Source organism: Amphiura filiformis, chromosome 3, assembly GCF_039555335.1.
Source record: "Amphiura filiformis chromosome 3, Afil_fr2py, whole genome shotgun sequence".
In the NCBI taxonomy this organism is placed as follows: domain Eukaryota; kingdom Metazoa; phylum Echinodermata; class Ophiuroidea; order Amphilepidida; family Amphiuridae; genus Amphiura; species Amphiura filiformis.
Genome location: NC_092630.1, coordinates 47417534 through 47489622, shown reverse-complemented (window position 1 = coordinate 47489622; position 72089 = coordinate 47417534). Strand labels below are relative to the sequence as shown.

At 36.3% G+C, this 72089-nt stretch overlaps 3 protein-coding genes across 8 annotated transcripts; 1 reads left to right on the top strand and 2 right to left on the bottom strand.

The window, feature by feature from the left end:
- Positions 1-33496: 33496 nt before the first annotated feature.
- On the bottom strand, positions 33497-38185 carry LOC140148627 (uncharacterized). The gene is made up of 2 exons (XM_072170648.1): positions 38144-38185; positions 33497-37267 (listed from the first exon to the last, which is right to left on the bottom strand). The coding sequence occupies exon 2, from the start codon at positions 37109-37111 to the stop codon at positions 33989-33991; it is 3123 nt and encodes a 1040-aa protein (XP_072026749.1). The 5' UTR covers positions 37112-37267; positions 38144-38185; the 3' UTR covers positions 33497-33988.
- A 9506-nt stretch (positions 38186-47691) lies between these two features.
- Positions 47692-55912, bottom strand: LOC140148625 (uncharacterized). 2 transcript variants are annotated; one of them, XM_072170646.1, is made up of 4 exons: positions 55811-55912; positions 53101-53436; positions 50993-51607; positions 47692-50295 (listed from the first exon to the last, which is right to left on the bottom strand). In XM_072170646.1, the coding sequence occupies exons 2-4, from the start codon at positions 53428-53430 to the stop codon at positions 50260-50262; spliced, it is 981 nt and encodes a 326-aa protein (XP_072026747.1). In that variant the 5' UTR covers positions 53431-53436; positions 55811-55912; the 3' UTR covers positions 47692-50259. The 2 variants fall into 2 exon arrangements, with proteins under 2 accessions (XP_072026747.1, XP_072026748.1); XM_072170647.1 differs by having other exon boundaries at positions 55803-55907.
- A 2525-nt stretch (positions 55913-58437) lies between these two features.
- Positions 58438-70109, top strand: LOC140148624 (golgin subfamily A member 7-like). 5 transcript variants are annotated; one of them, XM_072170642.1, is made up of 5 exons: positions 58438-58530; positions 63226-63348; positions 63907-64059; positions 64916-65017; positions 69245-70109. In XM_072170642.1, the coding sequence occupies exons 1-5, from the start codon at positions 58510-58512 to the stop codon at positions 69287-69289; spliced, it is 444 nt and encodes a 147-aa protein (XP_072026743.1). In that variant the 5' UTR covers positions 58438-58509; the 3' UTR covers positions 69290-70109. The 5 variants fall into 5 exon arrangements, with proteins under 5 accessions (XP_072026743.1, XP_072026742.1, XP_072026746.1 ...); XM_072170641.1 differs by having other exon boundaries at positions 58451-58530; positions 63223-63348; XM_072170645.1 differs by having other exon boundaries at positions 58501-58534; positions 63223-63348.
- The last annotated feature ends 1980 nt before the right edge of the window (positions 70110-72089 follow it).

Genomic DNA, 72089 nt, shown 5'->3' with positions numbered 1-72089 from the left:
GCAAAGCTTTTTTTGTGGCACGTACCCTTTATCTCGTTCAGCAGACAAAAACGACAACCAACGGGCATCTAAATTTGAGCTATCTGCAGTTGATAGCAAAATCACACGAATCCGACAAACACCAAAATGACATAAAACAGATAGAGAAATGTAAAATCTTTATTCGAAGTTTGCTTGAGCATCATACGGTATTCGGTTCTTGAGATATTTCAATTTTAATATTACCCATGTAAATCAATGCAGGAGCTCTATAGACACCGGCACCAGAATCGAGCAAATTACGGCATGTCTCGTCACATTTTCTTTTAGTATAAAAATCGGCACTAGGCCGAATGCAAAGATAAAAAAGAAATGTTGAAATGAAGAAGCTGACCAAAGTTGCTAGATAGCAAGCAAAAAATAAAATAAAATAAAAACAATCATATTAAAAAAACCCATTGCCTAGCACGCGTTGTAGATGATGATTCAGTACGGCGCGAAACGGTAAAACTGCATTGAACGGGATTGCGCGCTCAGAGAAAAATCGGCAAGGCATTAGGCCGACTGCAGAGCTATAAAGAAATGTAAAAATGACGAAGCTGACCTAAATTTAAAACGGCACTTATCAAGCAGAGATTATCATCTGCCTGTTTCTCTATTTTTCCCCACTTTTTTTTTTAAATAGCGCGGCATATAGGCCTCAGGCCGAATGCCGATTTTTAAATTCGGGCAGAGTAGGGCCTAACCGTTCGCTATATCTGCTGAAGATCGCATTTAGAATCTCATCCCGATTCATTGCATCTTTCTACTCTAGAAGTAATGTTTTACATTATTGTCTCTAAATTTTTACTTCGTCATGTAGCGGCGAGTTTTTTCTTTCTAATACATCAGTCCCGATCAGAAAGTTTAAAGCGATATTACAGACTTATCACTTTCCGCATCTGCCTGTTTCTCTATTTTTACCTCTTCCCCTTTTTTAAATAGCGCGGCTTAGGCCTATAGGCCGAATGCCGATTTTTTTTATTCCCGCAGAGTAACCGTGCGCGTTTTAGGATTTTTTTCACTATATCTACTGAAGATAGGCCTAGCATTTAGAATCTCATATAGTCCCAAATTAACGCCTATAGTCCCAAATTAAACCAAAACAAAATGTCGCAACATTTGAATTTTAATTTGATTCTCAGTAGAGCACCAGTAGGCCTAATTCGATTCGAAAATATATATCTCGCGCAGGGGACAATGAAAACATAGGCCTGCATTTTATTTTAGCTATATACCGTACTAGTATTCAGTAGGTAGAACAAAAAACCACATGCAATTAAAATTATAAACCAAAACAAAATGTAGCAACATTTGAAATTTTAATTTGATCTTCAGAAGATAGCACACCAGTAACATGATTCTATAAAATCTCGCTTTAGGGTTCATATACCACTAAATCCGCCTGTGAAGCGGTTTCCGGTAAAAGTTTATCACGCCTGTAGTCCCAAACTTTGCATAAAAATTCTAGAAAATCGGTACAATATTAACAATTTTAGTGTTGAAAATCGTGTTTTACTAAACTTGTGAATGTGATCTCTACCAATTTGAAAAGAAAATGCAAAAATTTGAGTGATATTTACGATTATGTGCGCATGAACAAACGAGGTTAGAACGCGGTTAGCAGTCGGATGCAAACACGGGAAAATGTGGCCTTTTTATATAGCACTAATTTTATCAGTCAAAAATTAGTCGGACCTAAAATGTGTAGTCATTTCCAGAAATGTTATGCAGAATTTTGTTTTAGTTAAGATGATATCAAATATATATTTCAAAGTTGGACGTAACTCGACTTATGGCCAAAACGCGACCCTAAAGTCTATGCAAAGCTTTTTTTGTGGCACGTACCCTTTATCTCGTTCAGCAGACAAAAACGACAACCAACGGGCATCTAAATTTGAGCTATCTGCAGTTGATAGCAAAATCACACGAATCCGACAAACACCAAAATGACATAAAACAGATAGAGAAATGTAAAAGCTTCATTCAAAGTTTGCTTGAGCATCATACGGTATTCGGTTCTTGAGATATTTCAATTTTAATATTACCCATGTAAATCAATGCAGGAGCTCTATAGACACCGGCACCAGAATCGAGCAAATTACGGCATGTCTCGTCACATTTTCTTTTAGTATAAAAAATCGGCACTAGGCCGAATGCAAAGATAAATAAAAATTCCTTTAAAAAAGGAATGGGGCGCCCAAATTATGTGAGCTTGGACGTGATATGGTGAATTCCATGGCATGGTGTTTAGATTTGGTCCCGGGGATTTGGTATCATAATGATTTTTTCTAGGGAAGAGTAGAAGATGATCAAATGCAAGACAAATGTGTTTGATTGGGGAAGGTGTATCACAGGACCGTTTTGGATGAAATAAATTGAATTGGAATGAAGCTGTCGTGTCAATTTGCGATTATGTGGGGTGGGGAGTTCAATTTTGGGGCATATTGTAGTGATGATATTGCTTTGGATATTGAATATTGTTGAATTTCGTTATGCAGGGGGTATATGATGGATAGTATAGAAGAGGATCTACCCTATGTTGACCAAAAGAAAAGTTTTTATGAATGTATAACGTCTGTGATACATATACATCATAACGTCTGTGATACATATACATCATCTACTTGCTAATACACTGAAAATCTAATAGAGATGAAGGATAAAAGACAATTACAGAACATTCATTCTTCAAAAGTAGCTATATGGGTATACAATGTTTACAAGATAAGAACGTTAATGTTTTGTACATGAACGTAACATCTTTGATACATAGTTGTTAACACACTGAAAATCTGACTAGAGATTTACAATTTGATGATATCCAAAAGAATACTTACTAACTTAATAGCATTGAAGAATTAAAATAATTACAGAACTTTCATTTGTTAACATACACGTAGCAATGATTAACAATGTTGAAAATACAAACGTAACGTTTTGTTCATAAACATAACATCCTCGACACATCTAGGATCCGCATAATTTGTTGATTAATGTCATAAACAGTCACAAAAGATTTATGGTCTGATCATTTTATCATTTTAAGGGGGACCCGATATTGCATTTGGAAGAACCAGGCTTTTCAATTACTATCAAAACTGCTGGGTACCAAACTTTTTGATACAGCTTGTATAGTAATTTGTTCTAATTTCCATGCAAAAGGAGCCAGTTGTTTCATCCTTAAAACAAATAGGCTACACCATAATTTCCAATTACCCCATGCAGATAGATAAGACCTTGGTAAGATAAGCGTGTTAATTGTTATGTCACTATCACTATCTTGATCTTGATAAGATGCCTGACTTTGAAACTTTGGGTACAAAAACTCATACTCTGCAAGTTAGGTCAAATTTTGCACTATGATTGTTTATTTGAGCTTATTGGACTATGCCATTCAGATTAGGCTATTGTAATCCAAAGTGTTGGTCACCGTCTATCGGGTTCTAAGAGGCGGTAAACTGGTTACAAAGGTCAAAGTGGTTACAAAGGTCAAAGGTCTCGATTTATCTGGTGAGTTTACAAATCCATTAATTTTGTCTTTTAAACAAAGAATATACGCACACCATTTTATCCTGTGCATAACAGAAAACAATAATAAAATAAAATCCAAGCATATTGTGGATTTATTTCTGAGCAAGGGCATAATTTTAGCAAAATAGCACAACAATTGCGGAGTAAATCTAGTAAGACTGAAATTAGAAGCTACTCACAAGTACATGCCAATATTGTGGGACGCCTCCGTAGAGGGCGCCCCAAAAAGAAATGTTGAAATAAAGAAGCTGACCAAAGTTGTTATCTTCAGAAGATAGCAAGCAAAAAATAAAATAAAATAAAAAACAATCATATTAAAAAAAAACCCATTGCTTAGCACGCGTTGTAGATGATGATTCAGTACGGCGCGACGAAACGGTAAAACTGCATTGAACGGGATTGCGCGCTCAGAGAAAAATCGGCAAGGCATTAGGCCGACTGCAGAGCTATAAAGAAATGTAAAAATGACGAAGCTGACCTAAATTTAAAACGGCACTTATCAAGCAGAGATTATCATCTGCCTGTTTCTCTATTTTTCCCCACTTTTTTTTTTTAAATAGCGCGGCATATAGGCCTAGGCCGAATGCCGATTTTTTAAATTCGGGCAGAGTAACCGTTCGCTATATCTACTGAAGATCGCATTTAGAATCTCATCCCGATTCATTGCATCTTTCTACTCTAGAAGTAATGTTTTACATTATTGTCTCTAAATTTTTACTTCGTCATGTAGCGGCGAGTTTTTTTCTTTCTAATACATCAGTCCCGATCAGAAAGTTTAAAGCGATATTACAGACTTATCACTTTCCGCATCTGCCTGTTTCTCTATTTTTACCTCTTCCCCTTTTTAAATAGCGCGGCTTAGGCCTATAGGCCGAATGCCGATTTTTTTTATTCGCGCAGATGACCGTGCGCGTTTGAGGATTTTTTCACTATATCTACTGAAGATAGGCCTAGCATTTAGAATCTCATATAGTCCCAAATTAACGCCTATAGTCCCAAATTAAACCAAAACAAAATGTCGCAACATTTGAAATTTTAATTTGATTCTCAGTAGAGCACCAGTAGGCCTAATTCGATTCGAAAATATATATCTCGCGCAGGGGACAATGAAAACATAGGCCTGCATTTTATTTTAGCTATATACCGTACTAGTATTCAGTAAATAAAAAAAAAAACCACATGCAATTAAAATTATAAACCAAAACAAAATGTAGCAACATTTGAAATTTTAATTTGATCTTCAGAAGATAGCACACCAGTAACATGATTCTATAAAATCTCGCTTTAGGGTTCATATACCACTAAATCCGCCTGTGAAGCGGTTTCCGGTAAAAGTTTATCACGCCTGTAGTCCCAAACTTTGCATAAAAATTCTAGAAAATCGGTACAATATTAACAATTTTAGTGTTGAAAATCGTGTTTTACTAAACTTGTGAATGTGATCTCTACCAATTTGAAAAGAAAATGCAAAAATTTGAGTGATATTTACGATTATGTGCGAATGAACAAACGAGGTTAGAACGCGGTTAGCAGTCGGATGCAAACACGGGAAAATGTGGCCTTTTTATATAGCACTAATTTTATCAGTCAAAAATTAGTCGGACCTAAAATGTGTAGTCATTTCCAGAAATGTTTTGCAGAATTTTGTTTTAGTTAAGATGATATCAAATATATATTTCAAAGTTGGACGTAACTCGACTTATGGCCAAAACGCGACCCTAAAGTCTATGCAAAGCTTTTTTTGTGGCACGTACCCTTTATCTCGTTCAGCAGACAAAACGACAACCAACGGGCATCTAAATTTGAGCTATCTGCAGTTGATAGCAAAATCACACGAATCCGACAAACACCAAAATGACATAAAACAGATAGAGAAATGTAAAAGCTTTATTCAAAGTTTGCTTGAGCATCATACGGTATTCGGTTCTTGAGATATTTCAATTTTAATATTACCCATGTAAATCAATGCAGGAGCTCTATAGACACCGGCACCAGAATCGAGCAAATTACGGCATGTCTCGTCACATTTTCTTTTAGTATAAAAATCGGCACTAGGCCGAATGCAAAGATAAAAAAGAAATGTTGAAATGAAGAAGCTGACCAAAGTTGCTAGATAGCAAGCAAAAAATAAAATAAAATAAAAAACAATCATATTAAAAAAAACCCATTGCCTAGCACGCGTTGTAGATGATGATTCAGTACGGCGCGAAACGGTAAAACTGCATTGAACGGGATTGCGCGCTCAGAGAAAAATCGGCAAGGAATTAGGCCGACTGCAGAGCTATAAAGAAATGTAAAAATGACGAAGCTGACCTAAATTTAAAACGGCACTTATCAAGCAGAGATTATCATCTGCCTGTTTCTCTATTTGTTCCCACTTTTTTTTTTAATAGCGCGACATATAGGCCTAGGCCGAATGCCGATTTTTTAAATTCGGGCAGAGTAGGGCCTAACCGTTCGCTATATCTGCTGAAGATCGCATTTAGAATCTCATCCCGATTCATTGCATCTTTCTACTCTAGAAGTAATGTTTTACATTATTGTCTCTAAATTTTTACTTCGTCATGTAGCGGCGAGTTTTTTCTTTCTAATACATTAGTCCCGATCAGAAAGTTTAAAGCGATATTACAGACTTATCACTTTCCGCATCTGCCTGTTTCTCTATTTTTACCTCTTCCCCCTTTTTTAAATAGCGCGGCTTAGGCCTATAGGCCGAATGCCGATTTTTTTTATTCGCGCAGATGACCGTGCGCGTTTGAGGATTTTTTCACTATATCTACTGAAGATAGGCCTAGCATTTAGAATCTCATATAGTCCCAAATTAACGCCTATAGTCCCAAATTAAACCAAAACAAAATGTCGCAACATTTGAATTTTAATTTGATTCTCAGTAGAGCACCAGTAGGCCTAATTCGATTCGAAAATATATATCTCGCGCAGGGGACAATGAAAACATAGGCCTGCATTTTATTTTAGCTATATACCGTACTAGTATTCAGTAGGTAGAACAACAAACCACATGCAATTAAAATTATAAACCAAAACAAAATGTAGCAACATTTGAAATTTTAATTTGATCTTCAGAAGATAGCACACCAGTAACATGATTCTATAAAATCTCGCTTTAGGGTTCATATACCACTAAATCCGCCTGTGAAGCGGTTTCCGGTAAAAGTTTATCACGCCTGTAGTCCCAAACTTTGCATAAAAATTCTAAAAAATCGGTACAATATTAACAATTTTAGTGTTGAAAATCGTGTTTTACTAAACTTGTGAATGTGATCTCTACCAATTTGAAAAGAAAATGCAAAAATTTGAGTGATATTTACGATTATGTGCGAATGAACAAACGAGGTTAGAACGCGGTTAGCAGTCGGATGCAAACACGGGAAAATGTGGCCTTTTTATATAGCACTAATTTTATCAGTCAAAAATTAGTCGGACCTAAAATGTGTAGTCATTTCCAGAAATGTTTTGCAGAATTTTGTTTTAGTTAAGATGATATCAAATATATATTTCAAAGTTGGACGTAACTCGACTTATGGCCAAAACGCGACCCTAAAGTCTTGCAAAGCTTTTTTTTGTGGCACGTACCCTTTATCTCGTTCAGCAGACAAAAACGACAACCAACGGGCATCTAAATTTGAGCTATCTGCAGTTGATAGCAAAATCACACGAATCCGACAAACACCAAAATGACATAAAACAGATAGAGAAATGTAAAAGCTTTATTCAAAGTTTGCTTGAGCATCATACGGTATTCGGTTCTTGAGATATTTCAATTTTAATATTACCCATGTAAATCAATGCAGGAGCTCTATAGACACCGGCACCAGAATCGAGCAAAATTACGGCATGTCTCGTCACATTTTCTTTTAGTATAAAAATCGGCACTAGGCCGAATGCAAAGATAAAAAAGAAATGTTAAAATAAAAAAACTGACCAAAATTGCTATCTTCAGAAGATAGCAAGCAAAAATAAAAAAAAATAAAAAACAATCATATTAAAAAAAAACCCAGTGCTTAGCACGCGTGATGATTCAGTACGGCGCGAAACGGTAAAACTGCATTGAACGGGATTGCGCGCTCAGAGAAAAATCGGCAAGGCATTAGGCCGACTGCAGAGCTATAAAGAAATGTAAAAATGACGAAGCTGACCTAAATTTAAAACGGCACTTATCAAGCAGAGATTATCATCTGCCTGTTTCTCTATTTTTCCCCACTTTTTTTTTTAAAATAGCGCGGCATATAGGCCTAGGCCGAATGCCGATTTTTTAAATTCGGGCAGAGTAACCGTTCGCTATATCTACTGAAGATCGCATTTAGAATCTCATCCCGATTCATTGCATCTTTCTACTCTAGAAGTAATGTTTTACATTATTGTCTCTAAATTTTTACTTCGTCATGTAGCGGCGAGTTTTTTCTTTCTAATACATCAGTCCCGATCAGAAAGTTTAAAGCGATATTACAGACTTATCACTTTTCGCATCTGCCTGTTTCTCTATTAATACCTCTTTCCCTTTTCTTAAATAGCGCGGCTTAGGCCTATAGGCCGAATGCCGATTTTTTTTATTCGCGCAGATGACCGTGCGCGTTTGAGGATTTTTTCACTATATCTACTGAAGATAGGCCTAGCATTTAGAATCTCATATAGTCCCAAATTAACGCCTATAGTCCCAAATTAAACCAAAACAAAATGTCGCAACATTTGAAATTTTAATTTGATTCTCAGTAGAGCACCAGTAGGCCTAATTCGATTCGAAAATATATATCTCGCGCAGGGGACAATGAAAACATAGGCCTGCATTTTATTTTAGCTATATACCGTACTAGTATTCAGTAAAAAAAAAAAAAAACCACATGCAATTAAAATTATAAACCAAAACAAAATGTAGCAACATTTGAAATTTTAATTTGATCTTCAGAAGATAGCACACCAGTTACATGATTCTATAAAATATCGCTTTAGGGTTCATATACCACTAAATTCGCCTGTGAAGCGGTTTCCGGTAAACGTATCACGCCTGTAGTCCCAAACTTTGCATACAAATTCTAGAAAATCGGTACAATATTAACAATTTTAGTGTTGAAAATCGTGTTTTACTAGAACTTGTGAATGTGATCTCTACCAATTTGAAAAGAACATGGACAAATTTGAGTGATATTTACGATTATGTGCGCATGAACAAACGAGGTCAGAACGCGGTTAGCAGTCGGATGTGTGGCCTTTTTATATAGCACTAATTTTATCAGTCAAAATTAGTCGGACCTAAAATGTGTAGTCATTTTCAGAAATGTTATGCAGAATTTTGTTTTAGTTAAGATGATATCAAATATATATTTCAAAGTTGGACGTAACTCTACTTATGGCCAAAACGCGACCCTAAAGTCTATGCAAAGCTTTTTTGTGGCACGTACCCTTTATCTCGTTCAGCAGACAAAAACGACAACCAACGGGCATCTAAATTTGAGCTATCTGCAGTTGATAGCAAAATCACACGAATCCGACAAACCCCAAAATGACATAAAACAGATAGAGAAATGCAAAAGCTTGATTTCAAAGTTTGCTTGAGCATCATACGGTATTCGGTTCTTGAGATATTTCAATTTTAATATTACCCATGTAAATCAATGCAGGAGCTCTATAGACACCGGCACCAGAATCGAGCAAATTACGGCATGTCTCGTCACATTTTCTTTTAGTATAAAAATCGGCACTAGGCCGAATGCAAAGATAAAAAAGAAATGTTGAAATGAAGAAGCTGACCAAAGTTGCTATCTTCAGAAGATAGCAAGCAAAAAATAAAATAAAATAAAAAACAATCATATTAAAAAAAAAACCCATTGCCTAGCACGCGTTGTAGATGATGATTCAGTACGGCGCGAAACGGTAAAACTGCATTGAACGGGATTGCGCGCTCAGAGAAAAATCGGCAAGGCATTAGGCCGACTGCAGAGCTATAAAGAAATGTAAAAATGACGAAGCTGACCTAAATTTAAAACGGCACTTATCAAGCAGAGATTATCATCTGCCTGTTTCTCATTTTTTCCCACTTTTTTTTTTAATAGCGCGGCATATAGGCCTAGGCCGAATGCCGATTTTTTAAATTCGGGCAGAGTAACCGTTCGCTATATCTACTGAAGATAGCATTTAGAATCTCATCCCGATTCATTGCATCTTTCTACTCTAGAAGTAATGTTTTACATTATTTTCTCTAAATTTTACTTCGTCATGTAGCGGCGAGTTTTTTCTTTCTAATACATCAGTCCCGATCAGAAAGTTTAAAGCGATATTACAGACTTATCACTTTCCGCATCTGCCTGTTTCTCTATTTTTACCTCTTCCCCTTTTTTAAATAGCGCGGCATAGGCCTATAGGCCGAATGCCTATTTTTTTTATTCGCGCAGATGACCGTGCGCGTTTGAGGATTTTTTTTCACTATATCTACTGAAGATAGGCCTAGCATTTAGAATCTCATATAGTCCCAAATTAACGCCTATAGTCCCAAATTAAACCAAAACAAAATGTCGCAACATTTGAAATTTTAATTTGATTCTCAGTAGAGCACCAGTAGGCCTAATTCGATTCGAAAATATATATCTCGCGCAGGGGACAATGAAAACATATAGGCCTGCATTTTATTTTAGCTATATACCGTACTAGTATTCAGTAGGTAGAACAAAAAACCACTTGCAATTAAAATTATAAACCAAAACAAAATGTAGCAACATTTGAAATTTTAATTTGATCTTCAGAAGATAGCACACCAGTAACATGATTCTATAAAATCTCGCTTTAGGGTTCATATACCACTAAATCCGCCTGTGAAGCGGTTTCCGGTAAAAGTTTATCACGCCTGCAGTCCCAAACTTTGCATAAAAATTCTAGAAAATCGGTACAATATTAACAATTTTAGTGTTGAAAATCGTGTTTTACTAAACTTGTGAATGTGATCTCTACCAATTTGAAAAGAAAATGCAAAAATTTGAGTGATATTTACGATTATGTGCGCATGAACAAACGAGGTTCGAACGCGGTTAGCGTATAGCAGTCGGATGCAAACACGGGAAAATGTGGCCTTTTTATATAGGACTAATTTTATCAGTCAAAAATTAGTCGGACCTAAAATGTGTAGTCATTTTCAGAAATGTTATGCAGAATTTTGTTTTAGTTAAGATGATATCAAATATATATTTCAAAGTTGGACGTAACTCGACTTATGGCCAAAACGCGACCCTAAAGTCTATGCAAAGCTTTTTTGTGGCACGTACCCTTTATCTCGTTCAGCAGACAAAAACGACAACCAACGGGCATCTAAATTTGAGCTATCTGCAGTTGATAGCAAAATCACACGAATCCGACAAACCCCAAAATGACATAAAACAGATAGAGAAATGCAAAAGCTTTATTTCAAAGTTTGCTTGAGCATCATACGGTATTCGGTTCTTGAGATATTTCAATTTTAATATTACCCATGTAAATCAATGCAGGAGCTCTATAGACACCGGCACCAGAATCGAGCAAATTACGGCATGTCTCGTCACATTTTCTTTTAGTATAAAAATCGGCACTAGGCCGAATGCAAAGATAAAAAAAGAAATGTTGAAATGAAGAAGCTGACCAAAGTTGCTATCTTCAGAAGATAGCAAGCAAAAAATAAAACAAAATAAAAACAATCATATTAAAAAAAAAACCCATTGCCTAGCACGCGTTGTAGATGATGATTCAGTACGCGGCGCGAAACGGTAAAACTGCATTGAACGGGATTGCGCGCTCAGAGAAAAATCGGCAAGGCATTAGGCCGACTGCAGAGCTATAAAGAAATGTAAAAATGACGAAGCTGACCTAAATTTAAAACGGCACTTATCAAGCAGAGATTATCATCTGCCTGTTTCTCATTTTTTTCCCACTTTTTTTTTATAGCGCGGCATATAGGCCTAGGCCGAATGCCGATTTTTTAAATTCGGGCAGAGTAACCGTTCGCTATATCTACTGAAGATAGCATTTAGAATCTCATCCCGATTCATTGCATCTTTCTACTCTAGAAGTAATGTTTTACATTATTTTCTCTAAATTTTACTTCGTCATGTAGCGGCGAGTTTTTTCTTTTTAATACATCAGTCCCGATCAGAAAATTTAAAGCGATATTACAGACTTATCACTTTCCGCGTCTGCCTGTTTCTCTATTTTACCTCTTCCCCTTTTTTAAATAGCGCGGCATAGGCCTATAGGCCGAATTCGCGCAGATGACCGTGCGCGTTTGAGGATTTTTTTTCACTATATCTACTGAAGATAGGTCTAGCATTTAGAATCTCATATAGTCCCAAATTAACGCCTATAGTACCAAATTAAACCAAAACAAAATGTCGCAACATTTGAAATTTTAATTTGATTCTCAGTAGAGCACCATACCAGTAGGCCTAATTCGATTCGAAAATATATATCTCGCGCAGGGGACAATGAAAACATATAGGCCTGCATTTTATTTTAGCTATATAGGCCTACCGTACTAGTATTCAGTAGGTAGAACAAAAAACCACTTGCAATTAAAATTATAAACCAAAACAAAATGTAGCAACATTTGAAATTTTAATTTGATCTTCAGAAGATAGCACACCAGTAACATGATTCTATAAAATCTCGCTTTAGGGTTCATATACCACTAAATCCGCCTGTGAAGCGGTTTCCGGTAAAAGTTTATCACGCCTGTAGTCCCAAACTTTGCATAAAAATTCTAGAAAATCGGTACAATATTAACAATTTTAGTGTTGAAAATCGTGTTTTACTAAACTTGTGAATGTGATCTCTACCAATTTGAAAAGAAAATGCAAAAATTTGAGTGATATTTACGATTATGTGCGCATGAACAAACGAGGTTCGAACGCGGTTAGCGTATAGCAGTCGGATGCAAACACGGGAAAATGTGGCCTTTTTATATAGCACTAATTTTATCAGTCAAAAATTAGACGGTCGGACCTAAAATGTGTAGTCATTTTCAGAAATGTTATGCAGAATTTTGTTTTAGTTAAGATGATATCAAATATATATTTCAAAGTTGGACGTAACTCGACTTATGGCCAAAACGCGACCCTATTTAAGGGGGCAGTCACTATTTACGCCAGAGGGGGATGGAGGATTGAAGGGGGGAACACGAAAAAAATTCTATTATGATTGGGGGGAACACGAATTATATTTATTCCATTTGGGGGAACATGAATTTTTCCACCAGTATATTTATAAAAAAAAACCACTGTAAAACAGGAAAAGCAGAGTGACAGAGCGGTAGTACATGTTGATAAAAGCATATGTGCATATTCACTACTTTATTTAATCTTTTGACAGCCTTGGTGGCATGACATGTTTTCTTGGATTACATGTAACATAAAATACAATGTACAAACAAGGCTGATTCACTACTGATTTTTACAGTGAAAGTCAAAATTGTTCCCAGGTTTGTGAAAGTGCAGGCTACAGGGCCTCGTTCTTTTAATGTGTAAAATGTGCAAATACTTGCAATGTACGTGCATGTTAGGTGCTACGCAATTATCACCATGGCCCCGCAGCCAGCACTTTCACCACAAGCTTCGAAACAAATTTGAAAGTATTTTCATTTTTGCTTTTGCTACAAATACAGATGTTGTTATTACTATTCTACACCTACAAAACAGCACAGTACACTCTTTCAAAACCATTAAAGTACAAAATACAAAATGTATGTGCAAATCTGAAAGCAGACGGAGAAAAAAGTCTTACAGCCTGACTAACCCAGGAAAATATTAATCATATACAAAAGTATCAATGTACTAACCCACAATTCTAAACTCTTTTCTTGAATGAAAAATGTGTATTGATATGATCCAAAAGTAAATTGAATTTTTAACCAGTATAATTATGAAGACAAATATAATTATTACTATTCAAATTTTAATCTTGACAAAAGGACAGATCCCACTACTTTTCTTGGCTTGTAAATTACTTTTTGCTGGGGCATGGGGTACGTCAAACCTAAATTTTGTGAAAAATACAAAATGCTGTCCAGTTTTACCTTTCAAAGTTATGTACTCAAATCATACATTTTTGGAAAGGGCAAGAGTGTTAGACTCAATTTCCGTCATCAAATTTCACACAAACCAATGATTTTTCCAATTAGGCCAAATTAAAAAAATGTTTGTCTCAAAGCCCCCGCGCGCATTTAGCAAATGGACACGCATTCGATATCCCACAAATCCAAGTTTTCTTTTTTATTTTCTTAATTTTATTTTACAAACATCCCGAAAATACTGAAAATTTACCCAAACGTTTTGCCTTTTGACATTAATTGAAAAAACATTTGAAAAAATCTTTAAAAAAAACAACAATAAAGTTTTTGAAAAATAGGTGGGCTTTGAGACAAACAATTAATTTAAGTTGGCCTTAATAGGTTAAAAAGAAGCAAAATTTAAATTGTTTTTATCAACAAATCTAAATTTTGACAGTTTTCATCAATATCTTGAAAACTAACCATTTTTGTGGTGGAAAAAGTCCTGATCCTAGACAATTGCTTTATAATAAAGATGATTATGACCATTTTTTAAATAGCAATTTTTACCCAAGTAGGCCTATGATGTTATAGGATGTCACAAAAATTGTTAACTATTTTTTATAACCTTTCTCAATTGCTACTTGAGTCTGTATCTGAGGCTGAGCTTTCTGAATCTGAACTTTCTGAATCTGAGCATGATTCATGTTCATTTTGTTTACTTGTCAAAGCAAAGTAGTTTGTCAATGTGTTGACTTTTTTTTCCCCTTTGTTTTTTGTGAGTCTTTTTTCTTCTCTAAGTCTACAATCCATTCATCGACTTGCACAAGTGCATTTCATTATTTTAAAAGAGAGACAATAAAAGTACAAAGTAAAAATACATGAAGACCGTAGTATTGTTTTTGTTAGGGAGGGGGAACCTGAATTTTTTACCTGATCGATGGGGGAACCTGAATTTTTTCTGAAGCCAACAGGGGAACATGAAAAATTTGAGGAAAAGTTGGAAAATCCTCCATCCCCCCCCCTGGCGTAAATAGTGACCGCCCCTATAGTCTATGCAAGGCTTTTTTTGTGGCACGTACCCTTTATCTCGTTCAGCAGACAAAACGACAACCAACGGGCATCTAAATTTGAGCTATCTGCAGTTGATAGCAAAATCACACGAATCCGACAAACACCAAAATGACATAAAACAGATAGAGAAATGTAAAAGCTTTATTTCAAAGTTTGCTTGAGCATCATACGGTATTCGGTTCTTGAGATATTTCAATTTTAATATTACCCATGTAAATCAATGCAGGAGCTCTATAGACACCGGCACCAGAATCGAGCAAATTACGGCATGTCTCGTCACATTTTCTTTTAGTATAAAAATCGGCACTAGGCCGAATACAAAGATAATAAAGAAATGTTGAAATGAAGAAGCTGACCAAAGTTGCTATATTCAGAAGATAGCAAGCAAAAAATAAAATAAAATAAAAAACAATCATATTTAAAAAAAACCCATTGCCTAGCACGCGTTGTAGATGATGATTCAGTACGGCGCGAAACGGTAAAACTGCATTGAACGGGATTGCACGCTCAGAAAAATCGGCAAGGCATTAGGCCGACTGCAGAGCTATAAAGAAATGTAAAAATGACGAAGCTGACCTAAATTTAAAACGGCACTTATCAAGCAGAGATTATCATCTGCCTGTTTCTCTATTTTTTCCCACTTTTTTTTTTAATAGCGCGGCATATAGGCCTAGGCCGAATGCCGATTTTTTAAATTCGGGCAGAGTAACCGTTCGCTATATCTACTGAAGATAGCATTTAGAATCTCATCCCGATTCATTGCATCTTTCTACTCTAGAAGTAATGTTTTACATTATTTTCTCTAAATTTTTACTTCGTCATGTAGCGGTGAGTTTTTTCTTTCTAATACATCAGTCCCGATCAGAAAGTTTAAAGCGATATTACAGACTTATCACTTTCCGCATCTGCCTGTTTCTCTATTTTTACCTCTTCCCCCCTTTTTTAAATAGCGCGGCTTACGCCTATAGGCCGAATGCCGATTTTTTTTTATTCGCGCAAATGACCGTGCGCGTTTGAGGATTTTTTTTCACTATATCTACTGAAGATAGGCCTAGCATTTAGAATCTCATATAGTCCCAAATTAACGCCTATAGTCCCAAATTAAACCAAAACAAAATGTCGCAACATTTGAAATTTTAATTTGATTCTCAGTAGAGCACCAGTAGGCCTAATTCGATTCGAAAATATATATCTCGCGCAGGGGACAATGAAAACATAGGCCTGCATTTTATTTTAGCTATATACCGTACTAGTATTCAGTAGGTAGAACAAAAAACCACATGCAATTAAAATTATAAACCAAAACAAAATGTAGCAACATTTGAAATTTTAATTTGATCTTCAGAAGATAGCACACCAGTAACATGATTCTATAAAATCTCGCTTTAGGGTTCATATACCACTAAATCCGCGTGTGAAGCGGTTTCCGGTAAAAGTTTATCACGCCTGTAGTCCCAAACTTTGCATACAAATTCTAGAAAATCGGTACAATATTAACAATTTTAGTGTTGAAAATCGTGTTTTACTAGAACTTGTGAATGTGATCTCTACCAATTTGAAAAGAACATGGAAAAATTTGAGTGATATTTACGATTATGTGCGCACGAACAAACGGAGGTCAGAACGCGGTTAGCAGTCGGATGTGTGGCCTTTTTATATAGCACTAATTTTATCAGTCAAAAATTAGTCGGACCTAAAATGTGTAGTCATTTTCAGAAATGTTATGCAGAATTTTGTTTTAGTTAAGATGATATCAAATATATATTTCAAAGTTGGACGTAACTCGACTTATGGCCAAAACGCGACCCTAAAGTCTATGCAAAGCTTTTTTTGTGGCACGTACCCTTTATCTCGTTCAGCAGACAAAAACGACAACCAACGGGCATCTAAATTTGAGCTATCTGCAGTTGATAGCAAAATCACACGAATCCGACAAACACCAAAATGACATAAAACAGATAGAGAAATGTAAAAGCTTTATTTCAAAGTTTGCTTGAGCATCATACGGTATTCGGTTCTTGAGATATTTCAATTTTAATATTACCCATGTAAATCAATACAGGAGCTCTATAGACACCGGCACCAGAATCGAGCAAATTACGGCATGTCTCGTCACATTTTCTTTTAGTATAAAAATCGGCACTAGGCCGAATGCAAAGCTAAAAAAGAAATGTTGAAATGAAGAAGCTGACCAAAGTTGCTATCTTCAGAAGATAGCAAGCAAAAAATAAAATAAAATAAAAAACAATCATATTAAAAAAAACACCATTGCCTAGCACGCGTTGTAGATGATGATTCAGTACGGTGCGAAACGGTAAAACTGCATTGAACGGGATTGCGCGCTCAGAGAAAAATCGGCAAGGCATTAGGCCGACTGCAGAGCTATAAAGAAATGTAAAAATGACGAAGCTGACCTAAATTTAAAACGGCACTTTTCAAGCAGAGATTATCATCTGCCTGTTTCTCTATTTTTCCCACTTTTTTTAATAGCGCGGCATATAGGCCCAGGCCGAATGCCGATTTTTAAATTTCGGGCAGAGTAACCGTTCGCTATATCTACTGAAGATAGCATTTAGAATCTCATCCCGATTCATTGCATCTTTCTACTCTAGAAGTAATGTTTTACATTATTTTCTCTAAATTTTACGTCGTCATGTAGCGGCGAGTTTTTTCTTTCTAATACATCAGTCCCGATCAGAAAGTTTAAAGCGATATTACAGACTTATCACTTTCCGCATCTGCCTGTTTCTCTATTTTTACCTCTTCCCCCTTTTTTAAATAGCGCGGCATAGGCCTATAGGCCGAATGCCGATTTTTTTTTATTCGCGCAGATGACCGTGCGCGTTTGAGGATTTTTTTTCACTATATCTACTGAAGATAGGCCTAGCATTTAGAATCTCATATAGTCCCAAATTAACGCCTATAGTCCCAAATTAAACCAAAACAAAATGTCGCAACATTTGAAATTTTAATTTGATTCTCAGTAGAGCACCAGTAGGCCTAATGCGATTCGAAAATATATATCTCGCGCAGGGGACAATGAAAACATAGGCCTGCATTTTATTTTTGCTATATACAGTACTAGTATTCAGTAGGTAGAACAAAAACCACATGCAATTAAAATTATAAACCAAAACAAAATGTAGCAACATTTGAAATTTTAATTTGATCTTCAGAAGATAGCACACCAGTAACATGATTCTATAAAATCTCGCTTTAGGGTTCATATACCACTAAATCCGCCTGTGAAGCGGTTTCTGGTAAAAGTTTATCACGCCTGTAGTCCCAAACTTTGCATACAAATTCTAGAAAATCGGTACAATATTAACAATTTTAGTGTTGAAAATCGTGTTTTACTAGAACTTGTGAATGTGATCTCTACCAATTTGAAAAGAACATGGAAAAATTTGAGTGATATTTACGATTATGTGCGCATGAACAAACGAGGTCAGAACGCGGTTAGCAGTCGGATGTGTGGCCTTTTTATATAGCACTAATTTTATCAGTCAAAAATTAATCGGACCTAAAATGTGTAGTCATTTTCAGAAATGTTATGCAGAATTTTGTTTTAGTTAAGATGATATCAAATATATATTTCAAAGTTGGACGTAACTCGACTTATGGCCAAAACGCGACCCTAAAGTCTATGCAAAGCTTTTTTGTAGCACGTACCCTTTATCTCGTTCAGCAGACAAAAACGACAACCAACGGGCATCTAAATTTGAGCTATCTGCAGTTGATAGCAAAATCACACGAATCCGACAAACACCAAAATGACATAAAACAGATAGAGAAATGTAAAAGCTTTATTTCAAAGTTTGCTTGAGCATCATACGGTATTCGGTTCTTGAGATATTTCAATTTTAATATTACCCATGTAAATCAATGCAGGAGCTCTATAGACACCGGCACCAGAATGGAGCAAATTACGGCATGTCTCGTCACATTTTCTTTTAGTATAAAAATCGGCACTAGGCCGAATGCAAAGATAAAAAAAGAAATGTTGAAATGAAGAAGCTGACCAAAGTTGCTATATTCAGAAGATAGCAAGCAAAAAATAAAATAAAATAAAAAACAATCATATTAAAAAAAAAACCATTGCTAGCACGCGTTGTAGATGATGATTCAGTACGGCGCGAAACGGTAAAACTGCATTGAACGGGATTGCGCGCTCAGAGAAAAATCGGCAAGGCATTAGGCCGACTGCAGAGCTATAAAGAAATGTAAAAATGACGAAGCTGACCTAAATTTAAAACGGCACTTATCAAGCAGAGATTATCATCTGCCTGTTTCTCTATTTTTTCCCACTTTTTTTTTTTTAATAGCGCGGCATATAGGCCTCGGCCGAATTCCGATTTTTTAAATTCGGGCAGAGTAACCGTTCGCTATATCTACTGAAGATAGCATTTAGAATCTCATCCCGATTCATTGCATCTTTCTACTCTAGAAGTAATGTTTTACATTATTTTCTTTACTTCGTCATGTAGTGGTGAGTTTTTTCTTTCTAATACATCAGTCCCGATCAGAAAGTTTAAAGCGATATTACAGACTTATCACTTTCCGCATCTGCCTGTTTCTCTATTTTTACCTCTTCCCCCTTTTTTAAATAGCGCGGCATAGGCCTATAGGCCGAATGCCAATTTTTTTTTATTCGCGCAGATGACCGTGCGCGTTTGAGGATTTTTTTTCACTATATCTACTGAAGATAGGCCTAGCATTTAGAATCTCATATAGTCCCAAATTAACGCCTATAGTCCCAAATTAAACCAAAACAAAATGTCGCAACATTTGAAATTTTAATTTGATTCTCAGTAGAGCACCAGTAGGCCTAATTCTATTCGAAAATATATACCTCGCGCAGGGGACAATGAAAACATAGGCCTGCATTTTATTTTAGCTATATACCGTACTAGTATTCAGTAGGTAGAACAAAAAACCACTTGCAATTAAAATTATAAACCAAAACAAAATGTAGCAACATTTGAAATTTTAATTTGATCTTCAGAAGATAGCACACCAGTAACATGATTCTATAAAATCTCGCTTTAGGGTTCATATACCACTAAATCCGCCTGTGAAGCGGTTTCCGGTAAAAGTTTATCACGCCTGTAGTCCCAAACTTTGCATAAAAATTCTAGAAAATCGGTACAATATTAACAATTTTAGTGTTGAAAATCGTGTTTTACTAAACTTGTGAATGTGATCTCTACCAATTTGAAAAGAAAATGCAAAAATTTGAGTGATATTTACGATTATGTGCGCATGAACAAACGAGGTTCGAACGCGGTTAGCGTATAGCAGTCGGATGCAAACACGGGAAAATGTGGCCTTTTTATATAGCACTAATTTTATCAGTCAAAATTAGTCGGACCTAAAATGTGTAGTCATTTTCAGAAATGTTATGCAGAATTTTGTTTTAGTTAAGATGATATCAAATATATATTTCAAAGTTGGACGTAACTCGACTTATGGCCAAAACGCGACCCTAAAGTCTATGCAAAGCTTTTTTGTGGCACGTACCCTTTATTTCGTTCAGCAGACAAAAACGACAACCAACGGGCATCTAAATTTGAGCTATCTGCAGTTGATAGCAAAATCACACGAATCCGACAAACACCAAAATGACATAAAACAGATAGAGAAATGTAAAAGCTTTATTTCAAAGTTTGCTTGAGCATCATACGGTATTCGGTTCTTGAGATATTTCAATTTTAATATTACCCATGTAAATCAATGCAGGAGCTCTATAGACACCGGCACCAGAATCGAGCAAATTACGGCATGTCTCGTCCACATTTTCTTTTAGTATAAAAATCGGCACTAGGCCGAATGCAAAGATAAAAAAAGAAATGTTGAAATGAAGAAGCTGACCAAAGTTGCTATATTCAGAAGATAGCAAGCAAAAAATAAAATAAAATAAAAAACAATCATATTAAAAAAAAACCATTGCCTAGCACGCGTTGTAGATGATGATTCAGTACGGCGCGAAACGGTAAAACTGCATTGAACGGGATTGCACGCTCAGAGAAAAATCGGCAAGGCATTAGGCCGACTGCAGAGCTATAAAGAAATGTAAAAATGACGAAGCTGACCTAAATTTAAAACGGCACTTATCAAGCAGAGATTATCATCTGCCTGTTTCTCTATTTTTCCCACTTTTTTTTTTTTAATAGCGCGGCATATAGGCCTCAGGCCGAATGCCGATTTTTAAATTCGGGCAGAGTAACCGTTCGCTATATCTACTGAAGATAGCATTTAGAATCTCATCCCGATTCATTGCATCTTTCTACTCTAGAAGTAATGTTTTACATTATTTTCTCTAAATTTTACTTCGTCATGTAGCGGTGAGTTTTTTCTTTCTAATACATCAGTCCCGATCAGAAAGTTTAAAGCGATATTACAGACTTATCACTTTCCGCATCTGCCTGTTTCTCTATTTTTACCTCTTCCCCCTTTTTTAAATAGCGCGGCTTAGGCCTATAGGCCGAATGCCGATTTTTTTTTATTCGCGCAGATGACCGTGCGCGTTTGAGGATTTTTTTTCACTATATCTACTGAAGATAGGCCTAGCATTTAGAATCTCATATAGTCCCAAATTAACGCCTATAGTCCCAAATTAAACCAAAACAAAATGTCGCAACATTTGAAATTTTAATTTGATTCTCAGTAGAGCACCAGTAGGCCTAATTCTATTCGAAAATATATACCTCGCGCAGGGGACAATGAAAACATAGGCCTGCATTTTATTTTAGCTATATACCGTACTAGTATTCAGTAGGTAGAACAAAAAACCACATGCAATTAAAATTATAAACCAAAACAAAATGTAGCAACATTTGAAATTTTAATTTGATCTTCAGAAGATAGCACACCAGTAACATGATTCTATAAAATCTCGCTTTAGGGTTCATATACCACTAAATCCGCCTGTGAAGCGGTTTCCGGTAAAAGTTTATCACGCCTGTAGTCCCAAACTTTGCATAAAAATTCTAGAAAATCGGTACAATATTAACAATTTTAGTGTTGAAAATCGTGTTTTACTAGAACTTGTGAATGTGATCTCTACCAATTTGAAAAGAACATGGAAAAATTTGAGTGATATTTACGATTATGTGCGCATGAACAAACGAGGTCAGAACGCGGTTAGCAGTCGGATGTGTGGCCTTTTTATATAGCACTAATTTTATCAGTCAAAAATTAGTCGGACCTAAAATGTGTAGTCATTTTCAGAAATGTTATGCAGAATTTTGTTTTAGTTAAGATGATATCAAATATATATTTCAAAGTTGGACGTAACTCGACTTATGGCCAAAACGCGACCCTAAAGTCTATGCAAAGCTTTTTTTGTGGCACGTACCCTTTATTTCGTTCAGCAGACAAAAACGACAACCAACGGGCATCTAAATTTGAGCTATCTGCAGTTGATAGCAAAATCACACGAATCCGACAAACACCAAAATGACATAAAACAGATAGAGAAATGTAAAAGCTTTATTTCAAAGTTTGCTTGAGCATCATACGGTATTCGGTTCTTGAGATATTTCAATTTTAATATACCCATGTAAATCAATGCAGGAGCTCTATAGACACCGGCACCAGAATCGAGCAAATTACGGCATGTCTCGTCCACATTTTCTTTTAGTATAAAAATCGGCACTAGGCCGAATGCAAAGATAAAAAAGAAATGTTGAAATGAAGAAGCTGACCAAAGTTGCTATATTCAGAAGATAGCAAGCAAAAAATAAAATAAAATAAAAAACAATCATATTAAAAAAAAACCCATTGCCTAGCACGCGTTGTAGATGATGATTCAGTACGGCGCGAAACGGTAAAACTGCATTGAACGGGATTGCGCGCTCAGAGAAAAATCGGCAAGGCATTAGGCCGACTGCAGAGCTATAAAGAAATGTAAAAATGACGAAGCTGACCTAAATTTAAAACGGCACTTATCAAGCAGAGATTATCATCTGCCTGTTTCTCATTTTTTTCCCACTTTTTTTTTAATAGCGCGGCATATAGGCCTAGGCCGAATGCCGATTTGTTAAATTCGGGCAGAGTAACCGTTCGCTATATCTACTGAAGATAGCATTTAGAATCTCATCCCGATTCATTGCATCTTTCTACTCTAGAAGTAATGTTTTACATTATTTTCTTTACTTCGTCATGTAGCGGCGAGTTTTTTCTTTCTAATACATCAGTCCCGATCAGAAAGTTTAAAGCGATATTACAGACTTATCACTTTCCGCATCTGCCTGTTTCTCTATTTTTACCTCTTCCCCCTTTTTTAAATAGCGCGGCATAGGCCTATAGGCCGAATGCCAATTTTTTTTTATTCGCGCAGATGACCGTGCGCGTTTGAGGATTTTTTTTCACTATATCTACTGAAGATAGGCCTAGCATTTAGAATCTCATATAGTCCCAAATTAACGCCTATAGTCCCAAATTAAACCAAAACAAAATGTCGCAACATTTGAAATTTTAATTTGATTCTCAGTAGAGCACCAGTAGGCCTAATTCTATTCGAAAATATATACCTCGCGCAGGGGACAATGAAAACATAGGCCTGCATTTTATTTTAGCTATATACCGTACTAGTATTCAGTAGGTAGGGTACATGCAGGTAATATGGGACCATTAAGGACGTTTAGCTTATTTGCATAAAAACTAAAGAAGATATGCTCACAAGAGATTGTTATGATGAACAACCTGTCCTTTAAGATTAATAAAACAGGCAATGTTACCTTGTTTTTATGTTTGTTTGGACGCTATGACGTCAAAATGACGTCATCATCAAGTGTCCCATATTACCTGCATGTGCAGGTAATATGGGACACTGTGTTATCTCTATGGTGAAAATCAAAAATTCAGAAAATCACTCTTTTGTTCTAAAAACATTTTTGTTACATGATTTTGAATGTTAAATGCAAATTTCTACAAGAAAATTCAATTTTCTAAATAGTTTTGCTTTTCGCATTGACAATGCACACAATTTCCTATGTGTCCCATATTACCTGCACCCATTCAGTTGAAAATCAGAGAAAATAATCATTTATAAAGGAAAGTGCCACTTGTCAGTGGAATTTTACCTGCTGATAAGCTTAACCCATCACCTAAAGATCATAAAAAATTACAAATGCCCCCTCAGTACCAGAGTTTTGGATACACAATCATAAAATGTGACGTCATTGATTTTATATCAGGCCAAAAAAACGACATTATTTTTTGGGCAATTTCACTCTTTTTGGCATTGATTTCCAAGAGTTTGATACACAGACTCCAAAACTGCATTTCTAGAAGCACAATTGATGTCTCTAAACACTTAACAAATCAACTTAAAGTGTTTACCTTCTCTAAGCTACTTTTTGTTAAAATGAAAACAGGTGTCCCATATTACCTGCTGTCCCTGCAGCTACCCTAGAACAAAAAACCACATGCAATTAAAATTATAAACCAAAACAAAATGTAGCAACATTTGAAATTTTAATTTGATCTTCAGAAGATAGCACACCAGTAACATGATTCTATAAAATCTCGCTTTAGGGTTCATATACCACTAAATCCGCCTGTGAAGCGGTTTCCGGTAAAAGTTTATCACGCCTGTAGTCCCAAACTTTGCATAAAAATTCTAGAAAATCGGTACAATATTAACAATTTTAGTGTTGAAAATCGTGTTTTACTAGAACTTGTGAATGTGATCTCTACCAATTTGAAAAGAACATGGAAAAATTTGAGTGATATTTACGATTATGTGCGCATGAACAAACGAGGTCAGAACGCGGTTAGCAGTCGGATGTGTGGCCTTTTATATAGCACTAATTTTATCAGTCAAAAATTAGTCGGACCTAAAATGTGTAGTCATTTTCAGAAATGTTATGCAGAATTTTGTTTTAGTTAAGATGATATCAAATATATATTTCAAAGTTGGACGTAACTCGACTTATGGCCAAAACGCGACCCTAAAGTCTATGCAAAGCTTTTTTTGTGGCACGTACCCTTTATCTCGTTCAGCAGACAAAAACGACAACCAACGGGCATCTAAATTTGAGCTATCTGCAGTTGATAGCAAAATCACACGAATCCGACAAACACCAAAATGACATAAAACAGATAGAGAAATGTAAAAGCTTTATTTCAAAGTTTGCTTGAGCATCATACGGTATTCGGTTCTTGAGATATTTCAATTTTAATATTACCCATGTTAATCAATACAGGAGCTCTATAGACACCGGCACCAGAATCGAGCAAATTACGGCATGTCTCGTCACATTTTCTTTTAGTATAAAAATCGGCACTAGGCCGAATGCAAAGATAAAAAAAGAAATGTTGAAATGAAGAAGCTGACCAAAGTTGCTATATTCAGAAGATAGCAAGCAAAAAATAAAAAAATATAAAACAATCATATTAAAAAACACACCATGATTGCCTAGCACGCGTTGTAGATGATGATTCAGTACGGCGCGAAACGGTAAAACTGCATTGAACGGGATTGCGCGCTCAGAGAAAAATCGGCAAAGCATTAGGCCGACTGCAGAGCTATAAAGAAATGTAAAAATGACGAAGCTGACCTAAATTTAAAACGGCACTTTTCAAGCAGAGATTATCATCTGCCTGTTTCGCTATTTTTACCTCTTTTTTCCCACTTTTTTTTTTTTAAATAGCGCGGCATATAGCCCTAGGCCGAATGCCGATTTTTAAAATTCGGGCAGAGTAACCGTTCGCTATATCTACTGAAGATAGCATTTAGAATCTCATCCCGATTCATTGCATCTTTCTACTCCAGAAGTAATGTTTTACATTATTTTCTCTAAATTTTTACTTCGTCATGTAGCGGCGAGTTTTTTCTTTCTAATACATCAGTCCCGATCAGAAAGTTTAAAGCGATATTACAGACTTATCACTTTCCGCATCTGCCTGTTTCTCTATTTTTACCTCTTCCCCTTTTTTAAATAGCGCGGCTTAGGCCTATAGGCCGAATGCCGATTTTTTTTTATTCGCGCAGATGACCGTGCGCGTTTGAGGATTTTTTTTCGCTATATCTACTGAAGGCCTAGCATTTAGAATCTCATATAGTCCCAAATTAACGCCTATAGTCCCAAATTAAACCAAAACAAAATGTCGCAACATTTGAAATTTTAATTTGATTCTCAGTAGAGCACCAGTAGGCCTAGGCTTAATTCGATTCGAAAATATATATCTCGCGCAGGGGACAATGAAAACATAGGCCTGCATTTTATTTTAGCTATATACCGTACTAGTATTCAGTAGGTAGAACAAACAACCACATGCAATTAAAATTAAAAACCAAAACAAAATGTAGCAACATTTGAAATTTTAATTTGATCTTCAGAAGATAGCACACCAGTAACATGATTCTATAAAATCTCGCTTTAGGGTTGAAATAGCACTAAATCCGCCTGTGAAGCGGTTTCCGGTAAAAGTTTATCACGCCTTTTTTGCATAAAAAAAAATTCTAATATTAACAATTTTAGTGTTGAAAATCGTGTTTTACTAGAACTTGTGAATGTGATGTCTACAAATTTGAAAAGAAAATGCGAAAATTTGAGTGATATTTACGATTATGTGCGCATGAACAAACGAGGTCAGAACGCGGTTAGCAGTCGGCGGGTTTATTTTTTTGTTTTTTGGATATTCATTATTTGGCCGAATTTCGCTGATCGATCTCATGAAATAGGCATATAGTGATTCGAGACCAATTTTGGATATTCAAAATATTTGGTCTTTAGAGCGAAATTTGGCCTGATGACGAATGTTAAAATTTTTTTAACATTTTGACCAAATGTATAAATGTCCATAAATGGTCTCAAAAATTCAATTTTTGGGATATTCGTTATATGGCCGAATTTCGCCGAAAAAACATATTTCTGCATATTTTGTGACCAAATGTTTTGATCCAAACATGGTCCTAAAAGTATTCCTTGTGACAATATCGATGCATATGTCCTGAGACTAGTAATGTCTAATTTCCAATATCCGGCCACCTTCAGCTCGTATAGGCCTATGTTTAACGTTCCATAACTCAAATTCCCAAAGATATGTGGCAATAAGGGACCGTTCATTATTTCCACCGGAGGGGGGGCCGGGAGAATACATGGGGGGTCAGATGGTTTTGGTCAGGCAAAAAGGGGGGTCAGATGGTTTTTTAGTTATTGAAAGGGGGGGTCAGATGGTTTTGCACCTCAAAAATCCTGGAGCTTCCGGGGGCTTCGCCCCCTGGACCCCCATCTGGAACATTGCCCCTGGACCCCTGACTATTAGATTTGCGCTTTCGTGTCGGCCGATACTTTGGTCCTAGTGCGGACTTAAGTCTGGCCTCGGTGCCACAGTGTGAATTGACATAAATTTGCACCAAAACTACATGATTTGGATGTATTTCTGTGTTACACCCACATATTATATTGTAAGCTAATTATATAATGTAAATTTTTGGCAACACATGTACAATGTAGGCCTAGGTCCTATTGCAATTCAATTGCAAAATTTGACCAAACTGTATTACATTTCAATACTAGGCCTACATGCAGTTAAGTTATATAATTACATGGCAAATGATAAGAGAGTCCGAGTCTAACAAAAATAAGACCCGAGTCCATGCCCGGGGTCCATGCCAGGGGAGGGTGTTGGGGTCATTCAAGTTTCAAATCTACAATACAAATTGGCTGAAATAAGAGAATTTTGAAGCATATATATTCATAAATATACATACTGCCATTTTCGTTATAGAGAATTATTGTTCTTTTACAATGAAAAGAGACAGCTACACCACCCCACACCACTCCCCCTGTACACATCCACTATCAAACCCCACAGTAGGTGTCATTTCCATACCCTAGTTACACTACAAAAACTCGCCCAAACCACCATGACAGTAACTTGAACAGGTAACTCTGAAGGTAAAAACTACATGTATCACATGTCAACAGTCATGTGGGGGTATTTGTGGGTGGGGTGTGTGTGTGACACACTACATGTAACTCACAGTTGTGAGAAGTGTCACTAGTTTGCATGTGCCAGCATACATGTACACGAACTGAGCAATGTATTCAAATACTTTATAGAAAAATAACATCATCATCATCATTTAAATCATAATCAGCATAATAATAATATTAATTCTAAAACATCTTTTTAAAATTGGACAAATGTTTGGGACAAATGTGCAGTGACTGCTAGCACAGATCCTGGAGCTGCCAGTGAGTAGTGAACACACACAAACCGCAGTCACCCTAGCCTTAGGATGGGGGTGGGGGTGTGCATGTTTTCGCAACTCATTCATTATACACCAATGTGCTGCACCCACCCCCACATGTATACGGTATTGAGAAGTTGATGCATATTTACAATTTTAGAGATTGAAAATAAATCAGCTTGATAGTTTGATAAATGAAGAAATTAAACTTAATATTTGATTTTTTTAAAATAAATTCTGTATGATTTATTTTTAAAAATTGCAGCCTCTTATACAAAAGAAATTTTGAAGTCTGTGATTTAAATTAAAAAATAAAATAAATTCATTAAAAGTAGCATTTCATCCAACTCTAAATTGTCAATCAATTTACAGCCATTTTAGCCTAATTACATAAAACTAATGAATTAAAATGATTTTGACCCCACGTTTCCAAACCTGCCACTTGAAAGATTGTTCTTGGTGCAAAACAATTGTAACTTTAATCACTCAGTCTAATGGATAATATCACTGTGGTTTGTTCAGGACCTGTAGTATTGAAGTACATGTACATGTACATTGTACTAGCTGGAGCACAGGGTGGCAGTTTGAACCAAAAACTGTGTACATGCATGTGAAACAAATAATATTGTAAAAAAAAAGTTTTGAAGTTAAAATACCATGTGGGGTTCTACCTGCAGTAGCGTAGCCAGCAGGGTGGAAATTAAAAAGGGGGGGTGCAGAGTGCCCCATCCGTCATGATAAAAAAATGATAGAGTGCCCCTGTGACAAAAAATGAAAGAGATAATCAGGAGGGCAAAAAAGAGCCCCTTTTCTACCAAAATTGAGCCCAATCATGGGCCAAAATAGTGTAAAATACAAAATTTTTGCGTGCTATGCGCGCACATTGTAAAGATCAAGCCATTTCTATCCTGATAATGGCCGAAAATAGTGTAAAATACCAATTTTTTTTATTTTGCCCTCCCCTGACCGAAAAAGCTGGCTACGCCCCTGTTTACCTGGTTGAAGGTACTTGGTAGTGCTTCCTCCTGAATACTCCAAAGAAGAGTTTTAACTGAAGGTATATAACTAGGATGTGACATGATTTTGGGGTCCTTTTCAGTGATAATGGTATATTGATGGGTGGCTATTCAGTAGAGACCAATATTTGGGGAAAAGTGCCCAATTACTGCAATTAGGGTAAATGTTGGTGCTTTTTGTGAAAAATTGATAGCCAGGTGGCAAAAACAGCAAGAAGTAAAGGCATAATTTTTCAGCCTGGTATGTGGCAGTGACGTAATGCGTTGAGGCAGCTGATCCGACATGCACGCATCTATTGCGCATCATTACATGACTTTGTGTGCATACAGCAGCACTTTTAAGCGTCCACTAGCTACTGTGCCTAATGAAATGCACACTGAAATCACTGCTACATGGTGAAAAATAGTACAGAGAAAGTCAGCATTCAAAGGTCCAAAATTACAAAGACCCCACTACTCCACAGCAATACCGGTACCCTTTCTTTTTGGTTGGGGGGGGGGTCATATGATTTTCATGTAGCTAAGAGGGGGGGTCATATGGTTTTTATTGTCGGAGAAGGGGGGGTCATATAGTTTTCGGCAGTGACTTTCTGTCTGCTCCCGGCCCCCCCTCCGGTAGAAATAATGAACGGTCCCTAATATTTGAATATAATTGGATGAATGCTAGCTTGGTGAAATAATTAGGGGACTCTTATTGGTTTTCAGTCTTTCATTTAACGCATTTCTCATTGAGTCATTCCAGAACTTGCACATCCCCTATATAGGAGTTCCGATTCTGATTCTGATTCCGTACTTTTTGTCCAGTCGTGATTGTTGAAAATCCAGACTTCTAAAGTGTCCAAAAAAGCTCAAAAGCGAAAACATCCAGCAGAAAAATAGTTAATAATCGGAAATCCTCAGTTTGAGAGGCTCAAGTTGACAACTCCGTGATTTTTTATTCATTTATTTGTATTTCTAAGCTTTTGTCTTTAACATTGGCAGCTGGAATTCCAGTCGTTTTCAGAACGTTATCTTGGAAATCCAGACATTTTTGAAAAGTTTACTCCTCTATAGGCCTACAGGGGTGTGCATTTATTTTCTTGAGTAGCTGGGGTAGTAGTCAACGTAGGAGATTGCCATATGACAAAATAAGCAATGTAGTACAAACAAAATAGGGCCTATGTCATTTTCCCCATAACAAATTTATGAAAATTCAAAAAGCAAGAAGCAATCACGTTTCATTTTGAATATCCCTTTAAACTCCAGCCAACGGCTCGACATGCTCTATTGCTCAATGGCTCATATCAATTCGCTAAAACTGCCTACTCATATCACCCACACCATCGAAAGTAACCTTTTAAAATTGTATTATCGTATACATGTCAACGAATTTATTTTGTAGGCCTATATAATGTAAAAATAGAGACATTGAAGAAATTATTGTTTGTTTGGGTTTATATTGTTTGTTTGAATTTTCCAACATTTTAATATTGCTGCAGCAATTGTCATAGTCGATCATATAAGTTACATCATCATTTCATTGTCTAAATGAGTACTATCGAAATAATCTTAGGTAAATAATCAAACCTTGGGATCAACCATAATGTAATTACAGGTAACAATTAATGCGCTTGTATTAATTGAGATACGGTAATAGATCCAAAGTGTAGTTTGTAATTGCAATTTGATTTTGTAGAAACAATATAATCATTACATTACTCAAGCAAACAATTATAGGGTCCAGCCCGTTTTTCCTATAAATAACATAGGTTTTTGCAAACATTATCAAGAATAATTTGCAACTTAATATTATACAAGATTGTATCAATAAAAAACATGTACATGTCATGCATTAAATTACATCAGGGGTTTAGTAGCTGTAAATGTTAAATAATCAGATTTTATCAAATCAAATATTTATCAAATTGTGTTACGTGACGACATAAGCTGTGGGAATTCCCATTTCAAAAAATTCCATAAGTGGTATTGACAAAACCAAAAACTATGTGGCGTATGCATTGGACCATATTATAGGTAAAAATAATAATATTATGTACGTGGTATATCATTACACAGTATTAATGACATTATCAATCTAATATATAGGCCTATACACAACAATGTATCATGAAATCAGAATTACACACACATTCAGAGAATATCAAAAACATAGACCAGCTAATGTTCAGGGCTGGGGTATGAACGTTTGGACAGTATATTTTATTGTGGGACATTAGAGCACATCAGACATATCGAATTGCATTCTGAATACGAAGAATGTCCTTCTGATATCAAATAAATTTGATTTTTGAAATTCGCAATGTAATACACATTTTATGGCAAATCATTAAAATTGATATTTTGATATTTAACAGTACTCGAAGTAAACTTTATAAATCTGATGATTTATACTTAAAGTGTATGTAGGTGGGATGTAATCCGACGATCAATTGAAAATTATGACCTTTCGTATTACCAAAACACCACAAAAATAGGTCTTTTTGGGAAAAAAATCCATATCTTCAAATATGAAAGGTCAAAATTTTAACTGATCGTCGGCTTTTCCTCCCAGCTACATACACTTTAAGAATATATCATTAGATTTATAAAATTTACTGTTATATATCAAATATGTGAAAATATCGTGAATTTCAAAAAATGAAAATTATTTGATATCAGAAAGACATTCTTCGTATTCAGAATACCATTCGATATGTCTGATGTGCTCTCATGTTCCACAAAAAATACTGTCGAAACGCTCAAAACGTCGGCAAAACGTTCATTCCAGATCCCATCAAATTGAAAATACATTTGTAATATTACAAATGAGAACATAAATAAGTGCAATAAAAAGTAAACAAAATAAAGTGGGACGGAATAATTAAGACATGTCAATCAAAATTGTACTTTTTCGATATAATGTCCTTTTTGCATTTTTGGTGAAATCGAGATTTGCTACTAAGGTACCGTACCGTTCACAAACTCTTGTTAGGGGGCTGATGCAAAAAGGGGCCCTTAAAAGTATTGAACCCCAGGGGGGGCCTGAAAAAATGACCACACACTTTTCTGGGAAAATTGAGTTTATATGCTTTTCTATGGGGTTTACCAATAATTTTCATGTCAAAAAAAAAGGGGGTGGGCTGAAATTTTTGAGATCTGAAGGGGGGGGGCAGAAAAGTTTTCGCGATCATTTTTTGCATCAGGTCCCCCTAACAAGTGTTTGTGAACGGTCCCTAAAGTAGTTCTGAAAACACTGGGAATAGTTCTAGTAGTTCTAGTTAAAGGAGGATTTCGTGATCCTAGCATCCTCTTTTTATGAAATTTTTCAGTAGATATCCACGAAAAAAGCTTATTTCCAAAATTTCAGTTGATTCCGATTTTGCGTTTGCGAGTTATGCACAGGGGCGTAGCAAGAGCATCAGGGGCCCATGGACAAGGGAGCAGTATGGGCCCTTTTAATCAGGGTGGGATTTAGCCTACCTTATGGGGCCCTGGGCCAGGCCAAAATTTGGAGGCCCCGAACTCACGTGCAGAGAAAGGCTTGTGCACTCAAGTCAGTGGCTTTTGGTTTAACTTAAGGGGGACTAAGGAGGACTAACATACAGTGGCGGCGCCAGGAATTTTTTTTTTTCGGGGGGGGCATAGTGAATTTCAGGGGGACAAACTCAAAAAGTGGACATTTTCGTAATTTTAGGTTTTTTCTGGGGAAAACAGGGGGGCAAGAGTTCTGCCCCCCCCCCGTGGCGCCACCACTGCTAACATATTTTGTTCAATGTTCAATTCAATTTCAGACTATTTTTAGCCCCAGATCGACATGAATTTCGCTATTCGAATTTGCAATTTTGACCAAAAAACATGCTGTTATTGGGGTTAAAAGAAAGATGCATAGGGCAATTTTTGGTGCCCTGGACCAGGGCCCATCTGGCCCAATGGTATAAAAATCCGGCCCTGCTCTCCATTATCAGCCCTTATTTCGTTTTCGCTTTTGTGCATGGACTTCGTCCACCCTGTCCCCCCGCTTGCTACGCGCCTGGTTATGCATGATTATGTGTATTACACTGCTCCATAGACAATGCGTTGTAATTTCGTTCTGGTGCACCAGAACGAAATTCAAATTTCACGATATCTTTGTAAAACGAATTAATCTGCAAGAAATATTTTGTACATAAACATTATGTAGCCAGAGGTATCCAGTGGTGTAAAAATCTCAACTTTTTTGTGAAAAGTGGGGGATGAGGCTGTGGATCACGAAATGCCCCTTTAAATACTTCTCAACACCTTATTAGGGCCAAGCGAGAAGAACTCTGGAACCTAGAGACGATGAGTGCAGATATAGAAGAACCGGGGATGGCCCCCTTCTCTTTTCGAATAGCTCTGACACTTTAACGTGCACAGGGATGAATCCCCTTCAAAAACACCAATTTTCCGGGTATCTAGTCAGATTGTTTTACTTCATCTGGAATTATATTATGGGTGGAGGAGGCTTGGAGGGGGTTCAGCCCCGCAAAACTCCCGGTTCCTATGTAGCCAAAGAAGGGTACCCAGTGCCCTCTTACAAGTATGCCCGTCGGTAAATCACAACCCTGTACATTTCACCACACCCCAGTAAAAAGACGAATGATTCTCTGAGCAGTGGTCTGTCCATGGTCTGTCTAAAAGCTTCTAAACATGGAAGTACAAGTTTAGAGCAATGGTTCTTAAAATTGCATTCGCCTTAGCGGGGTTGGCGGCTGCTATCAGAGGAATAAAGGATATGTGGCATATCCATGGAGGAACTTAACTGAGCCATTTCCCGGCCGGGGGCACTCAATTTAAAAAAAAACCTGATTTTCAGGTGGGGCTTATAATATTATAGGCGGTGGAGCTTAAAATTTCAAAAATTTGGAAATTTGAACTAGAGAGCTACAATTGTCAGAGTTTGAGGCTCAAAGAACCGGAGCATGATCAAAATGGGTCTCAAGCCGGGGTCTCAAGGAACTGCCGGAGAGCCTGAAAAGGGCACCCTTGACCGCCGCACATACCCATATAGCCTACCACCTTTATGACCCCCAGGCCAATTCTGGTCTAAATGATAAGTGATAAACAAACTATAGTTTTCAGTCTTAAAACACTAATCTTGTACTTAGTTGTATTCATCCTGGGCTATAACAGCGTCAATTGTCCTCCTTTAAATGTCGGTTGTTCATCACAATAATCATCTAAACTTTCTTCATCTGTAGTTACCAAAGAAGAGACTACTTGCTCTTCCACACAGCCGTCTGAATCTTGCGACTGTGGCCATTCGAGCAGAATTCTGGACATCGGTGTGCAAGACCCTTGTTCGGAATGCAAAAGGTCCGCGTGACGGCGACCACTTGTATCAAGTCTTAAGGTAGACCTATTGGATGTCTCCTCTTTAGCATGTTTAGGTGACTGTTTTGCCTGAACACAAAGTTTTCTTCGAGAAGCCGACTCTATTTCACACTCAAATTCACAGTTTGTGTGAGAACTGTTAGCGATCTCCAAAATATTATCAACGGACCGAGTTCTTTCACTATATCGCGGATTCAGTATACATAAGTCATCATCGTCATCACCAGAATCCTGAAGCTGACGAGACTGCAATAGTTGATGCTGTTCATCTGGACTTATATGACTTGAATCCTGATGCTGAAGAGACAGCAATGGTTGAAGCTGTTCATCTGGACTTATATCGAGTATTAAGGAGTTACCAATATATTGCGGATCCCGTATACATAAGTCATCACCAGACTCCTGAAGGTGACGAGACTGCAATGGTTGATGCTGTTCATCTGGACTTACATCACTTGAATCCTGATGCTGAAGAGACAGCAATGGTTGAAGCTGTTCATCTGGACTTATATCGAGTATTAAGGAGTTACCTGACCTATGACGATGAATCAAAGTAGGCCTATTGGCCGTGGGAATATCAGATTGCATGGATGGTTTATCTGGCATGCGATAGTGTAGTCTCTGCCAAAATAATCTACTATCCTTCCAGATTTTACTCTTCGTAGTTCTGGAAAGATAAACTTTCAAATCTGAGGGTAGATTAGAGTTATCAATCCTCTCCGTTTGAATTACAATAATGCGATTCACGTGATCTCTCATGTTCTCTTGATGGGCAGTGGTAAAAGCAAGTTGGCAATATTCATCAGAAATGAAATGTTGCGAGAGCACTAGTATGACTCTCTTACTGCAGTTGACAGCAGTTAGGATATTTTCATGATCAGTTGTATTCGGTATAAAATTAATATGGTCGAAACATATTCTATAAGAAGTATGTAAGGTCTGGTATAGTGTTTCATATGCGAAGTCAAAGTCCGATTGACCGTATACAATGAGGGCATCAAATGGTCTTTGTTCACTATCCTGTTGTCTAATGCGGCGATTACAAAAGCGATATCCAGTATTCGCATAGATGGTCACAAGCACAAGTTCTCTGTTGCGCAGAAGAAGAACACACACAAGAACAAAGACAATGGCAGCAGCAGCAGTTGGAAGAGTCAACTGCGTGTGATGATCACATTTTTCTTTGAAATAATAATCCGGAGTGTCAACTAGACTAACCCCATTACCTTCACAAATAATGTCGTTAACATCTTTGACTGGACTATCGTCCTGTTTTAACCAATCTTTCAGCCACATATTACTGCAATTACAATACCATTTGTCTGGAAGACTCAGATATTCTAACGCAGTGTTATTTTCAAACACATTTCTTGGTAAGAAGTCAATCTCATTGCCGTGTAGTGTCAAGTAGGTTAGTTTCTTATTATAGTCAAACACGTTTACAGGAAGACCATTAAAAAAGTTGTTGTTGAGTGTTAAATTCCGAAGATGTTTCAGCTCATCGAAGCTATCATGTGCGATACTTCTGATGCTGTTGTTTGCTAGTAATAGAACTTCCAGTGAAGGAACGTCACTAAAATTTGCTGGCGTAATTGTGGATATTTCGTTTTTTGACAGATCAAGGAGTCTGAGATGAACAAGATCAGTGAACACCCCATTAGCTATATACTTCAGATTGATATCTTTGGCGTGTAATTCTTCCAATAATACCAGACGAGAAATGGGAGAATTTGTTTGAATCCTAACGATAGCAAAATCCTCAAGTTCCAATACGTTAGTACCATTCCATATATCTTGTGGAATACTGTCTCCCGTTTCGTCTCCATTGCATTTGGTGTAGTGTTGAACATCGACTGATCTGGTATAACATTGGCAGCCTTTTGGACAAGGGTGTCTAGTATCATGTTCTGCAAAGAACTTTTCTTCAATGTTGATACTGTTGTTTGCATTAAAAAGGGGAGTGTCGGTGTTTAGGAATGGACTGAAGCAACTTGCATCGACAAATCTGACCGCTTCATTCTTGATGTCTTTACGAAACATTCTGGTGTACATTTCCTTATCACAGAGAAGCGGGTTGTCTGCGACAATGATTACCGGTTTGCGGTCAATCGATTTGTTGCTGAAGCCGAAAAATGGCAAGTCAGCAAGTCTGTTGTTTGCTACCGATATTTTACCTAAATAGGGCAGATCTTGAGTAATATCACCTGCAACTCGTCTGTCCCAAGATTTGATTAAATTGTTGCTTAGATCAATACATTGTAGATATGATAGCTTGTTAAAGGCACCAGTTGGAATGTCCTTGATGGAATTGTTGGCTAGATTTAGAGAACGGATGTCATTCAACGGGTATTGAATTCGTGTCAGAGCGTCAGCAATTGAAGTAATACCTGAAGAACTGAGATCAATGTCGTAACCATGGACATGGTGGTATCTGCGTTTCTGTTCAAGAATGCTACTTTCTGCATTGGGATCATTGACGTTTGAGTTAGGAGTCCTTTGATATTGATCTTCGCTGGCAGTGTGCTCTGAAAGACTGACGACTTCGGTATCTTGCTTACTTCCTTCATTGTCATAACCATCGTGTTGTCTATGTATTGTTCTAGTTGCTGGTTCGTTAGAGCGGAGGCGTATCCTCCTGGTGGACGTCTGATGAAAAATGCTACCATGAATATTTGTATCCACTCTTCTAAGAATTCTATTCAGTAGTCTTCCTTTCTGTCGGTGGTCTGGAATTGGCGACAAATCTCCCTGAGATAGACTTGGTCCATTTCGCCGTTCATCGGCGATTTCTCTATCTGCCACTAGTAATTGTGAGGCATTAACAAGTTGGATAAATATACTGTTGATAATGACAAGCAATATACCTGCAATAATGATGAAATGTAAATCGAACTTCATTTTGTTAAGGATCATTATTTCCTTATCGTGTCAGTCGTTAAGATCAGTCTTCACAATGATCCCGAAAAGTGGCTTATGCTATAATGGAGAAGAGTTCGGATAACCACAAGAAAGAAGGTCTATTTTGCAACAGTGATGTGTTTGGTCGTATAGGCGTGCATCATAATGAATCTACAAAATATAAATAATGCAATTATGTTAGACATATTCATCATATTCAATGTAGTCACATCGCTGATTAACATATTATGATTATGATATCATGATTAACATATTATGTGTCTATTCTAAGGAAATATCTGCTGGGATTGTTTTGATCTTTCATAATTATTCCATACACCAGAGCTCACCAGATCTGAGCTAATTATGCATCAATCCAGTTCACATCTTCATCAAAGATGCTTGTGTCAGATATAATTATTCAAAACATATATAATATATATTTGACATCATTTTACCCCGGCATGTTAATAGTATTAGCTTTTTTGAAATCTGTCGAGCATTCGAGCGCTCCATAAACGACAATTGAGATCGAGAATAATATTTGTCAAAAAAACTAGAACTCTTTGTCACGCTAAAGTCATTCCGAAATTATAGCCCTCCTAAGGGCATTACCGTCAATCCGTCTTGAAATGTACATGTGTGTGCGATAATCAGCTTGAATTGTCAAAAATTGGCAGAAAGGAACAAATAATGTGTCATTTTGTCGAAACGTGTGTGGGGGGGCAAGTCCCTTTTCACCCCAGGATTGACGCCCATGATCAGGGATACGTAGTCTTGACCCCTAGTATAATCGGGCTTAAAATGAAATACCATTAACACAATTTTCACACTGCTATGAAATCCAAGACATTGCGGGTTTCTTTTGTGTTTCTTAACACACCCTTAATATTATATATTCAATTAATGAATACAATTATTATTATTGATCAAATTAGTCCATTAAAATCGTTTACGCAAGCTTACATCATACATGTACACAAATTCACTGTTCATTGCACTGTTCATCATGTTCATAATCCTTATAGTTTCATATATTTTACCTACCTTTTTCAATGTCCTCCTGCATGTATTGCTTACATGTGTGTACGTGTATACACCGCAACTAAAAACGCTTATCATGCTTACGTGATACAGCACTCTGGTTTATTCCCCGGTATCAATTATTGGCTCACCGGGCAAACATTATCATAAAATCGTTATGCTTCAGTGAAAACTTGAGAAATATTTCCGGCATCAAATCAGTTGTTAATTGTTATCAATAATTTTCAATTAGAAGTCTCACTTTCAGAGCAGGTTGCCACTGCACTTGCACGCCTTATTTATTATGCTTCATTCTCACAGTGCTTTATTCCTGTCGAAACTGAACACCCGCAATTGGGAAAATCCCCAGTACTATGTGTCATCGTGATTTGTCATTGTTACGATAATCTACATGGCAACAAACTTTTTAAAATACCAGAGGGCTGTATATACAACATAATCGTATCAGGCGAACTTCCTGTGTTTATCAGGAACTGGATCCTTCTATAAATCTGTGGTTATACCCTCAACAATTATATTTGGGGAGTGGTCTCCCCAACAGTCCCAAGTACAGGGAATAATAATAATAATAATATTAATAATAATAATATTTGGGGAGTGGAGGGGTGGGGTATAAATATATACTTCACAATTGAAATTTGGCCTTTAGGTAACGATTTACGAATGAAAGTGTTTTATAAAGGCCCATTCAATGATTTCTGCTCAATCGGAAAATCGTAAAAAATCAAAATTCAGTTCAAAGGTCCATTCAGCGATTTGCTTATTCGGAAAATTGTAAAAATCATAAAAATTCAGTTTTGCACCTTTGCTAGTAGCATAAAAAGCCATGCAAAATAAGACATGTTACACTCTAATAGTCTACAGTCTGGATCATAAGAAATTTTTTACATGTAAATGGTAAATCATTCCAAAGTTCAGCAACAGCAAGCAACTGACCGCCACGTAAAATGTGTTCCTTGTCGATTGGTGGAGCTTACTGTATAGAGTTCTCAATTTTCGAGAGTCGAACTAGAAACCTTTCTAAATAATTTAAAAATATTTTGTCGGTTAATCCTACGAAAAAGGGTGAACATTCTGAATCCCCAGGTAGATAGATAGAGTAAATTCGATAATTTAAACTATATGAAAGAGTACTTTAATGTAATTCTGTAGACTTGTCCTCATTATAAGCTACTCTATTAATAATACCTTTTCAAATTTGTTCAGTCATGTTCTCGCGGAATCACTGAGAAATGTGAGAATCCCTTTAAATTGAACCATATCATCGGAAAGTAGACCTTTTTGTTGCAGTGTTATTTTATTATAACTTTAACATGATTCAGTGTAAAAAATACAATACGTTATACGTACATAGGCCTATACTAAAAAAATGCACCGGCCGGGATATGCATGACTAGAGAATGGACGTCAATGTCATGATTCATTTTGGACCCTGTAATGTATTGAATTAACCGTTGAATGCGTTCATACAAAGTTGAATGTAAATTCCCCAAGAGTGACAGGCCGCAGCAGCCTCAGGAACTTCCTGAGGAAGTCTTTCTCAACTTCCCTTTCCACCCCAATACAGCCGCACTCCAGAGGATGATTACTTCCCAGCAAACTGCCGCCCACTGCATACACACGTGCATGGTTAAATTTGAATTTGGACAGATATATTTACAATAAAAACACCTTCAAAAAGTTGGTCGATTTCACATTTTATGTTATCTACAGAATGTGTGAATTATCCTTCATGCATACATCACTTTAGATCTGAAATCGACCAAGTAATAATGACACACGGGCAATTCTAAAACAACATCTTTTCTCATCTTTTGCACAGAGTTCACTGGGATTTGAAAAGTAAAGTGGCAGTTGAAACTCTAGTAATAACACTTTTACAGTGCATGATGGGGCTATCATCCTCTGGCCACACTCCAACAAACTGTGTACATTACGTATTTAACAGTGTTTAATGCGTCATTTCAAAGGGAGCCAAAAAAGGAGACTTCTATGTAAAATATCAAAATGTTGCTAAAATATTCATAACTTATTCATAAAAAATTGTTCATATACTTTGCTTTTATTTTCATATAACTATCGTTATTGTATATCTATAATAAACTACTGAAACTGGCAAATTGGTGAGGCTGAAAACTTTTACGGTTTACATTATTTCGGAAAACGGACTTTTGCGATGCGAATAACAATGTCGAATTTTGTTTTTGTTTTTTGCTCGCTACACTAGCAAATGCTGAAATTTTGGGACTTTTTGTAAACTTTTGCAAATTTGGGGAGGTACGGTCGCACCCCCTGCGTACGGGCCTGATACCACTTGACCCAGGGACCCTGCCACCCCTTTCACACATCCCGACTCCACATAACCAACCCTGACACCACATGATCAACCCCGACACCACTTTACCTACCTGACACTCCTTAACCCAGTCTGACACACCTTGACCCACCCTGGCACAACTGATGGTTGGAGGTGTGTTACCACAAATGGTCTTGATTAATAGCGAACATAGGCGAGACAATAACACAAAACATGAAAAAACACAGCAGCCAGTTATTTGTAAAGACGTCTCTGAATGAACAATCTTTATTAACAATCCATTGTACATAATTTATTTCTAGCTTCACTCGAGTTCATCTACAACAGATACTGACGATTTCCTTCCTGTAAGTGCAGAATTCACAGGAGAATATTGCCATAAGTTATGTGTTGTTTAAAACTATTTCAATCTTACATTTGCTTTATTAAGCTTGAATCATGGACTACTCCCCATTCCAGAAAATTACAGAACTATTTTTGGGGGAATAAAAAAATATTATCCGGTTTTGCCAAATGAAACATAGCTTATAAATCCTAATCCTTTAGGTAGTCCTAACTGGCAATAAAAGTCTAATTTTAATATTTGGTCAATTTTTGGAAATTTTTTGAAAAACATGCATTTTTAGGGTGTTTTTCGACCTTTTTCAAATTCTGTGACAATCAAGCCCAAAGACTTGAACAAAGACTCATTTCAAGTTACGCATTCTAATTTTTGAAAAACACATTTTCCAATATTTTCCATAAACCAATTAGCAAAAATAACATATATATACAATATTAAAATTATGAGCTAACTAAACTCTTAGCCTATACTCAAGATTTTGATTGCTTAGTGCCAGGAGTGCCAAGTCTTACAATTTTGTCACTACAATTGTAAGAAAACATGCAAAATTGCCAGTTAGGACTAACTAAAGGATTAGGATTTTGCTATGTTTCATGTGGCAAAACATGATAATATTTTTTTTAATTCCAAAAAAAATAGTGCTGTATTTTTCTGGAATAGGGAGTACAAGTTAGTCTTAATACATATTTAAGTCTTTTCTCTTTTGAATTTTTAAAATACACATACCTTTCGAAAATGTAAAATTCTGATATAAAAATAAACTAGGACATTTTGGTGCACTTCACTGCACTTCAACAAGATTTTCTGTTAATTTAAATTTCCTTTGAACTTAATCACAGGTTAACCAATAGTTGCCTACCCAAATAAGTTCTTAATGATAGTTTATATGATTATATTTTTCCTTCATATTAATACACAAACTTTTATTATACCAGAGTAAAAGCCACAGCTAATAGGGTGGACATAGGCAGCTTTTCGATTTGTGGCTTATATGCTGGAAATTACAGTATATTATTTGACCTGATCCATGGTTGGAGTTGTTAACTTATCACACATAACCTGGATGATGGAAAATGTTTTGCACAAACAGGAATCCATCCAATGTCATGTACCATGAACATCACAATGCTACCCTATTTATAATAATTGCAGCTAAATATCTATCATTAAATATGATGACAGGTTGTTTTCATGCCACTTTCAAGTTAATACTGAATTTCAAATGATCAAAGACTTTTGGAAAATGCTTATAAGAGGTCATAAACCTTGTCCAGCACCCACAATAACAACACAATTGATCAATCTCTACTTTCGTTCAAAACTAATGCATAACTGTAGGTTGAGGCAATCAACTTTTTTTTTTTGCAGGGGTATGTAAGCACCAATTTCTGTGCATAATGATAATGGTCTTGATTGTGTTAAAGCCATATTACAATATTTCCATACAAAATAGATTAGTGTTTCTTTGCCATAAAATGTTAGCTTTTATTACCAGATATGTCCCCTTTTAATTTTGAGACGAACAACTGAGGTAGAGAATTTACTACCAGCGCAAATGTCGCCAATGTGTATCACTCTGTCGGTTGTAATACGGTACTATCCTTTAATGTGTATATCCGTTCCACACACATACTTTGTAAATGAACATTGTGTACGCGTTCGACTAATATTTCCATCGTAATAATAAAACAACGGTTCCTGCGTTTTATTCAAAATCTCGGATTTTGACAAAACTACAGCACCTATAGTCTTGATTTTTACAGGGTATGTTAGTTTCCTTAAGTACAATATAATCATGTACAAAACAGAATTTTGAAAAATATTGAGGGCGTTCTCCTCAGCAAATGTTATAATATGGCTTTAAGGAACTGATTATAACAGAGGGACATACACACTAGTTTGGTGAGATAAACAGGTGTCTTTATGAACCGATTTGGAAGGGAAGGTGGCTTCATAACTGCATAAGTTCATAATCTATGGGACTAAATATCAGTCCATTTACATGTTGCTGAAACTCTTTGCTTAATTTCAAAAAACTTTATGAGGGAGAGGGGGAGTGGGGTACACTGTTTCTTAGCACATCTCAGTGCAGGACCATCTTTTTAGGCAGTGTTACCTTGAGACCCATTTATATTTCAATATAACCTATTATAAAATATCCTTTGTTTGCCAGTACTTGGGACACTGTCAAAATTTTTGAGTGTCTTTTACCAAAGAGACACTTGTTTTATTTTTCGAAAGTATTCCAAACTTTTGTCCATAACTGAAATTGTAAATAATACAAAACACTATCACCCAATTTAATCAACATAAACAAAATACTTACATAATTTACCAATAGTTATAAATATTAAACTATAAATAAATAAAATTTACAATCACATAGATGTACTCCAATTTAATACCATGTTTGTATTTTGCAATACTATCAACATGCCTATACACGGAGGAGGGGGTGGGTGTTTGAAGGGGCTTTCACCGGCAAACAAGGAGATACTGATTGCAGTTGCTGGGCATATTCAAATTGTGTATGATACACAGCTATACACACAAAATATTGGCAATTTGGTCACTGTTACATTGATTAAAAATCTTTTAAGACATTCTTGTTTTTATATCAAAGGTCAGTGTGGGATGGTGGGGTGTGTTTGCATGCGGGAGGTGGGTTGAATGTGGTGTGTATAGGGTGTTTGTGATGTGGGGATGTGCCAACATGATACCTATCTGGTATTTGCCGTCATAGTGAATAGTGAGCATCTGTTAGCAACCCACTGACTTTGTGCTGTGATCATTTTGATTGTGGTTCTGAACCATTCGGTCTGGCAACAATCAATTCTGATGCCACACTACGACAGCGAATATTCTTGAGGTATAAATGAAGGGTCAAAATAAACTATGACTCATACCATAAACCAAAATAATGTCTTACACAACCTTCTGTGCATTACCAACTACCTAAAGGGTAGTTTAATATAATTTTACTTCAGACAATGCTAAATTCTTTTCTTTTTTTGTAAAAATGTTTTCTATATATTTGTGAGTTAGTGGTTACAAATTGTATTTACAGTATTATATTGCATCTACAGTATATATGAAAAATATATTTCTTGTCCTTCAATCTACTCTACTTAATCTACAAAATATGTGTACAATATTCATAAATATCTATACATTTTAAAAGTGCAATTTAACAATTTTTAATTCTTACAGATACATAAATGTTAATTGATGGGAAGCTTTTAATTTATGTAGCAAGGTACCTGACCAAGAACAATGGTAAACAATATTATCAGCCAGAAGGATATGTCATGCATATGGGTAGCTTAGTGCACTCCTGAGTCACATGTATGTTATACAAATAATTATTGAATGTTTATGAGTACAAGGGTAACAAAAAAAATTCAATATTTTGTCATACAAATTCCTTTCCTACCACCTAATTTTATAAATTACCAGGAAATCAAAATAAATTAAAAAATATCGAAACCTTATTTATTTTAGAAGCAACAGCCACATCTATTGATGGTGAGTTGGGTGGTCACCATGCACTATACGCCAATTTTTGTTAGCATTGACATGGTAGCTCTGTTTGAGTGGAATAGAAAAATGATTCTTAAACACTTGAGAACGTTCCTACAATCTTATTGGTTCTTAGTTCTTACCCGTGTGATATGACACGATATGACACGGGTCAGCGCGTGTGCATCAACGCGCTACGCGTACTCGCTATTTGAACCAATCGGAGGCGCATAGCAACAACGGGACTGATTGATTTTAAGCCCCAGGTAGTTCATTGTAAAATGCAGGATTTGAATTCGATTAAAATTTGTAACACTTATGGTATTTGAATTGAAGTGTTTAAGAATGAGAATAAAGGTATTGTATTTAGTCGTTGTCGTGCATCTATCGTCTCATATACACGGGCGACATAATTATTTTTTGGCGTAAAACAACTCAGCTTCACCTCGTTGTTTTACTTAAAATAATGATGTCGCCGTGTTATATGAGACGATAGATGCACTCCAGTGGCTAAAACAAATACCGTTATTCTCTAAGTATTGTACTCGTGTGGAGTGCAATAGAAGACACTATTTGTTTGATGATGACCCACTTTATAATTCTTCGTCATCATGCAACTGTTGAGTGCAGCACTTATGCTAGGCCCACGCCCGGGATGAGAGGTGCTTATGTGAATTTAGGCAAGTGTATTATGACGCATACACACCTGGTGCACATGGCCTGGTTTTCTGAACATTTCCAATGTTGCTTTGAAAAGGTAGTCTTTTTTCTGCTAACACTAAAAGAGCAAAAGTAATCAATAGTAATTGGCCAATTAAATGACAATAAATCTTTTAACGAGTTATATAAAACATATATACACCAGATAAATGATAAGAAGTAGACCATTATCATATATAACCTGCCTTGATATGGTCTGCCGAGTTCACCGGTCCTTTGCAAGGCTGGATTATCATTCCTGGTCAAATATAGGCAAAAATTGGTAAGTATAAATCAGGTCATATTGAATTGCTTGTACTTGGTCTTTACTTCATAAATTTTGCATACATGTTCTAAAATAATGACCATTTTTTTTTCACAAATCATGTTTCTTAACCTGAATACACCTCCTATATATTTCACAAAATCATGCGCGTATTTTGGGGGAGGGGGCTTTGGCGGCGCCAGCCCCCCGGGTAAAAGCAGGGGGCGGCCGAAATGAAGGGGTGGCGGAAGAAGAAGAAGGGGGGGCAAAAACAAAGGGAGCGGCAAAAAGAATTACTAAATAAAAAAGGGGGGTACTATACATCAAAATGTGCTGTTTTTAGGGCGCTAGCGCCTAAAACCCCCTTTTTTTTTTTTTTTGCTCTTCACTTACTCTGCTGCAGTACATTGGGAAGAAATTGAATTTTCTTCAGCCCCCCGGGGTTGGGGCGGCCACGGTACGCCACTGAAAATTGTGCCCAAGTATGCCTACCCATGGGATATATCAAGCGCAAGGACCAAGTGGTGATACAAAAATTTCTCCATGTGTTGACATATCTCAACTGAACAGCATTCAATGGTTTAGTGCACGTCATTCATTGAAACTAATGTATAACAGGTTATTTTTGAGGAGATATTTTTTCATGTGGCGTTTGCCTGTTTAACCACAAACCTGCCAAAGTATCCTGTTTAGTTCAATTACCCAAGTTTTACTTAACATAATTGTACCTTGCTTACTTTTCTCAATATTCATTTTTTAGCATTACTGAAAATCACCTGAGAGTACACAATTTTCACTTCAATTTAGAAAACTTGTAACATACTTCTGATTTTGAGGTCAGGGCAAGCACCATTTCATTCCAGGCTATTTATTATACATAGTACATAATAAATTCAAAGAAACTTTGCAAATAAATTTCGTCTTTGAAGTATATTAGTATAAATCTGGTTGCTTTGATGGAAAGAAAATACATGACAACTCATTCTTTGAAGGGAGAATCTGCCACTTGCAAGCATGTTGTACATGATGTACAGATTTTTGGACAGCAAGCCATGATTGAACCGAAGATAACAATACCTTTACCAACATGCATCAACTCCGATGTACTAGTGTAACTTAAAATATTACTCAATTTGGTAGTGAAAGTTATTCCCGCTTATTGAACTGAACAAGCCTGTATTCTTTTTTCAATTACACTGGTCGGTTGCAGCCTTGGTGGCAAGCCAAAGCCGCCCTAGTATGACTTGCAAGGCAACTCACCACATTGGTCAGTCCAAGTATGACTTGCAAGGCAACTCACCACATTGTTCAGTCCAAGTATTGGCCTGCCAAAAAATCTTTGCTCTCTATAATTCACTACCTCAGGGGTACACATAATTATTACACCACCCCTAACCTGCAGGTCATACTTGAGCCAACCCTTATGTTTGCCATGTTCAGCAAATTAGGTCACATGATACTATTTATTACTAAGATTAATAAATATAATTCCAATAAATACACATTAAAAATAATATTCATCACAAAATGAATATAATGTTATCTACTACACACCCAGTGGTTATTACTAACATAAAATTCAATCATAACTTTTATAAGTTTCAAAATTTGACTACAATTCATCGGAATCAGGAAACTGACAATTCCCACAAGCTAACTTACAAGGCACCATCAGTGATTTGCTTTATCAGAAAAATTATCAAAAGAAACGTTTTTTCATTTTTGTAAAGAAGTGATACTGAAAATAACCTAATTGATTTTGGTAAATATTGGGGGAGCTTGTTTGTATGGACAGTTCACTTGTAGTTCCATGCATTCCACTGAATCTTCGTATTTATCAACATTGCAGTTTTCTTCATTTTCACCCAAATGTTTTAGAAAGAAATACCAACTGACTATTTTATTTATACATCACTTTTTAAAGCAATTCCTGTAGAATATGGTTTGTTTACGCTTCAGCTGGGATCATTGATAGTGCCTTTAGCAAGAATCCATAAAGTGCATATAGTGTGTCTTGTCTCAAGTTGAGAGTAACGCCACGTTGAATGTCACAGTGGCAGTTTCAAATCACGCATGTTAACCTAATCCTGTGGAGCATAAAACACACTTGTAGAAAGGTGATTTGTCTGTGCGCTGGCAACACAACAGGGTAAATGCACTTCAACACTGATTCAACATGGCTTTACTCTAAATTTGAGATAAGATACACTATAGAATATACCATCTCATTGCTTACATGGTTTAGAGCATTATGAATTCTGATCCTTGAGTCGAATTGCTTATTCTTGTTGACTGTACATGTACCCAATAAGAAATTCAAATTGATCAATTATCCGGCTACAGTATCACTGCAGAATGAGTGAGCAAGTATCTTTAAGCTGACTTCATTTCCAAATTTTCTATGACAATGCAATTCGGATCAATAGTGATACTATAGCCAATTGCAGCAATAATGTAAAGCTGACTATTCAAAATACTGTTTACATACTATTTCAATAATTACCATTTCAAAGAAATATACAAATAGATATATATGTGATGCGATCAAACAAAATCAGACGGAACTCGGAAATATTAAATTTTCAGTTTCTTATAGGATAGTAAAAAGTAAAAACCTGAATTTTGCAGAAAACCCCTCTGAAATTGAACAACCAGTTCCAAAGATATGAGAAATTAAAGAGTTTCCAAAACTACAGGAAACAAAAGGAAATATTTCCTTTGTTTGGCTATATCTCAAAATCAATATTTCCGAGTTCCGACTGATTTTGCTTGATCGCATCACAATTAGTGAATCCGCAAGTATACCGTTTGTTGGGTTATGACAAACAAAGCATTTTTCTTACACCTTACTGAACTTGTAATAAAGTTAGCACACCAAAATGTTACATGCACCAGTCCTCCTCAAATCACATAATATATACCTGATTCATTTGGTCCAACTGTAAAGAAAGCGACTCTCATTTTCAGCCTCTTCTTTCCTAAATGTTATAAACCGGAAATATTTCACAAAGTAATCTTGCAATTTATGTGATTACTAAGGTGAAAAAATAGTTTGATTGTCCTCTTCTGACCAGACCCTAATCTGGAGAATCTGGAAAAAAGGCTTTTTTTGTTTTACTGTATAAAAGAATACTGACCTTAATTTTGGAAATTCCACCAAATTTTTGACATCTTAAAATTTTTTTAAACAGCTTCTTCACACTTCTAAACTGGTTTAAAAACATGAATGAAGTGGTATATAGTAGAGAAATATCCCAATTCACATCAAATATTTGGGCTATTTGTTATGCTAATTTTGGCTATGACAAAAAAAAAATATCCGACTGACCGACCCTACCCATTGGAAGGGATTTATGGAAAATCAAACAGTTTTTTTTTCTGAAAGCTTCATGATATATAAATATGAAAACTAATGACAAACTAATGATAATAAAACATGCATTTTATTTTGTAAAAACCAAACCAAACCAAACAAACGGAACTCTTTGTTTATCTTGAGCTGATTATGATAAGGTTAAAATTAGTTTAAAAACAGCTCTTTGGTTTAGGTTTTGTTTTCATATCCTCTTCAGATGTAGATGACTACATTCCAAACATTCCCCCTCTACTGGTATATACACATAGCATGCAAGGCTTCACAAAAGCACTCATGAACATGGACTACTTGCCCTTCTTTGATACCGCAGGCATTGATACCCCTTCTGTATCTATCTATCGTTCATGTAAGCATACACAAAATTAGCCTATTATCAAGATACTTGATACTAGACTAACTCCAAGTATGCTTACATTTACATGAAGGTACAATACCCTCTTCTGCTCAATGATCTTGATGGTATATCAGGGTCACAGGTGTTAACGCTGTAATTTTTGCAGGACAGAAATCTCTTTTTTAATAGCAATTAGTTCAGATTTCACCGTTAAATGTTGCTGTGGGGGATCCCCACATCTCCACAGTAATTTTGTTACCTTCCCAGTATTTAAGAATGCTGGTACGCATTTATACATAATTCACCTGGGTGGAGAGGAGTAATCAAGATGAAGTGAGCACTTAAGAGCACAACACGATGGTGTCACCAGGGCTTGAACCCGCAACTTTCTGATTATGAGTTGGAGCCTGTTCCGCCTCGGCCACTGTGCTCCCTTTCAAGTCAAGGAGAACTGCCAGGGGAGCGATTTCAATGTTATTTTAGTGAATTATTAGATGAGCTTTACATTGTCCTTCATTACTGTAGAATGATTTAGAGTGGAATCATGGCATGTAATTATGATCACTCCTATTTACCTTATAACTCATTACTCAGACAAATGCACTTATAACCTCACAGTTCATACCAGACTTTGATCCCTGTTTACACTAGGAAAAAGGTGTATAACTTAAAAGTCAACCGCAAATTAAAGTGCCATAAATTATTGCGAGGCAGTCTGTGTTTATACCATCAGTAAATTGAAGTCGTCTTTAAAGTAATTAGACTGACTGCTTTTACTAGCAAAAGACCCTTGAATAGCTATTATCTTAAAATTGAATTTGACTAAACGATACTCCCGAGCAACATTCAATATTGATTTTGAAAGTTGTAATCAAATAGTAATTGTTTACAATACTTGGCTCTGAATTCAACTGAATTTGACAGTGAATAAGTTGAAATCGAATTGAGGCATTTTCCTTGTGTAAAGGGGGTCTTACTTAGCATTTCTTATTCTAGTCTCCAGGTTGTGTTTTCTGATGGGCATGGACAGTGCACCACTGAGTAATCAAGATAAATAAGAGGAATAGAAAGCCCTGTGCAAAGTTAGATACCTACTCAAAATACACATCATTTACACAGTGTACAAATGTAGCCCTTTGTGAAACCTGGCACTTTATTGTATATCCTGGTACATTAGTATTGCTACAGTATACCACACAGTTAATTACACATGATATATTGCTAGAGTATACAAACAGGCAAGTTACCCCGTCATATCTACATGTGTTAGTCGTCAACCTTCATGTTACCAAAATGCCATATCTGTAGGTAGAAAAAAGAATTGAACATTTAAAGATATTTTCGTTTGATTATGCATGATCAAAACATAGTGCCTGCCTGTTACTGAGCGGTCATTTGATATTTTAGAGAATAGCTAAGAATGGGCACTGACAAGAAAATTATTGATGGGCGAAGCTCTGGGCAGGCTAATCTCCTGTGCGGGGCATGCGAACGTCTGAGACGATGTATGTTGGAAAAAAAAAATGTCTTGTGCAAAATTTATGTTGTGTTTTATAAGTTGAGGCCTAATGCAAACATGTGCTTTATATTTGAAGTGGTTGAGGGGGCTATAACCTCAGCTTAAGACTACTAAGTTGAGTACTAACAGGAAAAAAGCACCCTTTTCTGATTTTGGTTCCAATTCAGTGCTTGTCCTCAAAAATTAAATTTTCTATTTCTATTCCTCAATAATCGAGAAACAAGTTTGCATACCATTAACCACATGAAATACAATATAAATGGAGAGTGACACTTTATTTCCTTTGGACATTATACTCAGTACAGGTCTTATCACAAAGCACCACCCACCAATGGGGGTCAGGGGTGTGGTTGGTAATGTTGTTGTTGGACCTGCCTGACAAACCAATCAATCTAACTCACAATAAATCAAACTAAGAAAATGAAAAAGTTTGTATCACTTTCAAGAAATCAATTAAGATTTTAAGATTCACTCATTTACCTTCTTTGTAATCTGCCAGGAATCCTCTCTTTTCTCCCACATCATTTCCACCATGCCTTTCTCCTGGAGAAGATGCGCACAAACCCATCTCAAGTGCTTTGAAGTTACGGCAAGATTCCCTAAACTCCTTCCATCCAAATACCTAGCAATGTCCTTTAAAACTATAATGGGAAGACTTTCAAAACTTAGCGACTCATTATCATCTTCTGCTATTGGATAGAACGCTGCATCAACGTCATCTGGGGTGGATGGATCAAAGGTGGGCGATTCCGGCTCATTTACTTCTGAACTAAGCAAAGGTCTACTCTGCCACGGCACAGTATGCAAGTCATCGTATCGTGGCCGGTTATTGTTACCTTCTTTGTCAGAGACTTGCTTTCTAGTATTGCATTCTGCCACTTCATTGTCATTTTTATCAGCTTGCATCTCTTCGTGTAGCACAGCTCTGGTTCCATAGATCGCCTCAAATTGTTCCAACACTTCTGGATCGGCTTTACCAACAAGTGCATTTAGGGTTTCGCCACGGTTTTCTTTCACCCATTTATCCAACTGGATTTCGCATCTTTGATGATCTTCCAGGCAGAAATGGTCTTGGAAATCCTGACGATGCATTTCCTGTTCAAGTCAAACAAAAAAAACTCAAATATTAGTGTAATATTAGGTCTACAAAAATTTGTTTGATTGGCGTAAATAACATAAAAAACAAATTAGGGTAGGTCGGTCGGCAATTTTTTTTAAATTAATTTTTTTTACACACACATTTTAAGCTGTAAATTGCTTATGGTAAAGGCTTTGGAACTTTTTTGTTTCAAACTACATAATGTTTCATTGTTTGTGCTCATAACATTTCTTGCAGATTCGTTCGTTTGTATTCAAATTTGCATTTTCGGGCTCTCAACAACCTGTCATACATGTAATTATAAGCAAAACTTGCAAATTCAATGTCTGCATCAAATACAATTTTGGAAATAAGCTTTGTTCATAGAAAAATCATGAAATGCCCCTTTAAATGACGAATGATACTTCCAAAAAGATAAGTCTCCCTGTCTATGACATAAAATCTAACCAAATTAAGTTTGAGCAAGTTCTTCATACAAGAGATCTTCAACACTGAGTGTAGCTTAAGTTTGTAAAAATTATTTGTTTTTTGTTACTGCGCGCATCAATAAAGTCTGTGCAGAATTGTACACACACCCCTACTTGTAAAATGTGTGAATCGGGAACATATGTGTTAGCCATCCTCCTGGGACTATTTCAACCACGACTATGCTATGTGTGGATATGTTTTTGCTGGGAAAAATCATGTGTGTGTATCCCCACATATAAACCCCGATAAAACCCATGAACCATGGACACACATAAACACCTGCAAACATGGTCCAAAATTTATTAGATCACTCATTAATAAATTCTAGACAGGTCATTGATTGATTGCCATTGATCATTTTTACCACCACCCTCTCCGTGTCACCCTCTCCGTGTGATAGTTTTACCATTACAGTGATGTGACGTAGTATATGTGCAGGCCAGGCCATGAGCTGACTCACTGATTTAGTTTTGGGGTGAACCCAAAAATGTGAAGTGTGTCATGGCAAAACCTGGTGTTATGTTAGGTATGAAACATGGGAAAGTCTACATTTGATCAGTCATACCAACTTGCACAAACATGGACATTCACATCTCTTACTAAATATGTTCACAGATAAGGAAATTACCAGTTTTAAGGGGTACTACACCCCTGTGGTATATTTGTGACTATTTTTGCATTTTTCTCAAAACATAATAACACACTGGTAATAAAAATTATGTATATTATTGGGGCAAGGAATCCAATTACTACACTGAAATTTCAGTGACTCAAGACAAGCGGTTCAGTATATATGATAGGAAACGGGGTACATGCTAGCGGTACCTTATTTCTTATCATAAATAACAAATCACTTGTCTTGGGTCACTGAAATTCCAGTGTAGTAATTGGATTCCTTGCCCTATAATATACATAACTTTTGTTACCACTGTGTTATTAGTTTTAGAGAAAATGCAAAAATAGACACTAAATTTATCGAGGGTGTAGTACCCCTTAATATAACTCCCGGAATATTTCTTACCTCTCCGCACATTACGACATTGGCCGGACAGCGTTGCATGTGATCTTTCATTCCGCTTCTGTTCTTGGACACCTGACATCCAAACCACTTATTATTGCAACTGACATGCACATTGGGACATATCTCCATATGATCGTCAGCTTTACATGCATGGTAACGTGAGCCACACTCACGTGGACATTTGATCATATCACATGCTACATCTTTCTCCAGTCTGACAAAGCATTTGATATCATAACAGTTAGAGCAGTGAGAATGAAGCACTACTGGTGGAGGTTTCTCTTCGGCTGGTGTTGCCTTGTCCTCTTGGGGTGCTTGTGGTGTTGTCATGTTGACCTGTTTAAAAATGACAAAATGTGTCAAAATGACAAAATGAGTTCAGACATAAAAAAATAAATAAATAAATAAACTGAGAAAAGAGTGAAATGAAATTAACTTCAATTGACACCGACTTGACATTGCCCATTCAAAGTAAATGATGAATCACCCTATTTAGCCGCTTAACAACAGAATACCACAATGGGGTTTGAACCCGGGACATGTGTGATACACAAGTTACAGATATCTACTTTTAGGGATAGGTCATAAGTGCTTGCATTTCATTATGCCATGCATACCATGTCATAGAGTCAGATTTCAGATAAAATATGACTGAAGTTCCATGGCAAATTACAATTTTTGCTACTTGTTGACATTTTCAGCCTCTATTATTTATGATAGAGAAGATTTGCAATTATCAGAATATCTTTATTAGGTGTACAGGAAATGACAGGAAAATACATAAAACAGAAATGATCGACAATCATCACTTCTCTAAAAAATCCTAAAACTGTCTTCTTAGAAATTTATTTACCAAAAGGGCAGATTTTGATGGAAATTTTTCAACACTAGATTTCTTTCTTGTATTATCCACTTATGGTATCCCATCCAAGCAGCAGGGCCTTAACAAACATGTTTCATACTTTTCAACAAATTCTGTATAGAAACATTGGAAATATTTCCAATTCTTGAGTGCAAATTGGGCAACCGTGGGCGGTCACACACATAACATCACAGGATATTGTCTAACTACATGAGAATAAAGGACTATTAATAGATGTGACAGGATAACCTAAGGGATTATGTCATGGATATTAGAGGTTATCCATGTTCTATAAGCTGCATATCCTATCAACGACTTCTATACCTTGTTTAGGACATTCTAAAGAAGTACCTGCATGTGCAACCATGACTGTTTCAAAATAGCCCGCCAAAGTCATGCCCGTAACTCCGAGGTAGTGCATTGAATTAGTTTGAATGAGGAATACTACGGGAACCAGTGCCTTTTGTTAGAAGTCACACATGAGTGAAGTGGATAACCATTCGATGCTAGAGTGCTTTGCTATCAATTTTGCAATTTATGACCCTAGTAAAAGCCATGAAATAAAACAACAACAACAACATCAGCGGATGAATCCAGCTGTGCATGCGAAATAAATAGAAATCAACTCGGATCCAGCGGCGGTGTGTGCTTCAGAAAATTAGAAAGATTTCATGAATTTAATATTATGTTGTTGATGTTAAATTACTATTCGCTAAAAAGAATATTAACTGAAATTAAACTGTGAAAGATTAAATTCTAAGGCCTATTTTTTTTGCGGCAATAACAATACTGAGTACTCACGTCGATATCACTGAGGGGATTTCCCAATGGCGTAATTTGATGTACGAGAACGAATGAAAACGCTAATAAAAAAACATTATTCTTCAGTCTTCTTTTCTCGTGTTTGCTACCTCATTTTTAGCCAAACAATTAAGAAAATACTACAATATTAAAATCTACAAATGCTTTGCGATTGACCCGGGGATTGACCCCAGTGCACGACCTTTCGCCGGCAAACTTTTAAGGTGTGTCAATTGACGCTGTTCATCAATGTTTACCGGTAAACAACGTGCAATGGAAACTGACCGTTATCCGCTTTTCGCCGCTATTTGACGGCGTAACAGTTTTACCGGTAAAATGCAGGGGACTCAATAGAAACACGCTAAATGTCATTCATGATTATTATCATAAAATGATATATAGATATAAATAAACATCATGACACAGCCAAAATCCTAGCCCTGCAGTAAGTAGGTATGCTAGGTGAATTCAAATTTGCCATCAAACTGCATCATTTTATATATCAAATCAAAGCCCTTGAGTAAACAAAGCCAAAACTGAAAACCATTTTTTCATAGCACTTTCCGTAGCAAAGTTACATCTTGTCAAAGATTGACTTTCATCAAAAAGTTTCAGCTAGCAAAATTCCCCAAAACGGCATTTCGGGGTGTTTCTAGATCTTAGTCTCATTATGATAGCAGCTTTTTTTAATGGAACTGCTATCCAAATCCCTCTAAAATTCCATGTGCGGGTGACTTATCACCATAAAAAATCATATATTTGGGTCAAGTGAAGTATAGAAAACATATTTATGTACGTTTCCTTCTTATGCCAGTTGTTTTAAATTTCTATGTAAATATACATTGACATTGTCGGCGAATTTGGCTGACTAGCAAATGTGTTAACTAAGGTTTGCCTGGGTTACCTACAGTAAGCAAGCATGGTTGTGGAATTCGACTCCTAACTTGTCAAACGTCAACTCTGTTCATTAAAAAGCCCAAAATTAAACAACTGAGTGGACAAGACTTAGATTTTTATATTTCTGTATACTAAACACTACCTTCTCACCAATGTTTACGATAAATGAGACTGTCCAAGTTGCAATTTGTTCAAAAAAACTTACGAACCAGATACTTCTGGTACTTTAAATCTCTTTACCAGTGTGAATACGTGTTGTTCATCAGTAATAAGTGTGCTATATGAAGTGATATCGTAATACTTGTGTAAGAGTTTCACTAATTGATAGTATTGGGTTGCCAGTCTATCAACCAACATTAATTTCATTTAAACGGGATCTCCAAAATCCACCTGATGTGATATACTCAGGTTTCTTCAGCGCTGTCCGATTGCTAGATGGTGCCCATTTTAACTTTTTAGCTTGTATGTGTCTGGTGATCTGCAGTGCCCCCCGGGATTAGGCCCTAATTCACAATTGATTTTGAGTTTACTGTTTCCCTCCCGCATCCAAAATTGAGAATTGCAAAACTTCTCTGTTAAATGACATTTTAATTATATTCGGCTACTTTCTTACTTTGATCATGATGCTGAACTAAGAACAACCCTGAATTATTATCAAAATGTACGGTTAATTGATATTGGGCTGTGACCACTCATAAAGAAAATAATAAGCAATTTTAATAATCAAGGGTTACCTTGTGCCTTTTAAAATCTTAAACAGTAAACTAAGAATTCATTGCGAATCTGAAAAGGTTTCGGCACGACCTATTGGAAAACGGATAGGGGCTTCCTCATGCAGAGGATGATTTAAGGAAGCCCCATCATGCACTGTAAAAGTGTTATCACTAGAGTTTCAACTGCCACTTTTCAAATCCCATTGAATTCTGTGTAAGATGTGAAGTTGTAGAATTGTGTGTGTGTCATTATTACTTGGTCGATTTCAGAACAAAAGTGATGTATGCACAAAGGATAATTCACACCTTCTGTAGATACATAAAATGTGAAATCGACCAACATTTTGAATGTGTTTTTATTGTAAATATATCAGTCCAAATTCAAATTTAACCATGCACGTCTATGCTGTGTGTGAGCAGTGGTGTCATGTTCACTCACCATACTGCATGCAGTTACTGTCCGTTTTCCTATACACAATACACAGAGCTCTCACAATTGACGCGTGACCTCTACAAGTAGTGTATGTTAGAAGTATAGGCAATTGCCTAGTTAACGTCACTGTGTGAAAAATAACCGGCCAATATTTAAAGTATTCTCTGAAATTCTAGAAAATATAGTTTTGTAACATGTCCTAAATTTTTAGCTAATTTAGGTGTTTGGAAATATTCGCACTTTGGCGTTTTAGTGTATGTTATATAGGTAATAGGACATTGCCTAGTTAACGTCACTGTGTGAAAAATAACCGCCAATATTTAAAGTATTCTCTGAAATTCTAGAAAATATAGTTTTGTAACATGTCCTAAATTTTTAGCTAATTTAGGTGTTTGGAAATATTCGCACTTTGGCGTTTTAGTGTATGTTATATAGGTAATAGGACATTGCCTAGTTAACGTCACTGTGTGAAAAATAACCGGCCAATATTAAAGTATTCTCTGAAATTCTAGAAAATATAGTTTTGTAACATGTCCTAAATTTTTAGCTAATTTAGGTGTTTGATAACGTCAAAAAATATGAAGAAATGATTTCCAAACCGTATGCTTCTCATTTTCAAGAACGCTGGTTAACAATAAGCAGACCATTGTCTCATTTCGTAAACAAAAGCCCAAACAGTATTGTTACCTTGCGTTCGCTTTATAATCGTTCACCCAACTGAAACTATAATACCAGCTCATTGCCGCGATCATTGCTCAGGTAAAACAGAAACATGTAGGCCTAACCAGAGAAGATCTGATTTAATCAGTTGAGCTGTTTTCAATGAGCGGCATATAGGCCTCTTTATTATTGTCACGATTATTGCCACATAATATCATTTCCAACTATCCTCAAATTTGAACACTTTGGTATAGGCCTATAGGCCTATAGCAAATAAACAAAAAAACTATAATTAGGCCTATACGAAAATTCCATGTTTTGTCAAACTTGCTTTTTAGCTACGTTGATTTTCAAGATGTAGGCCTAGACCTCTGAAAGTTGGCACGATTGACTGTTTTAATGATGACCCCGGCCCTTGTTTGGTTGAATGATCATTTTTGTTTGTGTGGAATCACTGGAATGTTATTGATGTCAATGGTTTTGGATGAGTTTTTTGAGGCCCTATGTGTTTTTTGTCGTACGCAGGGGCGGCGCCAGGGTATTTTAAAAATGAAAGTTCAAACGAAGCCATTTGATGCACCATTTTCACCCTTTTTATTTATTTTCCAACCGCATATTTTATGGATTTCATTTACGGGCCCCACTTTCTGCCCGCTGTTTTAGGCATGGACCTACTCAATTACGTTCAACCTTAACTTTTTTTCCCATACTTTCCCAGTCCAATTTCACCTTATCTTGAAATAAAATTTTTTTCTTACTATCATTTGTGTATTTTCTCTAATTCTGTGGTATTTTCTGGTTTTTGGCAAAAAACAAAAACACTACTTCTTGACTCAATTACCAAACCTTTAAACTCCTGGGCCGAGAACTCATCCCAGAGGATCTTTTCTGTGTTCCGGCCCAGGAAACCGACCATACATCATGCATGAAAAAATGTCTAAATATAGTGGATTCTATAAAACACGGCAACTGGTCACTGCGCCCTCTGTGTTTTTGTGTGTCCAAAATTTCCATCCAAAATTTCGTCCATAAATACATGTATTATGGCGGCTGGTTACACACAGGTATGTAACGGGGTATGTAAGTCGTTTTGACCTTTGTTTTTGGACAAACAAGAGGCTGGAAGATAAGATTATGTACACGACTCTCCGGCAGATTGATCTTTAACCATTTAGCTAACAAACTCTATATTTAGAAAATTGTATGCAAAGTTAAAGTGCTGTATTTGGTAATTGAAATTAGGCCTAAACCTAAACGCTCTGTCATTCATTGCCATGAATGATTGCTGTCTTCATGTCTTGCCAAATATAAAACAATATAATATTATTGTTACATGTATGATTTCATGAATTGTCATCATTCTGTATCCTGTTTTGATGTCAATTGTAATATTTCTGTCTGGTGTGTGAGATACAGAGTCTTCTTTAACCGAGGTAATGTGATGAATTAATGTTTAGGACCTGTCCTAACTTGGTAACTAACTAAGCTATTAATTTATGCTTGTTTAGCTGTCATGAATTGCCCCCCCCCCCAAAAGAATCCGTCACAAAGTAAATATGTGACATGATCAAGGGAATGAGTCACATGTTGGCAATTTAGAAGTTTTTTACATCAATTTCTGGCAGTTTACAAATGCTACATTTTGCAAACCCCATCAAATCGGACATTTGGTTACCGAGTCCAAGTTATGGGCAATTTATCAATAAAACAAAAGAATTTGAACACTTTCTTTGCCAATATCAAAAAAACAATATCACTCGGCGACATCTGACTCATTCCCCTTGATGATGTCACATATCTATCTATCAAAAGGTCTGATGTCATCATCAACGCGAGGTAGATAGCAGTTACCGAAGTGATGACGTCACAGAAAACATTTTTTGCATTTCAGCGTTTTGAATACCATGATGAAAAACATCCACAGTCCAAATTTGGTGTGAATCGGATCATGAGGGCCCGAGATATGGCAGCATGAATGTACCTAAAGTCTTATTCAGATTTCATTTGACAGCTTAACCATCGCGTATACGCGCGCGACGTCAAGCGTGTGCATTGGATCTTGTGCAAATAATACGCGCTGGACGGCTAGCAGAACGCTTAATTTGTAAAAGGGAATCTGAATAAGACTTTAATTAGCCCCATTGAAATCAGTGTAAATTGGCCTGGTTCCAAACAGTTACAATGTATGAACCAGGCCAATTTACACTGATTTCAATGGGGCTAATTAGGTATTCATGCGGCTATATCTCGGCCCTCATGATCCAATTCCCACCAAATTGGACTGTCTGTGGATGTTTTTCATCATGTTCTACTGAAATACAATGAATATGGTCATGAAAATGCTGAAATGCAAAAAAGAAAATTTTATGACGTCATAACTTAGGCTTCCTTTTTTTTGAGCTTGGTCTCAATATAATAAGGCAGTGTGTCGCCACACGGAGCGACCGTTATTAAAAAACAAACAAACAAACAAACCTTACCATTTGCAATTTGGCTTCCAAGCTTCAGAGACAGGATGCAGGATCGGCTTGCATTAGGCCCGGCGGTGTTAACACAGGCCGCACGCGCAGGCCCGGGGTTAGGCCTAAGCTATGCGAAATGATAACAATCCAGCAATTTTTTTTACCCAATCACAATTTTGGAACAATGTAGACCTACATCACATTAATCTCTCCGGCAGGGTCCGCATTAAGAAATTTTATTTGTGAAGCAAAAATGCTCACCAAATTTGGGAGCGAATGCTTATGAATAGTACAAAATTGCTACACATTCCAAAATTGTGTAGCAAATGATGAAAATTGTGTAGCATTTTGCTACTGCTACGCACTTATTGCAGACACTGGCTCCCGGACACTTTGCACTTTCATGTTCATTAGGGCGAGATGGCCGAGCGGTTAAGGCGTTGCGCTGCTGGCCGGGAGATACGATCGACGAGGGTTCGATCTTGGGCTTGCCTTAGGTGAAAATTCTCTTCCCTCCCAAAAAGTTCCTATATGGTCGGAAATCCTTAAATTAAGTTCAGTTACATCACAGAATTTAATTGTAGCATTTCTTCTCACCCCCATACACTGCTTAGCATGTACAGATATAGAGTGTGATCGGAAATTAGGTAACATTTGGCCAAAAATTAAAATTGTTATAAATTTGTGCATACTGTGCACAATAATTATCTCAAGACACCATATTTTACTAATCCAAAAGAAAAAGTAAAATTTTGCCGTACGTTCTGGGTAAACAGGGTCCGTAAAGTTAGGTCAACAAAATTACACTGTGAGGGACGGACACCACATGTACAGTACAAATTAAAAAATAAAGCTTAAAATAACAAGAAGAGTTCCTGTAGCTTATTTTGTTTTGCAAATTAACAACAATACATTTACTATCAATAATATAATTGAGATGAATAAAAAAAATGTGTCTCTGTTAAGGAAGAGGGGTTGTTGAATTTGACATTATTAAATTTTGTCCGTTCCTCACAAAATTAATCGTAAAAAGTTTTTTTCTATTGACATTGATGCCCAGGTATCCTGATATAAAGTCACAAAAATTAGAAACATTTCAGTCCAGAGTTACGCAGCCTCAATTACAAAAAATGTGAGGGACGGACATGCTTTTTGACCAAATTGAATGAAAAACCAGCATGTCTGCCCTCACACCCAACTTGTCCATCCCTCACAATCACTTGCTGATGGTATTTACACACACTAAAAATAATCAAAGCAACATTGTATTAGTTAAAATAATACTGTAAGAGGCTAAGGGACAAATTTTGAGGCAATTTGAAAAAATTCCACTAATTTCAAAATGGAGTCACATTTTGTCCGTCCCTCTCACAGAAAATGTCTGTCCCTAACATAAAGTTTATGTTCGGTTTTCATGGCCTTCTCTTTCCTATCCTCACCAGATATTTCAGAGGAAATAGAAGTAAAAGAGTTGCTACCATATCAAAATGCCTCAAAACAAAATATACTTTCTTGCAAAAGTAGAGCAGAACTTTGAAAATACTCAAAGTGTATTTTCCTGTTGTTGGCCAAATTTGTAGCTAAAGACTTATTTAGGCCTATCATACCACTACCACTCTACCAGTCTAGGTGTGCCTTTGTAATTTATATTATTTATATTATAATAAGGCACAGCACAGCCAAGTACATTGCAGTAAACACATTGGTTTAGGACTATTAGTCTGGCGTATACAGTTTTGCCATGCAGCTGAAACAGGGTTGTAGCTACGCCGGGCGCTGCTGGGCGGGGCCGCCCGGCACCGAAAAAAAAAATTCATAAGAAGAGCAAAATATTTTTTTTAGGGTGGTGATACCCCTTAAGCGGGCCCCTGGAACCCACGGCCGTAAGCGCGAGACTTCGCAATAATTTGCCACCTGGCATAGAAATTGGAATAGCTACAACCCTGAGCGGAAAGTGTAACCACTATATTTTATGGGCTTTATTTTGATACCAAATGTGTTTTCTTTCAATGGTCCCTTTAACATGAAGACCCACTTGCCCAGTTCTCCACAGAAGAACTAAAATACACCTGTTACTTTGATGATAGACAGAACAGAATTTACATGAATAAAGTTTAACCTTGACTAATGCCTCAAGGAACTTCAACAAAAAAGTGGGGCTTTCACTTAAAAGCCATATTTTAACTTTTCCTTAAAAAATAGTATTTCTTTTCCATAAAATGGAATAGCTTTTACTGTCAGGATATGTCCTAATTTTGAGCTGTACAACAAGTCGTACCTAGAATTTTTTCTCAATTTGAATTTTTTCTTTTCTAGGTATGACTGATTGTACCGTAAAATTTGCGTCAATTCCCGAAGTCATGATATACTATAATACTAGAGTGCGCCACGTTTTGTAAGCTCCGATTGCTGATTACATAGACAAGAACTACAACTGGTAACCAGCCAAAGTTTCTGATAGTTTTGTGTGATTGCCGTATTGCAATTTGCAGGTTTGGCTGAGTGAATATATGCCAGTGAATATTTACTGATTGTGTAAAGATTACGAATAATTGATGTAAATTTCAAGTACCACATAGGTAAGAAGTATAAGAAGATGTGTAATAAATATTACAACAAATAGGCAATTATTAATGTGTTAAAAAAGTTGCTGACCTGAGGATTTTCGCAACTGCTATTCAATTGCATGGTGCATTGGGTTACATGTATAATGTATTTTCTATGTCATTTGCCTACATACAATGATACACATTCCAAAAAAATCATTACGGTACATCCCTCTACTACCGAACAACTGAGGTAAAGAAAAGAAAATTGGAATGTACTACCAGCGCCGATGTCGCCAATGCGTGTCACACCGTCAATCGTGCTAGGGCATGGTCCTTTGATGTGTGTATGACCGTCCTGCATGCCATGTACGTACTCACGTACTGTGTTATGAACATCACATACACTTTCGGCTAATGTCTCAAGGTCTTAGGTAGGATTTGAAGGTTTGGGTGTGTAAATTCAAAAACGTGGGTGTGCAAATTAAAGATATGTGTACAAAGTATAGGCCATGTGGGCAAACACTCTGCACAAACTGGGGTGTGTATTTACAAATCTAGGTGTGTAAAACACTCCCTACACGGCTTGCTGCATAAGTCCAAAAATGTAGGGTAGGTCCACTTTTTCAAAAATCAGCTCTCTCCAAAAATATCTTTGCTACACCCCTGAAGATGTTTAAAGATATGGTATGAAGTTGGATATTAATCAGGGCTTGATGAACTGTTTTTGATTCTGGTTTCTTTGTAGCAGATGGCCATGGAGAATTTGTCGAGGCAGCCCCAGCCAATTGGCAAAGTATTCATACAAAGGGATTATTCTGAAGGGACGCAAGTCAGATTTCATACCAAACTACCAGCAGATTTATGTGACAGGGTATGTATGCATGTATTCACTCTGTTTATGTAGGCCTCGAATTTTAATTTTTTAGGGCACCCATTTTCAAGGTCACTGAGCAAAGACAAAAAAGGGCACCAAGGCGAACAAGTCATGAAGAATGAAAAAGGGCAGGCAATGGCTTTGGTGGCCTCCCTGAAATTCGAGCCCAAGTTGAGCCCTGTTTTCACCACCCAACAAGAGTCACATTTGGATTATGACTCACTGTATCACTATACACTTTAGTACCACAGGTGAAGGGCATTATATTTTAAGTTATGGTAAATCCCAGAAGGTAGATTTGATTTGTCCAATTGTGTCTTTTGCATGTAAATAGTCACATTTTATCCATGGTTTTTCATGTTTGACAGACCACCTGTAGCAAATTAAATTTCAGTTAACATGATACAGACTATATAAAACAGCCATGAACCTAACAGCTGTGAACCCAAGTTAAATATATAAAATTATCAAATTTCTCACTACCAGAAATGTTTCTTCAATCTATTGAAAGTAAAATAGCTTACATTTTGTATTTTGATATTTTCCCCTACATAGATTGATCAGAGCACATTTGAGAGCACAATAAACAGACTAAATGAGATTTATGCAGATGCAGAAAGTCTGGGTGCAAGGACGTATATGGAAGGCTGTTTCTCCTGTATGACAGCATACACATTATTATTATGCATGGAAACACACTATGATAAGGTAGGTTAATAATAATTTGAAATAAAATGGTTTACATACAAAAGGGAATCTCTTTTGTTTTCAGTCAAGTTTCCTTGAATGTGTACTACAAACTGTTGAAGTATCCAACCCATGAAGCTGGGAACTTACTATTGTGTTCTTTCACAGATGACTGCTTATCCTATCACATACATACATCTGTAGATTATCTTTTTTATCCAATTATTATTTTATTATATATTACTATTGTGTTCTTTGATATCATTTACGGATGACTACTTTATTCTATCAAATACATTCCTAGATTATCTTACCTGATTTTTATTGTTTCTGATGATTGCTATTGGGGCGTGAAACTCTGAGTAACAAAATCATATTATTATGTTGTTTGTGCATTTTATTTTACAATGTAGGTAGATACATAGAGGGTGGGATACCTAAACTGTTTGTAATATGTGCAAGAAAAGTCAGGTGTATGCTACATAACAACTAACAAAACTTGATGTAAAAGACTCGGAGAATACAAAAAGTATTTCAATACACACTTGCGTCTCTATCAGTATCATTGTACATGTAGTTCACAAGTTAGTCTATCACCACATACATGTATACGTGAGATTTTAAAATATTCTTTAGAAAAAAACACCTTGAACATTTTGATAACCAATAGAGATTATTACAGTTGGGTTTATCTGATCAAAAAGAAAATATATTCTGATGTTGGGTTTGATGAATAGCCTGTCATGAAATGCAAACTTTATTTCATAATCTAAAGATCTCATCTATTTAGATTGAAAAGTTTTCTACAAACAAAATCAACATTTTGAAACTAAACTCATTTTCTTATGCATGTACTCACTTTTTGTTTTTTTCCCAGTGTTTGAAAAAAGCAGCTCTTTACCTTCAACAGCAGAATGATGAAGTATACGTTCCCAGAGGACTTCTTATAACAGATCCATTTGAAAGAGGACTAAGAGTTGTATCTTTTTTATAGTCAATATAATAGATCTAGTGGAGAGGGTGTGGAACCAGACATGTTTATAATTGACAACAGCATTGTGTGAAACATTTATCTGTCCGGGGGCGTACCAGGACCACCAAGCTAAACTGACAGAAATATTGTTTGCAAACTATGAAATTGTTAATTGTTGACCCCAATTTTTTTCGCACGGGTGCTCACGAGAAATAACCTTATTGTTATTACAATACCACCCCAGCATCAAGTATTACAATTACCATATTCATTCCATTAAACCGCCCAGGGAAAGAAAATCATTTTGGGTGGGCGCTTATTTTTTACATTCTTAAATAGTTATCAATCACCATGTCCAGATTTGTTTACCAATGGCATCAAATGGCGACCTTCGCAGCAAATAAAATATGATTTTTTAAATCAGAATTACATCAAACTTGGTGTTTTAAAGATATTTGCAGGTGGTTATTGATAAGTATTTTTAATGATCTATACATCTGCTCACGACACTATGAAATATTATTTTTAATGATCTATACATCTGCCAACAATGAAATAGCATCATAATTTATTTAATTTTAGCACACATTTTCAATATTTTTAAGGCTCAATTTCCCACATGCATGTACATGTATGTATAATCAGTCTATAGGTAAGCTTAATAAAGGAAGTATTTTGACAGTATTGGGTGGGCGCTACACCACATTTCGCCATACTGCAAGAGTTTCTAGAATGCTGTTAAAATAAGAAAATTTTTAATGCTAATTTATTGCACATCTAGGGAAGCGTGGTTACCGTTTTGAAATAACCGAGTGAGAGGGTTTTCAAGAAAATATTTTTCCTGTCAAAACTGAAGCATCCTCTGTATAAAAGAAAATATGAATATTAACTGCACATCATCTATATAATAATACTGGTAGTCTGTGACTCTGTTTGTCTGTCTGTGACTCTGTTTGTCCGCCTATTTTCTCGGAGACTAGGGGTCGCACGTTCCTCAAACTTGGTGGGTGGGTGCAGCTTGACCCCAGACAGAACAAGTTTGTATTGGTTAGTGGGTCAAGGTCACCAGAGGTCATCTAGGGGTCAAATTAGTAAAAACTGTCATATGGGCATGCAACTTGGTGGGTAGGTGCATCTGGACCAAAGATGTTTTACTTTAGTAAAACCTAGATAAGCTGATGCCTATACTGATGCACGGCAGTGAACGTAACCGTTCCGGCTGAAATCCAGAAATGACGTCATTTGTTCTGGTGCTGCCACTTCCGGGTAACGCGGGAGAAGAACATGCCTTTTGCAAACAAAATGGCCGACTCGTCCTCGCCCCGTTCCAGCGAAAATACAGCTTATTTAGCCAATGTGAACATGGGTCATCGCCAGAAATATTTTCCTATGCATATTGGACTAACACCTCAGCTATATGGTATTTCACGATATAACAGTAATTAAAAGAAAACTGCAGACGTTCGTTCGTCGGATGTTTGACGAAGTGACCAGCTCTAATGACGTCACTATGTAACAACATAGAGGAATAAATAATTAATTAGGTAATACCAAATATGGAGGTATCCAAAAGTATGCTAATTAGAACAGGTTAGAAGGAACGACGAATCAGAATATGATCCTGGTATCCAGTTCTATGCAAATGAGTTGAAGGAGGTTACGTGAACATGTAAACTTATGCGACTCTTGTGTATACCGACCTCTGTGATCTGGACCTAAGACGGAACAAGTTTGTATTGGTTAGTGGGTCAAGGTCACCCAGGGGTCATCTGAGGTCAAATTAGTAAAAACTGTTTTCCGCCTATTTTCTCAGAGACTAGGGGTCGCGCGTTCCTCAAACTTGGTCGGTGGGTGCATCTGGACCTCAGACAGAACAAGTTTGTTTCGATAAGTGGGCCAAGATCACCCGAGGTCATCCAGGGGTCATCTGAGGTCAAATTAGTAAAACTGTCGTATGGGCATGAAACTTGGTGGGTACAGTCAACTTTTAGAGTCAAATTTTTGGACGGTCATTTTGGGGTCATCCGGGGTCACCCAGGGGTCATCTGAGGTCAAAATAGTAAAAAATGTTGTATGGGCATGAAACTTGGTGGGTACAGTCAACTTTTAGAGTCAAATTTTTGGACGGTCATTTTGGGGTCATCCAAGGTCAAATTACTAAAAACTGTTGTATGGGGAAGATACGTGGTGGGTACAGTCAATTTTTTGAGGTAAATTTTGGAAGGTCATTTCGAGGTCACAAGGGGTCATCTGAGGTCAAATTAGTAAAAACTGTCCTATGGGCATAAAACTTGGTGGGTACAGTCACCATCAGCCAGGTAATCGCGACAGCCGAGAACCGCCAAATACGGGTAACCGCCTAGTATATTGATTCGTGATACCCAATTGTGGCACATTTGATGTCGTTTATGAGGCAGAGAATTTTATTTCAATTTTATATACGCCAAAATATTTTTTTAATTGAGCGAGAATGGCGATAGAAAAAACATTGAAAATTCCATGTAAAAATGACATGAGACCCCACCAATGATTACTGTTTCGTTTTTATGGTAATCTAATCTTTTATTTCCTGAAATAAAATTAGGGGTCTAATGTGGATTTATTGTATAAATGATGAAAACATCGACATGTATACAAGAAGCTACAAGAAAAATGGTAGGCCACGCCACACCAACATATTTTTAGTATACGGCGAGCACGTGCAAGTCAAAATCGATATAATGTATGAAAAAACTATTATGCGTAGGCTCATTTATTGTATATAGATCATGCAGTTATCAACAATTGAGCGCTATTAATACACATTAATGTTTTTAAACAAATAAAATTCCAAAATATGGTACGTTTTCTGTCTTTGCTTGTCACATGGTATGTTGAAGTAATGAAGTTGCGATTATATTTTTAAATTTTCATCATGACATCAAGCCTTTATGGCCGAGCGGTCTAAGGCGCTGGTGTTATGTCAATACTGTATAGGAGTACATTATAGCGGCTCAGTGCAGTGTGGGTTCGAACCCCACCGGCGCCTCTGCCAAAATAAAAATTTTTTAAAAAAAATTTCATATTATGTTAGGGAAATGTGGCTGGGAGAATGTATGTATGGCGAAGAGTGGTGTGGGTGGGCGCTTATAGGGGCATGGGGGGATAATGGAACGAATATGGTATTTTAATGCAAAAATGATCCAAAATTAGATCACTTAATGTGGCCATTAAAACTTGTCATCAATTTTGTCCTGATATCATTTTTCCTCATATATATTTACAAAAATTACACCCTTTTGTGCCAGTATTTCAAGCCAGGGGAGCAACTTTCACCCGATCGGTACGCCTCTTACACAAGAATGAGAATCAAAGGAAATTAATTAACTCGCCAGATAGTTTTGTGCCAATTTTGATATTGGAAAAAAACTTAAGCAAGTGCCAATCTCACAAATGCACCACAATGATAGAATAGAAGACCACACCCATGTGACTAATGAGCATGGTGCATGTGCTGTTAAAAATGATTTGCATTTACCAAGATCATTCCAATATTGTTTTAGACTGATGACTAAAATATAATATACATCACAGAATCATATTTTTCAATTTAGGCCTAAAAAATTGTTTGATTGGTGTAACCCGGCCGATACTTTTTTTCTTATATTTGTGCAAAAAAAAAAAAAAAAAAAAAATTGAAATTTATACAAACTTGTTCCAAGGCATTTATCATACGCAATTTACAGGTTAAAATGTGTGTGATAAAAAAAATGCTGACTGACCTACCCTAAATTCTTTTTGTATGTTATGCCAATTAAACAATTTTTTTAGGCCTTAACTTAAAGACATAATGTACGATCTTATAATATATGAAATTGGTTAATTTTTTTCAAACCTGATTTTTTGCATATTTGTAATGTTTACACATGTCCCAACTTGCACCTAAATGGAATCGGCCAAATTTGTTGTCTTTGTAGGTCAACAGAGCAAAGTTTGACATATTATCATAATTTAAAAATTATGATAATATGTCCTCCCATAGAACTGCGTGTTAAATGGCCAAAATAACCAGTGGGGTTTCTTTCACTTTACCTTGTTATTTCAACCTAAAATGGACAGCAACCCTCCCCGTCAGTTATTACTAATATTTTTTCAACATTTTGAATAAAGAATAACAAAATCAAAATTTGACGGAAATCGTACATTATAAGGCTTTAATTCCTTGTTAATTCCTTGACAAGATATGTTTCCCAGATTGAAATAGCCATTTTACCACACGACAGAGGCAGCCATCCTTGACAATTAGTGAATGGAGGAGGAGCAGATCCTGTACAAAATAGATTTATTATGTAAAGTCTCACCTATATTATTATTATTATGTCAAGAACAAGAAATCTTTCAAGTTGTGTTCCCATGACCATATATAAAGCCTATGTTATAATGTATAGCACTTTGGTTTGTTGCTATTGGATTTAGACCACAAAACTTTCACGCTTATGTGATTTGTAAAGTTTGTGATCCTAAACAGAATTGAACGTACAAGGCATTTTATGATGGATGTACATTTTTATGGAATATCAACTCTATGGTTGGGAGATGTATGACGGTACGATAACAACACAAATTTGGGCTGTGGGATGAACTAACAACTTACTCCAATGCATCTGTACAGTGTACATAATGCAGACTCCAAAACTCTTCTATACATTCAAAGGAGCAGATAACCATGGATTGGAGGTTAGAAACTCTGGCTTAGAGGATGACTGAGATAGCAGGAACTTGTTTTCAAAGGAACAGTGCGAAAGAAATGGTGTACTCAATCTTTTAAATGGTAGATAATTTTATAAACCAAGTGCATACTACAAACTCCAAGATTCAAGAGTGTGGACTGCAAGGTGAGAAACTCGGGTGGTCAAGCAAGGAGTATGACTCAGATTGCAGGAAAGTGTTTTCGGAGGAACGGTGTGAAAGAATCAAGTGTGCTCAGCCTTTTTAAAATGGGAGATAAATTAGTAGTCTCCTCCACAGCCAATTTGTTTCCACTCAGTGGAATCAAACCAGTGGCAGAGGAGACTAATAAATGAGGTGGACTAATTTTGAAGTCATATCAAGTGGGTTGTCTCAAGGTGCAACTCGGTCCCACCAAGGATATAAATAGAAACTTCCTTACAGAGCTCTAGTCCTATCGTACATCAGTGACAATGATTTTATAGCAAATGATCACTTCATTTCTTATTGGATTCATTTTTTTGTGTTTCAGGGATCCTATTTGTAACACAATATTGTGATTTATTGTGCAGGAAGGATGTACTACATTTGTTTGTCTCTGTAACCCATGTAAAATGTGTCTGCTTTTTAGGGAGAAATACTAATGGTTACTAGTGCTGTTGTTCACATATACATGGAATATGTTGACATTATGTCAACATAACAAATATTCTGACATGTTGACATAAATTCGGATATGTGAAACGATCTGGTCCATGGGGGCCAAAGGCGGTTAATTTGAAATTGAGATAAAGGTAAAAATATGGAGTAAAAAACAACAAAATACATGAGAAAAATCATAAAATAGACATCACAAAACTTCATAACTTGAGAACCAAGTATGCTAGACCTAAACAGTATGATAGCCTAATGTTTGTGTAAGGTTATAATTATAGCACCGGTAACACAATTTTCAAAAAATGCCTCCTCTGGCCGCCATGGACTAGATTGTGTCACATATACTCACATATGTTGACAAAAAACAAAAGTCAGGTTAGCTAGGAAGTGTCAAAAAACCCTGGGCTGCTGAATTGTATTTTTACAATTTTTACCACTCAAACTATGTAGGAAAGTATAATTGCATGTATGGAGTTGACAAATGCATGTAAAGTATACACAAGATATTTAATCAAATTTATAATGGATTTCTTTCATTTTGTGATTAACTTGCACCAATTTGAATGACTCCCGTCCCATGAATTTCTGCCAACATCGGTCGGTATCAGAATGTAACATTTATTCCAATGTGTCGACATGAAAAAGTCATATCGAAAACAGCAGCACTAATGGTATTTTCTCGTAAACATGTTTTGCAATTTATGGATATGTGTTTTACAAATGTATGGACCCAGAAGCTTAAAAAACTGCTGATGTAATTTTAAATAACTAAACAGCACAGTGTGCACTGGTGGTGGTTTCTTGTCCAGTCTGTCTCACTCGGTACAATTATTGGTGTGGAATGATAATCAAGTTCTTCTCACACTCACCTGTCAGTATGTGTAATTGTACCTGTAGTCAACATGATATTATTTTTTTTATTCCAATGAATGGTATTCAGGGCATAATTTAGTGTGGACATTTTGTATAGCAAAAACCAATGTAAATTTTGTATAGAGACTTTATGATTTTGCATGGAAAATACTAAAAAATTGATTAGCTTTTTGCTTGATATGTGGATGATTTTTCAATGCGACACCAGCTATATTATGCCCTGATGGCGTAGTCCTTCAAGAATGACTTTCAACTGAGGTTAAAAACTGACTATAGTTTGATCAGCTCGTAATCGGCGGGCCATATAACATCACGGATTAATATCAATATATTTAATTTGGACAAATGTCTTGTGACATCTCCCCAGAAGTATTACAAATTATTAAATGAAGTCCTCCTATATTTTGTCTACTTTCTACACGCAAAATATAGACCAGACAGATCAACTATAATCACTCTTAACATGGGTCTACTTTTTGGTGTAGTGGTAAAAAGCCTAATAATTCCAGCCGAATACGAGCTGATCAAAGTATATGATGGTTCTGTGTTATAAATGTAGATGCAAGGACAGTGCTGTAGTTTTTCTTTTAGAATATTGTACTTAACAGTTTTTAAATCAAACAAAACCAGATATAAGACACGTAAGTGGAATAGGTTCTAAGTATCTCCAGTTGCTTAAAATTTGCAAACCATAATTTAGCCTTCATGTATATCATTTTTGGTTGAAGACTTTATGAAGCTTGAAACAAAATTTGGAATGTACACAACCTTATTATTTGTTTTATTAGTCAACACAATATAGACTTATTTATGAGTGAAATTAAATTAATGTGATATATGT

What these genes read in the sequence shown, in the direction of transcription:
- LOC140148627 (XM_072170648.1), bottom strand. Translation starts at nt 37,111, where the DNA reads ATGATCCTTAACAAAATGAAGTTCGATTTACATTTCATCATTATTGCA.
- LOC140148625 (XM_072170646.1), bottom strand. Translation starts at nt 53,430, where the DNA reads ATGACAACACCACAAGCACCCCAAGAGGACAAGGCAACACCAGCCGAA. An exon ending in ATGTCGTAATGTGCGGAGAG is followed by an intron (nt 51,608 to 53,100) that starts GTAAGAAATATT and finishes TGACTTGAACAG; the next exon opens with GAAATGCATCGTCAGGATTT. An exon ending in CCTGGCAGATTACAAAGAAG is followed by an intron (nt 50,296 to 50,992) that starts GTAAATGAGTGA and finishes TTCTACCTACAG; the next exon opens with ATATGGCATTTTGGTAACAT.
- LOC140148624 (XM_072170641.1), top strand. Translation starts at nt 58,510, where the DNA reads ATGGCGGCTGGTTACACACAG. An exon ending in TGGCGGCTGGTTACACACAG is followed by an intron (nt 58,531 to 63,222) that starts GTATGTAACGGG and finishes GTTTCTTTGTAG; the next exon opens with CAGATGGCCATGGAGAATTT. An exon ending in CAGCAGATTTATGTGACAGG is followed by an intron (nt 63,349 to 63,906) that starts GTATGTATGCAT and finishes TCCCCTACATAG; the next exon opens with ATTGATCAGAGCACATTTGA.